At 34.8% G+C, this 72,089-nt stretch overlaps 1 protein-coding gene and 1 long non-coding RNA gene across 5 annotated transcripts in view; both read left to right on the top strand.

Annotated features, from left to right (window-relative positions):
* The window catches only part of ODAM (odontogenic, ameloblast associated), a 21,582-nt gene extending 2,522 nt beyond the window's left edge, over positions 1-19,060 (top strand). Inside the window, exons 1-12 of one of the 4 annotated variants that reach the window (XM_074273032.1) lie at positions 2,303-2,503; positions 2,909-2,974; positions 3,068-3,109; positions 4,040-4,093; positions 4,758-4,940; positions 5,654-5,701; positions 8,652-8,747; positions 11,166-11,228; positions 12,111-12,182; positions 14,980-15,147; positions 15,387-15,456; positions 18,756-19,060. In XM_074273032.1, coding sequence (XP_074129133.1) covers positions 2,393-2,503; positions 2,909-2,974; positions 3,068-3,109; positions 4,040-4,093; positions 4,758-4,940; positions 5,654-5,701; positions 8,652-8,747; positions 11,166-11,228; positions 12,111-12,182; positions 14,980-15,147; positions 15,387-15,416 — 933 coding nt within the window. In that variant the 5' untranslated portion in view covers positions 2,303-2,392 and the 3' untranslated portion in view covers positions 15,417-15,456; positions 18,756-19,060. Of the gene's footprint in view, positions 1-2,302; positions 2,504-2,908; positions 2,975-3,067; positions 3,110-4,039; positions 4,094-4,712; positions 4,941-5,653; positions 5,702-8,651; positions 8,748-11,165; positions 11,229-12,110; positions 12,183-14,979; positions 15,148-15,386; positions 15,457-18,755 lie in introns of those variants that run through there. The other 3 variants (XM_074273031.1, XM_074273034.1, XM_074273033.1) reach the window with 3 other exon arrangements.
* Positions 19,061-28,840: 9,780 nt separating this feature from the next.
* Positions 28,841-36,356, top strand: LOC141545610 (uncharacterized). The gene is made up of 4 exons (XR_012483085.1): positions 28,841-28,901; positions 31,897-31,967; positions 32,904-32,936; positions 36,224-36,356. It is a non-coding gene; the product is annotated as an uncharacterized LOC141545610 (long non-coding RNA).
* The last annotated feature ends 35,733 nt before the right edge of the window (positions 36,357-72,089 follow it).

Here is a 72,089-nt window from a genome sequence, read left to right as displayed (position 1 = left end):
TTAAATCCAATTCACCTACATGTCATGGCATCACTTCCATGATGTCATGGTCTTTTTTGAGAATGAAGGAGAAACAACAATTCTATATGTAGCTTTACTTTAAAATAAAGATATTTTTATTTGCATGTTGTCTCTATGGTTAGATTGTGAGCTCCTTGAATGGAGGAACTATCTTTTGTATCTTTTTATAGCCTTTCTTCTAACTTAGTGGCTTGCATAGAGTACGTGCTAAATACATGTTTACTGATGAATAGCATCCCTGACAACAAAGTAGCTTATTGTGGTTTGTTTTTCCCCCTTTGCTCATTTTTCTATTCTACTTCCTGATTTCAGATTGATATCAGGACTGGGTTTTATTCAATTTTCTTGGGCTAGTCCTAATGATCAAGCAACAAACAGAATGCAATCCAAAATAACCAACTTAGACTAGCAGGGAAAACTTCCAGTAGAATCTACACAAAATGTCCACATATAAAGAGATTCCGTGCCTGATAGAGATTTCATCCCAAAGCAGTAAATGCTCTCTATTGTGTGGAAGAAGCACTTATCACATAACCGATTATATTATAATTGAGTATCCTTCTATCTTCTTTTTTGGAAACCCTAGATGAGCCAAAACTTAAACTTTGAGTAAATTATCCCAAGGACACCAGGACTGAAGTGCAATACTTTAAAAAGTATTGGGAGGGCAAGAGTCTACTGTCTCTACTCTTTGTCACAGACTGTCCTGCAGATTTAACCAAGTAGGACTTGGTATGTAAGTATAGAACAGATTGGTAGAGATTAATAGAGAATGGTCACATCACCCCAGCCCCTTGGATCAGTAGCAGTTAGTGTTGTTAGGCCTGAATAGTACCTTAAACCTGATGTAACTTGCCTGGGTGTGAGGAAGTCAGATGTATGTATGACAATTCTTACCAATATACCAGTAATTAGAAGGTGTGGCACATTGCAAAGCAATTATTTAGATGTAGTAGATGCCAGAATTGAAGGCAGCATTTGTCTTAAACCCCAAAAGGAAAGCCCATTCTCAAGTTTATTTATATTTCCTCTGTTTGCCCCAGACCCCATTCTGACTCAACTCTAGCTTGAGAGGTCTGTAACCCAAAGTGAAGTAAATGCATTTATTTAGAAACAAAAAGATAGACTTTAGTTTGAAAATACTTAAAGTAAAAAAAAATTGTATCTATTAAGCATAAGTCAAAAGATTAACAATGCTAAGCCATACATTGAAGCTCAACAGAATGTAATGATCTTTTCTCAGGCCTCTTTCTTCTTGACCTATTTGCTGCAGTGAGCACTACTTACCACCCTTTCTTCTTTGGGATTTTGTGATACGACTCATCTTCCTATATATCCATTCCTTTCCTTCCTCTCCCTTTCCCTCTCTCTCCCTCTCTCCTTTCCTTCCTCTTTCTCTCTTCCTCCCCTCTCTGCCCCTCCCTCTCTCCTTCTCCCTCTCCCTCTCCATCTCCCCACCTCTTCCCTTCCCTTCCCTTGCAGCTAGTAAGTGCTTGAGGCTGGATTTGAACTCAAGTCTTCCTTGCTCCTTTATCTTTCCTCCTTTCCTTCTTTTTCTCTGCTTTCTTCCTTTCCTTCCTCCTTTCCTTCATTTTTTCCTTCTTTCTCTTCTTTCTTTTCTCCCTTTTCCTTCCTTCCATCTTTATTCCTTCCTTCTTTCTATCCTTTCTTCCTTTTTTCTTCCTTTCCTTCCTTCTTTTCATTTTTCTTCCTTCCTCTCTCCCTTCCTTCAATTTGTTAATTTAAAGGAATAATATCTTCAAAGATGACACAAATCATATTAAAAAATCAAAGTACTTAGAAATTATTTGATCTGTGGAACAACATGTTAACCCTGAAGCTCACTAAATCTACTTATTTTTGCCTGGAATTAACATAGATCTGACTTCATAGCATAATCACACTTCTGGTCAGTTAGGAATGGTGACCAATACTCAGTGAGAATCTCTGACGTTCTTTCCACACAAACCCAGAATAATAACCTAGTTATATCCCTTAGACTAAGCCTAACATTATCTGTATCTAAAAGTTCACTAGGATCCATCATTTATTTTAAATAGATCTTTCCCTATCTAACACCATTTTGGTTAATGTGAACATCTCCATTTTTCCTAAGATGCCATATGGGACTTCTATTTTGTTTAACTGTGATGAGTAAATTGAATTCCATTCCTTTTAGAAACAGGGATCACAACAGAGGCAAGTCAGAGAATGATGGTCAGGGCAAAAATCCTATGGGAGATTTTGATGCAAGAGATGAGATCCAGTTAATCCCCAGGAGTTCTAAAAGTGATTATTAGCAAAGCCACTGTCTAAGACCAGCTGAATCACTGAATGGTGGGACAACAATTGGTCTATCTCTGTTAGAGATATGGGTTTAAATGCAAGGGAAGAGATTGCATGTACATATATAGCTGGAAGGGGACAAAAAGTGCAGAATTCAGGAAGGTCTGGATTCTTCTTTGCTGGGACAGGAAGTGAGGTAAGACATAAAATCACTGATTCCATCTAACTGCCCCATGCTAAGTTATTAGGCAAAAGGCAATGTGGTGTGGTGTGTAGGGAACCAGCTGTGCTGTGATGTGAGGAAATCTGAAATTCCAGGAAGACTGGGAATTTACCCTGGCTGTTGTTATTTGTCTTTCATTCTTGAAGAGGACCCTGGCATCAGGGAAATGATTATTATCTGGAATTCCTATTCATCTTGGAAGGAAATTGGTGAATTTGTGTGAAAACATTATGACTAAGAGTAGATTACATGTTCCATGAGGGCAAAGGTTAAATATTGTATATTCTCCAAAACCTTTCATAGTATTCTGTATACAGTAGGTATTTAATAATGTGCATTCTTTGAACTGAACAGAATGAAATTTCTACTACTTTTTAGGTTTTTCTTTTGAAAATGAGAACAGTAATTTTTCTTGGGTTCCTTGGAGTCACCTTTGCAGCCCCAGTAAGTGTCTTTAAAAACATGACTAATTGAGCTGTTTGTCCTTAATAGAGGAATTGTTTGTACTTCAAATAAAACATTTTTCTTTCCTTCTAGTTTATCCCACAGCCTCTTTTGTCTGCAAGCAACAGTAATGAGGTCAGTCTCTGGTGGTGTGATGTTTTAGTCCTTTCTTATGGCACTATATTAGTTCCCCTTAAGTCCTTTGCCAAACCAGTATTGGTCCAGGATTCTGGAAGACGAGTTCAAATAGAGCCTTAGACATTTATAAGTTGTACTTTCCTCAAATATAAAAGTGAGAATAATAACAGTGTTTGGTCATTGTTAAGATCAAAGGAAATGAAATTTGTAAAGCAGTTAGTATGATAAATAAATGCTTCTATCATTAGTGTTGCTACCTTAGAAAATATTTAAAATGAAAGGGAATAGAGGTGAGGTTGTGACAGGCAATAAGAAAGGAGAATAATTCCTGCTCCATTAATATAAGAAATTTTACAAGGAAAGAATGGGTTTTCTAACACTCAAGAAACCTAAGTGATTTATTTTGCATTTCTAGATTTGTTCCTTAAAATATTTCTAGTTTATTCTCTGCTTTTTTGTTTTCAGCTACTTTGTTTTCACCAATAGATGATACTGTTTTCCTTCCTAAAAGCAGTAAGGAAGATACTTTGCATAGAGTAAAAGTTTAATAAGTATTTGGTGCTCCTTTAATCAATAAATCTTTCCCTGGGAGCAATCTCACACTATCACACTAAATAAGGGAGGTGAAGCATAACAGGGTGTGTGTGTGTATGTGTGTTTGTGTGTGGGGGGGGGAGTCTGTGGGTCTGTGTGTGTCTGTATGTGTGTGTATGTGTGTGCAGGGGAGAGAAGGGAAATAATGGACAGATGGACAGTATGCATGTTCAGCACATATCTATTTCCTTGTTTCTATTCCTTAGTTTCATGACTATTTTATAAATTACAACTCCAGTGAGAAATTGCCTCAATCCTAAAACAAAATTATTTTCAATACTGGATTTGTGGTGGCAATTATGTGGTAATCTGTTTTCCAATTTCCTTCTTTAGTTACTGATGGGTCTTAACAATGCCAGGCTTCAGATGCTTCAGCAAAGTTTTCAGGTACAGTTATCTATATAACTGCTTTCAAGGAAAAGCACTCACTTACTTTTTTCTCTACCATCCTTTGTTGAAGACCCTCCTACTGTACAATTCTGTTTCTGAGGGTCCAGATTAGAGGTCCCAACCTTCTTTAATCCTTTTACCCCCTCGACTTAGCAAACCTACCCAAACCAACTATTCAAAATGAAAAGAAATACATTATAAAATTTATCACATAATGCACATAAGAAATGAAATAAAAGAATAAATCGAATTCAAGAGGGCAATATAATTGTTTCCCATAACTCCCTAATAAATTTCTCACACCCCTTGATGGTGGTGGGGGGAGTGAAACCCAGTTTAATAATCCCTCATCTAGATTTTTAAAATAGTAGAAATGATTATTAAAACAATATGGATAATTTTTCTGAAAACAAATGTACTCTTTTGCATGATCACAGCTGATACAAATGGATCTTATTCCATATAAATCAGCTTCTTGGATGAAATATTTGACTTGTGTAGAAGGCTATATTTAAATTTTTGTTGATGTATAAAAGAAAGCTTTTTAACAGTATGTTAATTTCTGTAACTTAAGAGAAATACCAGTTTTATCTCATTCCCACCCTCCCCCCACCAGGCACCAGCAAATCCACTGATTTTCCCTCTCCCTGGAATTCTACAGTCACGGACTCAGACACCTGGACTTTCCCAGATTTCATGGTCGTCCCTAGGTCATTTGGGAGGACTTGTCCCAAATCAGATACCTTTCCCAGGTCAGATTAAGTTGTCTCAGAGAACCCAGGCAATCCAACAGGAACCTTCCCAGCTGCAGACGCTTCAGCAGAACCAGCAGGATCCTTATCAAGTAAGCAAAACTATAATAAATACCATGGGGCTTCTGAGACTTTGTCCCAGGGTGCCAACATCCAGAGTTTTACACAGTGTATAACCAGTGCCCTACGTTACCATCTGTAGAGCCTTGTTCCCATGATACCCTCTCCTAGAACTCAACTTCTCTTCAAAAACTCAGCAATTAGAGGGGGAAAGCTTACACTATCCCAATCTATACCTGTAACCTACCAGCCTGAAAACCATAGATGCTGCCATATTTCCCATCTCAAGTGAATGTGCTCTGGAAGTACAGTAATTCCTGTTTATGACTCTTCAAAGAAGTTTTATTTCTTTGTTACTTCATGAAAAGAGATTCCCCTTGAGTGAAAAAATTAATACAGCTATGTAAAATATGGGTTACTAAGTAGTATTCATCTAGCTAAAATCATCTGAGTAAATGGATGTCTTTATGTAGTTTATTGCAATCTGGAAAAATTATAATTCATGTCAGCTAATATGTGATTCTAGCTCCAAACTGGATGATTAAAAATAAAACATTTTAGAAAAAATTAGTAAACGAAAATCCTGCATGTCAAAAGTGGTCAGTGAGCAGTAAGCATGTAAACTTAAGCTTGTATTTCCTAAATTTTAAGATGAAACTAGGCTTATCCTTCCCCCAAATGTAGAACTCTGCTCTGGCATCCCTGGTCTTTTAATTTTAATTCTTTATTCTTGCTCTTTTGACAGATGATACCCTGCTTCTTTTCATACGGATTGCCCCAAGTCTGGGGACAGGTAGGTAAATAAAAATGTGATTACACTTTGGGGACTAAAAATGCAAATATTCTTCTTACTTCTAGGAAGGAAACTTTTATTAACCATCTTTTATTTGCTAGACATTGTGCTAAATACTTTACAAATATTATCTCATCTGATCCTCACAACAATCCTGGGAGATAGGTACTACTATTATCTCCATTTTACAGTTGAGGAAACTGAAGCAGATGGAATTTAAGTAACTTACCTAGATACATTGCTAGGAAATAGCATAGCTCAGATTTGAATTGAGGTCTTCCTACACCTTTCCAATCTAACCCAAAACAGCGAAAGCTGCAGTTCAATTGGATGGTGTGACATGGAACATGGCAATATTGTTCTTACATATTTTTCAGATGATAAGCTCAAAAATTGCTGCTGGGGGAAGCATAGCCAAAGAGGCCTGATGAAGGCTCACAGGTCACCTTTAATCTAGAAATGGCCATTTTGTGAATCTGGCTTCCCTTAGCTCTGTTCTGGAGCTTTGTCACAGACATTTGGGAGAAATGATGAAAAAAAAAAAAGAGATAAAAAATTTCAAATAATAGCTTTTTATTTTCAAAATACCTACAAAGATAGTTTTCAACATTCACCCTTGCAAAACCTTGTGTTCCAAATTTTTTCTCCCTCTTTCCCTCTTCCCCCTCTTCTATACAGGAAGTAATATAATATATGTTAAACATGTGCAGCTCAGGAGAATAAGCTAGTCATCTGGGATCAAAGTGCTTAAAGAATTTACCAAACATTATCTGACATGTTGAAGTTATTTTTTATTTTCTTTTTAAAATAAATTCCATGATTCTTAAATTGGATCAATTTGTAAGGGATTTAGCACATGATGTCCAGTAAGTTGCACATAGTAGGTGCTTCCCTTTCTTGCCTTCCTTCCCCTTCCATTTGGATCTGATTTTGTGTGTTAATTTCAGACAGCCCAAAATACAAGAGAACAAGAAAAACGAGAACCATCCATGAAACCTAACATAGCTCCATCCAAATCTATTGAGCTTGGTGCTTAATATGAGTTAACAAAACAAAATAAATTTAGGCAAACCAATTTGAGCATAAAGGAAAAGTCTAATGCAAGGGAAAGTGTGCTGGAGATGAAGTCAGGGAATATGAATTGAAATCCTGCTTCATATACTTGCATTTATGTGTGTGAGACTTGAGTCACTTTAAGGCAATCTCTTTATATCTAAGCCTTAACTTTTTCATCAATAAAATAGGTATAATATTACTTGAGATATCTTCTTTAGAAAGTGGTTGTTATAGAAATGTTTTGAGGTTTACAAACATGAGCTGTGATTATTCCATCTTGTCTTAGAAGTTGTAGTCTCCAGTCATATGAAGATTGTTATTAATGCAGCTACATAGCACTAGGTCCAAAGTCAGGAAGATATGAGTTTGAAATCCACCTCAGATCCTTACTAGACGTGAGACCCTGTTCATGTCACTTAACATTAGTTTGCCTCAGTTTTCCCATCTGTTAAATGGAAATAATAATTGCACCTATATCCTAGGATATGAGGATCAAATTAAATTATATTTATAAAGCATTTGGAAAAGTATTTGTAAAATGCTATGCAAATGTTACTAGTAATTGTTATTATTATTGCATATTACTACCCTTTATATACAGTCCTGTCCAGTCAGGCTATCTTTATATTGTTCCTTTTTCTTCCTCTTCTCACTGTGTGTTTTCATTGCTTGCCCCCATTGCCTGAAATGCACTCCTGCCTCACTTCAAGACTACTTAATTTCCTTCAAAATTCATGTTATTTGCTACCTTCTATAGGAGTTCTTTCCTGTTCCTTCTTCCTAGCAGTTAGTGTCTATATACAAATTATCTTGTATATAAATACATAATAAAATAATAATAGCATTTATATAGCAATTTACAAATATTATCTTATTTGATCCTCACAATAACTTTGGAAGATAGGTATGATTATTATCTTCCTTTTGCAGATGAGGAAACTAAGACAGAGAGAAGTGAAGTGGCTTTACCAGTATCTGAAGCTAGATTTGAGCTCAGGTCTTCTTGACTCCAGGTCAATGCTCACTGCAGTATATTATCTAGATGTTTGGATATATATATATATATACTAGTCTCCTAGTCTCCTCTGGATAAATTGGAAATTCTGAGGGCAGGACTAGTTTTTTTTGTTGTTGTTTCTTTTCCCAGTGACTAGTGCATAAAGGGTACTTATTAAATGCATGTAGATTTGTTGATAGAAAACCCTTACCCAAGCAAGCAGAAAGGTAATGCTTCCTCCAGGCTTATATGTCATCCTTTCCCACAAAGCCTCAGAGGACATTATATCACCAACAGTACCATTTTCCAACCAGGTAACTTAGTCTGGTGAAGGAATCTTAACCTCAAGAAAATTAAATAGTCCCACCCTGCAACCACCACCAGCACCACCTCATTCCAATAAAATTAAATGGCTGAATCAGAGTAAAATTTGTAGCTCTTACCTCTGAAGCTCTCTCCCTTCCTCTAACCATGAATCTTCTACCTTCCAGAACAGGGTTTTCTTTGACTTTATACTCAAGTATTGACTATTTTGTCAATACTTGAGGATTCATTGAGCTGCTTTCCATGCTGTTGATTTTATTATAGGAGATGTGGAATGGCAAACTATTCAGGTAATGGTTACCTGAACCAACTCCCTCATTTTTACAGAGGAGGAAACTAAGGCACAGAGACATGATATCCTTGATCAGAGTGCAAGTAAGCGAATGGCCTGGTCTCCTCTGGTATAATCTGACCTTCTCTTGAGGTTTTTGGTTTAATCATCTTTCTCTTGCAACTCACCAGCTCCACCCTAAATGTGTAATCCCTAAAGTGTATCTTTACTTTTGCTATCAAAAGATTATGTTTGGATTTGTTAATCTTCTAATTATAATGTGTTTGTTCTCTTCCAAATAGACGGTTCAATACTATCCAATTTGTGTGTATGGACCACAGGATCTGCCACCCCAGTTCTTCCCTCTACAAGCAGAACAGCCACAACCACAGGAGCAGGTATTGCAGCCAGTGTCTTTTTTATTCTGAATACTCCCATTTGGAACCAGAGTATACAATAAGAGCCTGGTGGAAGGGTTTACCCATCACGTATTTGATTTAAAACTTAATAGACGAAGACATGGCAATATTGTTAGGCAACTGGACCTATATTTTAATTCTTCCTTACACATTTACTACATGTGTGATCTTGAGCAGGTTTCCTCATTTGTAAAATGAAGAAGCTGGACTCACTGGCTTCTGAGATCCCTGTAAAGCTAAGGGAACCAGAACTGTTAACTATTCCATTATTTGGATAGGTCTAGTAGAGAAGGGTCCCAAAGATGTGCCATGAATATGGATGATGTTTAGAAGGGAAGTCTCAAATCAATATTCTAAATGGGCTATCCTTGCATATGTTAGATTCCCAACATCTTCTTACTGAATCAATGGCAATTTTTTTTAACTTGGTAAGAATTAATCTCTGAATACAACATTCCTAAGTAGTAAGATCCTTTTAGGCCAACTTTATGAAACATTTTTTTAAAATCTCTCACTCCTCTAATTAGAACTAAGAACAGGAAATAATTGGAACCATTCCCATTTAGTTGATAGAAATTCCATCTGCACTCTTTGTCTCTCAACTGTTCTGTAAAGAAAAACCATCTCTCCAGATTCTTTTCTCTCCTCATATACCTATATACCTTATGCACAAAATATATTGTCAAGGGAAAGAAAACTAGATTATGTGCTTCCAAAATGTTCTATCTACTCTGACCCAGTGATTGTAAACTAGAAGAGGTAATTTCTTTCATATTAGTCATTGTTGTCATACTTACCAATAGTCTTCAAAACCCTCAGCCAATTAGGAGAACTTCTGATTAAAATTAAATAGAATTCTAGGTGAATTCCAGCCCTAAAACATTAGGTCCATCTTTGAAACCCCCATTTTTCAAATTGTTCAAATGGTCCGGGTAGAGATAGATTCCTCTCACCAGATAGCTGAAGGTGGGTGACTTCCAATCAAACCACTTTTGCAGTAGAAAGAGCTGAAGGCTTTCAGTCCACCTTCTGGTCTATTCCATCATTAATTTTTCATCAATTAGAATTGATTTCACCTGTCAGGGGCACCCACTTTTTCAAATGTATAAAGCATCCAATCATCTCCATGGTTGGTTTTTTGATTACCCAGATATACCACTGATCACTAATTTATTAATTATTTTAGGCCAATTAATATATTGATGTTAATTACCCAGAACAGACTTCAAATCACAATATAGTATTATAGTACATAAATACATACATGTTTGTGTGTATTTATGTAGGCATGTGTATACTTTATGGGACGAAAATAAAACACTTAAGCATAGCACCTCTGACTTCATCTTGTATCCCTGTATATCCAGGGAGGACTCTACTCCCTCTTCACCTTCATTTCTTAAAATCCTTAGTCTCTAAAACTCATTTCAAAATGTTATCTCCTATATGAAATCTTTCTTGATGCCCCCCCAAATACCTTGTAAGTAAGTTTCCTTGTAACTGGTGGCAATGTTACTAACAATGAAGAAATGGATCTGGGAAATATTTTAGAGATAGAATCAATGAGACTTACTCATTGTTTTGATCTAACATATGAGGAAGAGGAAAAAAGACAGAGACCAAAAGTTTTAAACCTAAGTGACAGGTTAGATAGTAAAGGGTTGTGCCAGAGATAGAAACGAAGAAGTGAAAAAGAAAGAATAAGCTTAGGAAGAAATAAAATATGCTTTACATCCATTTTAATATTTGTGCAAAAGTTGAATAATGCAAAATTAATGAATCTCTCAAAACTGACAGATTCCATCTTATACTGACTTTGGATGCATTACTCAACAAGCAGGACTTGTAAGTGTAAATTACATTTTTATTTCAATAAAGCAACTTTTGGTGGTGATTGCTCCATATTCTAGTAATTTAGTTAGTATATTAATCTCAAAAAAATAATATTTCTTTATTGCTAAGTACAAATCTAGTTTGTGACTTGGCTCCAAAGCCAATAGTTGGTTCCTATCCTCTCTCATTGTGTATCTCTGGTTTAGTTCTGATTTTGTGGAATAAGATTAATGCTTCAGATGTGAATTGAGAAACAAATATAATTGTTGGCTTTTGAGCATGAAGCCTTAGTGGAGTCAAGTGAGTCAAAAATTCAAAGGACAACTTCTCAGGTCACTAGTAGAGCCTTTGAAGAACCTTTGAAATCTCTCACCTTTTCAAGGGACAGTTCAGGCTTTTCAACAGCTTCTAGGAAAAATACATATAGGTAGCTGGCATTTCCTGTAATTTGGGAAATGACAACAGTTGTTATAATAGTTATAATAAGGCCTATGATTAATTATTATTAATTAAATATTAAGGCATAATAACTGATATTGTCATTCTCCATCTTTCACAACACAGGCTGAACCTTTGCTAATTTCAGAGGCAGATAACAATAGAAAATCAACTTCCATTGACCTGAAGGCCAGTATTATGGTTGGAATTTTGTCCTATTCATCAATAAATAAATATTTATTAAGTACCTACTATGTGCCAGACACTGTGTTAAGCACTGGGGTCACAAAAAGAAGCAAAAGACAGTTTGAGGATAGGAAATTTGGAGAGTGCTAAAAACACTGTCCCAGGGCATGATTCCTTTTGTAGTTACCTACTTAATGCTAGTCTTTGGCTGCTTAATCTAGAAGCAAAAATAGTTAGAACTTCAATAAAGTCCCCCTCTCAAAAAACAAACAAACAAAAAAAACATTTCCCAGTTTATCCATGTCTGGAAATAGATTCCTCAGTTCCTCAAAGTGTACTCAAATTCTACTAAAACAGTCTATTTCATTATTCCTAATGGCAAAATGAAATATTCCATTCCATTCATATACTACAATGTGCTTAGCTATTTATCAGTAGGAGAACACTGCCTTAGTTTGGACCTATTGAGGTCCTCTTTCAAAGAAATTTTCTTTTTTGTTTTTTCTTGGCATTACACGAGCATTACACCAAAACTTCTTCTCAGTGACCCATTCTCTGTGTCTTTTTCTTAACATTCTGTGCTAGAGATTCAGGGGAATCTCAAGAAGTAGAAACAAAGTCTTGAAATTCCCCTTGATATGAAGAACTATTCCAGTAAATTTACTTTCAACTATAAATTGATACTTTGCAAAGCCAAAGATTTCATTCATTTGGGGTTTTAGGCAAATATTTTGGGAGGAAAAGGCAGAGATTTAAATTACCTGGGATGGCAAGGTCTTACTGGTAAGAAGGTCATTTTTATTTTTAAACACCAATATGTTAAATATAATTATTTTTAGAATCAATATCTCAATGATATCTAATCAAGTTTCTATGATTCTGCAGGTATCACCTGCAGGACAACAGCAGATGAATTTTGATCTGTTAAGAGGGGATATTCCTGAAAGCCCTGGGATGGTAAGGATGTTCAGAGAATTTTTCCAGTTTGAAAGTCACATGCATATTACATGATTATTTAAAGGTAACAATAAAAATAATCTGTATTTATATAGTACTTTAAGATTTTCAAAGCACTATCTTCACTTCAACATTATGAAGTCTAAAGAATACATATAGTTTTATAGATGAGGAAATAGAGGTTCATAGAGATGATATAATTTCCCTAATATCACAGAGGGAGGAATGAAGGAAGGAAGGGAAGGAAAGAAGGAAGGGAAGGAAGGGAAGGAAAGAAGGAAGGGAAGGAAAAGAAGGAAGGGAAGGAAAGGAAGGAAGGAAGGAAGGAAGGAAGGAAGGAAGGAAGGAAGGAAGGAAGGAAGGAAGGAAGGAAGGAAGGAAGGAAGGAAGGAAGGAAGGAAGGAAGGAAGGAAGGAAGGAAAGGAAGGAAGGAAGGAAGGAAGGGAAGGAAGGAAGGAAGGGAAGGAAGGAAGGAAGGAAGGAAGGGAAGGAAGGAAGGAAGGAAGGAAGGAAGGAAGGAAGGAAGGAAGGATGTAAACATTTGTTAAACATGTACTATGTGCCATATACTTTACAAATATTATCCCATTTCATCCTCACAATCCTTTGAGTAAGCACGATTATTATCCCTATTTTATAGTGGAAGAAATTGAAGTAGGCAAAAGTTAAATGATTTGCCCAGGGTTATATAGCTAGGAAAGTGAGGTCAAATTTGAACATGTCTTCCTGACTCCAGGCTCAGGGCTTTATGTACTATGTCATATTTAGGTGGCACTATAATACACAGACTACAGAGCCTAGAGTTAGGAAGACATGAGTTCAAATACAGCCTATATCCACTTATTAGATATATGACCCTGAGCAAGTCATTTCATCTGTTTGCCTCAGTTTACTTAACTATAAAATGAAGATAACAATAACATCTACATCCCAGGGTTGTATTGGTGATCAAATGATATAATAATTGCAAAGCACTTAGCACAATGCCTGGCACACAATAAGCAATATATAAATGTCAGTTATTCTTATTATTTTCATAAATTGACTTCAGCAATATTGTAATTTTTATTATATTAGCATGGCTAAGCTATAAGCACTTCATATTTCTTTAGTTATTTGAGTTGTTCTTTATTTCCTTGATGAACATTTTATAATTTTATTCTAATAGAATGCATTTTAATGAATTAATTGCCAGATATTTCATGTATTTTTAGTTACTCTGAATGGGAATCTTTTTTCCCTATTCTTTCTTCTAGATTTTGTTATTGCTATGTAGAAGTACTTTTTATATTAGTGGATTTATTTTATACCCTAACTTCAGTGAAGCTATTAAATTATCTCTATGGATTTCTTTGCAGTACTGATTCTATAGGATTTTTCTAGGTAAAAGATCACATCAACAGTAAAAAGGGATCATTCTGCTAATTGTTAGTTTAATTCTAGATATTATTACATGATCTATTCTGATGCCCAACTTTTCTATTTAAAAAAAATAATTTTGATAATTTTTATTTTTTTAATTTAGTTTGATATTGGTAATTACTTCTTCCTTCTTGTTTTTTATTTTCATTTTTTTTTCTTGGGATTTTTGACCTTTTGTTCCCCCATATGAATTTTGTTATTATTTTCTCCTTGATCTATATTGAATCTTTTAAATATATACCTTTACCATTTTTGCTAACATTTTACTTGATAATTTTGTGTAAATATGTATTAGGGATGTTGGCCTTTTCTTTTTATGCTTTATCTCTCCCAGGTTTGGATGTCAAAACTATAGTTTCATAGACCAAATCTGCTAAAAATCTCTTCTTTTCTTATTTTTGCCAACAATTTGTATAATATTGGAATTAGTTATCCTTTGAATGTTTAGCTGGGTTCTATTTATTTTTCTTAGTTTGAGGTATTTAAATTTTCTATTTCTTATTCTTTTCACTTTTCCATTTTATATGTTGATAAATATTAACTCATTTCATTTAAAATATCAGTTTGCTACCTTAAAATTGGACAAAATAATCTTTAAAATCTTAAATTCTTCATTTTTGTGAATCATTTTTTCTATTTTTATTTTGGCAATTTGGTTTTCCTCTTTTTAAAAAACAGATTAGTTAACAGTTTATTTTACTAATTAAAAGAATCAGGATTTTATCTTATTTTTCCTTTTGGTAAAGCAATTGGGGCTATCTATGTAACTTGCCCAGGATCACAAAGCTAAGAAATATTAAATATCTGAAACTAGATTTGAACTCAAGTCTTCTTGACTCCAAGGCCAGTACTTTGTCCACTGCACCATATAGATGCTCCAAAACTTTAAAAATGTAAAAGAATTTTTTTTCATTTTCAATTTTGTTAGTTACATTTTTAATTTTCAGAATTTTTATTTTTCTTTAATGAAGCTTTATTTATTGCTTTTCTGTTTTTTTATAAAGTGTATGCCTGAGTCATTAATATGTTCCTTCTCTTTTGTTGATGAAAGTGTTTTAGAGATCAATTTCTACAAGACTGCTTTGTATGCATCACAAAATTATTTTGTTTCACTATCATTTTAATTAAACTATCTATTGTTTCTGTGATTTATGCAGGGAATTTTCAAGAACAGACTTTGGTCATGTTTCTATTCATATACAAGGCAACAAATGGTGCATATGCATATGCAAAATTTTGTCTACAACCTTAGGAGTTGAGGTGTACACTGTTATGTATTCTCATGAAGGCAATTTATTCCATTTTTGTATCCCTTCTAGTTTAACCCATATGGCATCACTATCTACCTTGCTATTCTAACTGTTACCCTCTTTAGCCAATAGAAAACATTCTGCCATATCCCCAAAGGGACATAGTGAACCTCGGATATCCCTATGCTGAAATTTTCATGCCTTCCTATACTTCTAAACATCAAGCAGCCAATATTTTGGCTCCTGCTACAGATACAGACAATATCATTCCAGTGGAACTCGTGGAAGAAAAGGTAAATTAATCAAAAGATTTTTTTTTCTCAAATCAGAAATTAAATTTCTACTGTTGATTATAAAAAGAAAAGAAAAATAAAATATATGGGTCTTGGTCATGATCATATGTGTGTAGTAAATAAAGATTTACTGAGGATTGGAAAAGTTGATATTAATTTCCTGTTAATAAACCAGTTAAAATACTATCCAATCAGAATTCAAACATTGCTTACAATGAATGCTCTTCTTCTGTCATCAGATCAATCCTGACATGCTGAAGGAACCATAAAGAACTCTCTTCTTATGGAACAAAGTTATTTTGAAGAAAGGTAAAAAAGCTAAAAAATTATTTTTTTTCCCTAAACTATGTGCATTGAATCCCACAAGTCAAAGGAAATACAAAAACTCAATGAAAGCATCAGTGAAGTGAAGTACTTTTGCCAAAACAATTGTGGGAAATGAATTAATGGCCAAAAGCTTTAAGTTTTGTAGGGAGCTATGTGGTTCAGTGATTATAGCACTGGCCTAGAGAGACAAGTACCTGAGTTCAAACTTGATCTTACAAATTTACTAGCTGCATGACCTTGGTCATATCTCTTAAAACCAATTGCCTAAAAAAAAAAAAAGACTCTAACTTTTGGCTACCAACATGCTCCTTGATGAAAATCACCACATTCTTAGTAAAACATCTCTTGGTAAAAACATTTTCTTAGTAAAACACCTCTTGGTAGCAATTTGATATGTTACAGTTAGCAAGATGGTTTTCCTATTTTATTCATTCCAAAGGGGAAGGAGAATGATTCACATGTTACTTCACAAAATTATTTCTTTCTATATTTAATATTTATGAGTATTTAGACAATATACAGGTCCCCAAGTACACATAAAAAGGAATGTATAATTTTAACATGAATTAAGACAAGATTTATCTCAGACTAAAAGCATGAAAATTACTGTCATAATTAGTCAGCTTGCTTAAAATAACGAGGTAATAGATTTAGATTGGGAAGGAACTTTGGAGCCCATTTAGTAATGGGAATTCCCTTGTTTTTACAGAAAAAGAAACTGAGACCAGGAGAGGGAAAACAATTTGTCCAAAGTCATACAATTAGTAAGTGATAAAACTTTCAAATGAAATCTAGACCTCTCTCTCCCAACAACTTCCAAAGAGTACAAGAAGTACTCTTCTTACTCTATTCAGGAATTTTTTTCCTCCTCAATAAAATGAGTTAGATAGTTTCAAGTCTCAAAGTGGCAGAGTATTGGGTCTGGAGTCAGAAATACCTGAATTTAAACTTAGTCTCAAACTAGCTGTGTAACTTTGAGCAAATCACAACCGCTGTTTGTGGGGATTATTTACCATTACCTTTGTAATGTACCTTTGTACCTACAATTGTATAATGGGATAATAATAATACCCACCTCCCCACGTCATAATGAGGATAAAATGAGATGAATCTGTAAAGTGCTTGGCCCAATGCCTGGCACATAGATACTAGTTGTTATTATTATTATTTCCAATTCTAAAATTATATGATTTTTAGAAAATGCTTTTTCTATTGACTAGCCCATGGTTATTCCTACCAAAGACCACACATCCTTTCTATGACTTGAGAGTATTTTTTTATCTTTATTTATCTATCTTCATAGATACAGAGAAATTTATATTTCTATATTTGTTCATTCAAATGAATTTTATTATTTTGCCTATTTATATTAAATATCTCCCTTGCAATTTGCATATATGCACTATGCATATAGCACTAAGTCTATAAATTATATATATAGTAAATTATATATACATACATATATAAACTGTAGTATTAAAATCTATAAACTAATTTAATTAGTATCTTTATTTTTATTTTATAAACTTGATTCTGCCATAACACTAAATCATAAATACTAAAACAGTTGTTTAATCATTCTTTGTTTCCTCTAAGAGGCTATTTATAATTATATCTATATACATCTTGAGTGTTCCTTAAATTATTGAATCCAAAATGTTCTATGCATTTTACAATTATTTTCAACAGAAACTCCTCTATTATTTTTATCTAAATTTTTAAATTCCTATTTAGAATTCAATTGATTTTTATGGGTTAATTTTTGTATCTTATTTTATTGAAACTATTAGTTACTTCAATTCATTACTTTGATAATTCTCTTGCATTTTCTAGGAATAGTTATGTCTATTCCTTGATTATAATTAGATATTTAATTTATTTCTGTTATTTTATTGTCATGATTGATATTTTTAAAACTATGTTAAATGTCATGGGGGAAAAGGGAATATCCTTGCTTTACTCATGTATTTATTAAGAATGTTTCTAAAGCTTCTCCTTTGTGTATACACACAAACTTATATATATATATATATACACATATGTTGTATCAGTATCCACACATAACATATAGTATACATGTTATATATACATGTATATATTTTAAAGAGTCATTTATGTCTCTTCTTTTGCCTGATCTTTTTAGCATGCACCTTGGCAAAGGATTCTTCTGCATCTATTATTTACTTATTTTGTGTATAGTTTTATTTTAATTACTGATGTGCTATCCCTCACCTCTCCACTTTGAGAATATAAAATCTTTGAACATGGGAATTTCTCACATTTCTCCTTGTGTTTACTAGCACCAACATGGTGCCAAAGTTCAGAATAGGATCCCCCCCAAATGCTTGTTGACTAATTAGTTGAAAAAAAAGAAGAAAGGAAAACTTGTGTGGCTCACCTAAGTATACAATCCAATTTGCCAATGGAAAAACCATCCATCTAAAATGTTTTTCAAACGACAGTTACTTTTTTCAAAATGCCAAAGCTTAAGGTCACTATTTGCCCATCAAAATTTCCACCTTACTTTAACTCTCATTTTTGTAACATACATCTATTCATCACAAGGTAGCATCACATATTTTACTTGAAATCCTTACCATAATCCTGGATTCAGTAGCAGCTCAGCTTTCATCAGATAATGAATATGTTTGACCTTTAATTTCTTACCTTCCAAAAGGAAACATTTGTTAGCGATTTCTGGTATTTTTCATAAAATATACAACTGTCAGAACAAAAATATTTAGTAACCCTTTTCCTCTGTCATTGTATTATTATAGAAAAAGTCATTCATTAAAATTGATTTCTTTTTCCTATGGGAAGGCAAATTTATCACAAATTTTTGCCTTGATTTTTCATTTCAATTTTCTCTACCACTAAATCATATTATCAGTTATGGTCAATAAGACATAAATTTTGGAAAAACCTATGAATAATTAATTCCAGGCATTTTAATGACAATACTATGTCTAACAATAAATGTGAATTATCTGCTACCAAACTAAGAGTAACCTAGTTATTTATCAACATTATCTTTCTGTGACAATGGTTTGTACAACTCTTGATACGACATATTATCATCAGTTTGGAAAAAGTAGAATATAAAAATAGTCTTCCTTAGCATTCCTAAAAACAAAAAATTCTATGAGCAATAAAAAGTTTTCTTGAACTAAATTTCAGATTCTATTATACTCAGTCATCCCTCTCAGTAAAGTATCCTATGAAACATTCAGTTTAGTGAAACAATTAACTAAAAGTAACTATGTCATGTCTTTACTTCACAGCTCCTCCATAGAATCAGGATATGACTCAACAGATGTTATAGATTACTTTGTATTTCAGTTTTCCTCTCTCCAAAAATAATTATCCCTGGCTCACCAAGACAAAAGAAGGATTGAGAAGATATTGTCAATGATAATTCTTCAAATAAAAGACTTTCTACGAAGATTAGATGGCATGACTCACTACTAGAGCCTTATCAAAAAAAGACATGATCAAAACTTTCAACTAGAAGAATAAGAAACATTTCATCATAATATTTCTCTATAATGAAGTCTTTTGAAATAAAATCTACTGTATATTTATTTTACATGTAGTCAAGTTCAAACTTAATTCTACATACATATGCTTTCAAAATGTTCTGTATTCCTTACAGAAGTAAAATTATCTTACCATGTGTTTCATTTTTAGACTTTTATTTAGATCCTCCATGCTTAACACTTTTATAAAATATATTTCACACTCCTAAATTTACTTTTTTGCACATAGCTATTATCATAAATTAAATACCATTTTGTAAGCAAAATACAGTAAATAAAATCTAGCCATGAAAACTGTCTTTATGAAAACTGAATATTAAAAAAAACTGAATATTGGAAATAAAAACTCTTATTACCACTAAATACTTGTCATATAATAGAATAAAAGTTCATTTTCTTTTTAAATGGCTTTTCTGACAGCATTGTCAAGCCTGAAGATAAACATGAGGAATTATCTTTATTATACTCAACAAGTATACTGTGTTGAACTAGATAAACTAAAGAATTTTTTCGATAATTTTTTAAAAATCTACTCTAAACTTGTCTTTCACTTTTCCCCAGACAGATTAATCATTTTAATGCATAGTTCCAATCAAGGCAGGCAATGTATGCAAAATATTTTACAAAAATTAAAGTGCTATATAAATGTAAATTGAATTGATGTTTGTGATATTTTTCTGTTCTTCTTTCTCTCTTCCTCCTCACCATAGATCTTTCTCTCAACTCAAAATGAAATTTGTATGGAACTTTGAAGACATCTCTTGTTGCATCTATCTACCATAGATCATGGGGAACCAAGTTTCTGGATTGTCATTAATATTATTTTATATCTATTGATAAAAATTACAGTTTGGCATAAATTAGATTTAGACCAACACCTTATAACAAATTCACAATAAGCTCAAAATTAATGTGGCATAAAAATAAAGCCACTTCTCTCTCTCTCTCTCTCTCTCTCTCTCTCTCTCTCTCTCTCTCTCTCTCACACACACACACACACACACACACACACACACACACACACACACACACAAACACACAAAGATAGCAACACATGGGATATTTTTGTTGATTTATAGGATTTTTCTTTATTGGCATAAAATTTCATATAATGTACTTAATAACATCAACAAACATGAACGTTTTAATATACAAAAGTCAGAAAAATGTCTACTTTCTGATCCGCCTCCCATTATGCGGGATTCACTGTAAAATTCACTGTATATTCACTTAATTCATATTATATAGCATTATGTATAATTCACATTCATTGTTATGACTGTTAGTTGTGTTTTTCCTTTCAACATACAGAATTATATTTTTCTCTCTTTGTTCAAATTATTTCATTATTTCATTTCATTCAATTATTCATTTATCCTCTCACCATTCATATCAGGGGGAAAAGATGGAGAAAGAAAAGAAATAGGATCCACACAAGTAATAAATCTATTTCAAAGTTTAAAACATATATTATGTTATTTCCTCTGTAAAAATTAGAAATTCAGGAAAATAATCTCAAGTAATAGAATCTCAGGAATAAACCCTAACAGTTTATCATTGGGCTAAATTTCAAGAAGTTATTTAGACAAATAGTCTCCCTGCCTTTTGAAGAATTATTCCAGTGCATATCTGGGAAATTGAGATCTGATATGTAATGTATCCATAGAGTCTACCTATGAAAGGCAATCTAAAAGCAGAGAAGAAGAAAAAAGAGATCCTGGGAGCAGTTCTATCAATGAATAGGTAGGTAGGTAGGTAGGTAGGTAGGTAGGTAGGTAGGTAGATAAATGGATAGATAGATAGATAGATAGATAGATAGATAGATAGATAGATAGATAGATAAAGAGAGAGAGATAGCTATATATATATATATATATATATATATATAGGCATAGATATATACATATTATATATATATAACTTGCCAGATACCTTGCAAATCAAATCAAAAAGGCTTTCAAAGAAAAGGGATCAATGAGAGAAAACTAACTCTATATATCCATCAGACTCAGTATGTTATATAAAGAAGAAAATACTCCTTAAGTACCTACTATGTACAAGATTGTATGTTAAGTATTTTACAAATATTTCATTTGATCCTCATAATATCACTGAGAGATAAGTGCTATTATTCCCATTTTATAGATGAGAAAATTGAGGCAGTCAAAGGATAAGAAATATGCCAATGTTCACATAGATAATGAATATTTGAGGCCATATTTGAACTCAGATCTTCAGAATTCCTGACCCACTATGCCAATGTGACGTATCCATGTTATATAAGGGATTTGATCTGTAGCATGCAATTCATCACCTGAGCCATACTTGAAGTTTTCCCCTCTTGGTAGAACTTGCCAGAAATTGTGGTACCTTGGTTCAATTTTTGCAAACTCATTCACCTTTGTGACATAAGGAGGATGAGGGTTTCTTAACATTTTGTGTCATAGTTGTTTTTGACACTCTGGAAAAGCCCATGGACCCCTTCTGAGAATAATGTTTTTTTAAAATAAAGAAAATGAAAGGAAAGCAAAGTAGTGCTATGAATAGTATCAAAAATATGTATTTTTTTAAAAAGGCAAGCTCAAAATCTTCTGGTTAAAAATCTCTTGTTCTACGTATTGTATTAAAATGATATACCCAAGTGTTTAATATAAGTTGATTTTAGGAAAGCATTTCAGATTTCATTTCTTTAGGCCACAGGCTTTATCACCAGCTCCTTTCTTGGATTTTATTTCTAGTAAATTTCTCATCATTTCAGTTGCTATTGTGCCTTAACTTTATGATTTTCTAAGATTGTGTGTGTGCTTTATTGGATTTATTGGCTTTTATCTGAATTTTTAGAGTGAATTTTCCTTTAAATGAGAGCTAGCCTGGTGTGTGTGTGTGTGTGTGTGTGTGTGTGTGTGTGTGTGTGTGTGTGTGTGTGTGTGTGTGTATACACACACATATATATATAGCATTAATCCTATTAAACTATATGTTCCTTGAAATCAGAATCTGTGCCATTTTTGTATTCATTTCCCCATCACCTAGCACAGAGCTTATGCCTGCCTTGTTAATTTTATGGATTCCTCATTAGTTGGGTATATTTCTGCTTCCTGACTATCTTCCCGACAAAGAAAAACATGAGCTGGGGACAATATCACTGCTGCCAGACCTCATTGTGTCTAGAGAAATCTATCCCAACTTCTGCTTTTCTACAGGTCTGTGGGATTTGGGAGTCCAGCAGCAGGTGTCTAAGACTGCTAGCCTTGCCATTTGCCCCTTGCCAAAGGTTACATAGATGCCTTGGTAGAGACACTACAAATGTATTTAATAATAAGTACAAAAAGTGCCCAGTAAAATCCATTTAGGGCATGACATCTTCTGACCTTTTTAACTTCCGTGAATTTCTCAACGAAAGCCCTGTTATAACAGGAAAGGGGTCCACCCCTCTCCAAATCCCAGAACTGACAGCTACAACTTAAATCTCAACCACAAAGGTCAACTATGAAAAGCTGCTTAAACTGGAAAGCTGCTTTTTAATTTTTTTTTACCTCTGGGCAAATAACACACTGATCCTTACATTTGCCTTTACATTAATATCTATAAAGGGAAATTGTTCCTGACAAATCTACCAGAGTTATTTGAAGGAAAAACAAACATATAGGTAAGTGGATAAACAGAGAAGCATTTATTTACTCATTCATTGATTTAATTGTATTTGTTGAGCACCTATTATATATTTATATAAAATAGGCCATGGAACCAATGGAGATAATCTATTTAATCTTTAAAAGCTGAAGTTACAAAAGAATTTTTTAAAATCTGAATCACCTTTACAGACAGAAAAGATAGATAAAAATATGAACTAATACCAGCCCTGCTATTAGTGAGACATAATAGCAGGGGCTGGTATTAGTTCATATTTTCATGTATAACATAAGAATATAAAATCTGCTGGATTTTTAAAAGATTTCAGTTCAGAGTTATAATTTCATAAATATAAAGAATTCTTGTCATCAAAAACTCCTATTGATGAACTCAATAATTCTTCTGTAATTTAGTTGTTTGAGGGACTGAGAGATTGTGACTTCCCAAGAGTTTACACTAGTGGTTTCCAAAATTCCACTGGGCTGTGGCAAAATCCCAAGTAAATAAGGAAATGATCCCAAACTTTAATCATTCTGAAGGTGGAAAAATCAGTCACATCCCTTTGTCTCAATGACAGTTAATTAAAGGGGAACTAATCTCCAAAAGACCTCCTTTTTTAGGAGGTGCCTCTTCCCACAATTGGTGCTCTATTGCTCTATAAGCTTCCAAAATCTTGTCTCTGTACTTTTACAAGTTGGCCCCTTAATTATAACCTAGCCAGGACTATTAGCAGCAGCTGAGCAAGCAAAAACTCGCCACAGCATATCCACATGGCTCTAGCAAGCTTTCCTAAGTGGGCTCTGGGCTCCCAGACAGTGGTATGTACATAAGAGTCCCACCCTGCCTCCAAACAATTTTGTTTTCAATACATATAGAGTGAGTCACACAGGATCAATAGGCTTAGGTTGTTTGTGATCTACATGGCAGATCTCACTGTATTATCTTTCCTTCCACCCACTTTCCCACAAACCTTCTCCTCTTAAAACATTCCCTGTTTCTACTGAGGATAATACCATCTTGCAATTGGCCAGTTAAATCCCTCAGTATTATTCTCAACTTCTCATTCTCCCTTACCCTATATATTTGCCAACCAAGTCCCTATAATTCTATTTATAAAATATCTCTTACATCATATTCCTTTATCTCTACCTTTGCATTTTGTGCAGGTAGATGGCACACTGAAAAGAAAGCTAGTTCTGGACTCAAAAAGATTTGAGTTCAAATTCTACCTCAGATATTTCTGTGAGACATTGGGCAAGTTATTTTACCTCTCCCTCAGTTTTCTCAACTGCAAAATGGAGATCGTAATAATAGCACCAATCTTCCAGGGTAATTGCCAAGCTCAAATAAGATGCTTGTAAAGCATTTATCACAGTGTTTGGCCCATAGTAAACTAGTAAATGTTTTTTTAAATGAGAACCATCTGCTACTAAGAAACTCATATTGTCAAGCACTTTACATGTTAACTCATATGACCCTAACAACAATGATGTATGGTAGCTACTATCACTAATCCCTATTCTACCTTTGAGGAAACTGAGACTAAATACGTCTTACCCGGTCACAAGCTAGAAAGTATCTGGGGCAAGATTTGAAATTGTTTTTTCCTAACTCAAGGTTTCTCTCATCTATTAACTGCTACTAACTGCCTCTATTCATTTGACTGTCTTTTTCCTTTCAGGAAAAATGTGAATTTTTAAATTAAAAAATAATAATAGCTTTTAATTTTCAAAGTATAGGCAAAGATAGTTTTTAACATTCACTCTTGTAAAACCTTGTGTTCCAAAATTTTCTCCCTCCCTTCCTCTCAATCCCCTCCCCTAGACAGAAAGTAATCCAATATAGGTTAAACATGTGCAATTCTTCTATACATATTCCCACATATTCCCACATTTATCTTGCTGCACAAGAAAAATCAGATCAAAAAGGAATAAATATGAGAAAGAAAAAAAGCAAGCAAACAATAACAAAAGAGGTGAAAATACTGTGTTGTAATCTTCATTCAATCTCTATAGCTCTGGATGCAGATGGCTCTCTCCTTCACAAATCTATAGTAATTGTCCTGAATCACCTCACTGTTGAAAAGAGCCAAGTCCACATAAACTTGTTGCTGTGTACAGTATTTTCCTAGTTTCCTATTCACTTTGCTTAGCATCAGTTCGTGTAAGTCTCTCCAGACATTTCTGAAATCATCTTGCTGATCATTTCTCATAGAACAATAAAATTCCATTACTTTTATATATCATAACTTATTCAATCATTCCTCAACTTATAAGCATCCACTCAGTTTCCAGTTCCTTGCCACTACAAAAAGGGCTGTTATGCCCTTTTTGCACATGTGAGTTCTTTTCCCTTTTTGATGATCTCTTTGGGATACAAACCCAGAAGAGACACTGCTAGATCAAAAGATGTGCACAGTTTGATAGCATTTTGGGTATAGTTCCAAATTGCTCTCCATAATGGTCGAATCAGTTCACAGCTCCACCAATACCATTAGTGTCCCAGTTTTCCCACATCCCCTCCAACATTTATCATTATTTTTTCTTGTCATCTTAGCCAATCTGAGAGGTATGTAGTGATACCTCAGAGTTGTATTTGACTTATTCTTAATGTTTCAAAGAGTCATTAGCTTCCATTTGATCAATTCTAATTTTTAAGAAATTTTCTTTTATTAGCTTTTATGCCTCCTTTTCCATTCAACTAATTCTACTTTTTAAGGAGTTATTTTCTTCAGTGATTTGTTTTTTTACATTTGGCCAATTGTATTTTTTTACTGAGGCAACTGGGGTTAAATGACTTGCCCAGGGTCACACAGCTAGGAAGTGTTAAGTGTCTGAGGCCAGACTTGAAGTCAGGTCCTCCTGACTTCAAGGCTGGTATTCTATCCACTGTACCACCTAGCTTCCCCTGGCCAATTGTATTTTTAAAGGAATCATTTTCTTTAGTCAATTTTTGTCTTTCATTTTCCAAGCTGCTGGCTATCTCTTACATACTTCTCATTTCCTCCCTCCAATTTTTCTTCTTTTGTTTGACTTTTTAAATCCTTTTTTGAGCTCTTTCAAGAAAGCTTTTTGAACTAGAGACCAATTTAAATAGCCCTTTGAAGTCACAAAGGGGCTTTTTGTCCTTTTCTGAGTTAGTATTTTGATTTTCCCTGTAACCATAGTAGCTTTTTGTGGTAATATTCTTTCGTGGTCCTTGCTCAATTTTTTAGCCTATTTTGTTTCTTTTAAAATTGAACTCTACTCCTGGGATACAGGGGACACTGTTCCAAGCTTCTTGGGCCGGGGTCTTGGGTCACTGGCTTTGAGCACTAGGGTGTCAGGTGCTGGCAGCTTACTTACTGCACTGGGGAAACCTAGTCTACTTATGACTGTTTTTGCTTGATTTTCAGCACTGGAAATTTGCCTTCTGCTTTTGGGCTAGAGGCTCCACCACTGTTCTGCTATGTAGCTAGCTTATTTAGAGGTGCCTTGGATGCTGATCCATGCTGTGGCTAAAAGCCTCCTGCTGATGTACCGTCTGTATGGGTGGTACTTCCCTTTTTACATAAGTAAAGCAGACCTTTCCTGAAGTCTTCCTAAGCTCTCATAACCTGAAAAATTGTTTCACTGGCTTTTTGTAGGTTCTGTCACCCCAGAATCTGTCTGGAGACTTGATTTAACATAGTTTCTGAGGGGAACTAGGTAATTTCCTGGCTTTTGTATGCCATTTTGATAACACTCAGCTGCCAACTCAAGCATAGCCCCTGACCTCATGGAGTTTGTAACCTAGCCTCATCCCTTTGGTATATTTCCAAAGTCTAATGATTTAGCTCCTAGGGAGCTACCATAGTTCCATGGGGATTGACTAAAGGTATTTGGGAAGTATAGAAATACAGGTGGTACAGAGAGAGGAGAAACTATTCAAGAAAACAATTGGACCTTGTAAGCAAATGGAGTAGCAGCCACCAAAGAGGGCATTCCCTGAGGTGAAGTATGAATTAGGGGTTCTGAACGTTCCCTTAGCTGATATCTCCCTTCCTGCTCTTCCATTTGCAAGTGCAGTCTTTCCCTTAGAATTGCCTTTATTGTTAAAGAAAATTTTACTGTGTGATGGCTTTCTGTTTGTTATTGCTGTTGTTAATATTTTGAAGTATTTACATGAAGAATTTGTTCTCCCTTATTTTTCTGAGTATAAGTATAAATGGTCCCCTAGCACTCTGAGGGAGGGCATCACTAAAGAGAATTTATATTTCAGAAACTAAATAAACAAGGACCTCACTCTTGATATGGTGGTCAAGATGTATTTTGGGAGCTTTTATATGTTTCATAGCTAAACTCCAAAGGCAAAATTGGAATAAATTTGAGGCTTCTTTCTGCCCCAAAGACTATGAAATGATTTTTAAAATACAATTAACAATAAAATTAATTTTAATTAATAATAAAAACTATTTTATTGGTTGTAATCATCCAGTGTGTTTCTATGTTTGATGGACACCTAAACATAACCATTTCCCTTCCCTCATGTCTCCAGAGGCAGAAGAAAAGAGTTAATGTTTATATACAAAAAAATGTAACTAGAAAATAATTTCAAAGGCAAAGTCCTTACAAAGATTATTAGGATGAATTCAAAGAGAGAGAGAGAGAGAGAGAGAGATCATTTATTTCCAAATGGAAGTGGTGGGATCTTGAGACAGGGAAAGATTGATTGTATATATAAAGATAGGGAGGTAATCGATCTCAGACATTGTGCACTCTATGAGCACATGTGTAGAAATGAGATTTTTGTAAGGAATAGGTTTCAAGAATTGGAACTAGATCAGTGGGTTTCAAGGTAGACTGGAAGGACAGATTATAGAGAAACAAAGAAGTAGGATGAGGACTGTCTGGAACTCCTCCTCCCCCCCTTTAAAAAATGCAGAGTATTTGAGTGCTAATTAACCAGGGTTTTGTTTTCTTAATGAAAAACACCCTAAGCAGTTTTAGAACACAGGTGTATATGAGGAAAGACGACAATGAGGGGGGAAAGATTGAACCTATAGTCAGAAATCCAGGGTTTGTATCCCAGCCTTGACCTTTACCAATTATATGACCAAAAGCGAAATACATCACCTCCTGAAGCCTCAGTTTCCCCATCTGTGCATGAGAAAAATATTTGTATATTTATATAACTATAGAAAATTATCTATGCATTTACATAACTATAAAAATTATCATTAACTGTTATAGTTCGGTCATACCCAACTCTTTGAGACCCTACTTGAGATTTTCTCAGCAACGACACTGGAGTGCTGTGCCATTTCCTTCTCCAGCTCATTTTATAGATGAAGAAATTGAAGCAGACAGGGTAAAATGGTCTTGTGTCCGAGATCATATAGATAGGAAATATTTGAAGCTGGATATGAATTCAGGTGTTTTTGACTCCAGACCTCTTGCTCTATCCACTGCACCATCTAGTGGCCTTAAATTATTATTCATAAAATTATATGAGCTACTATTTATATGGAATATAAAACTATGGAATGTGTTATATTTATACATTATGTAAAATAAATTGTGATTTTAATATTATCACAATAAAAATAAATCATTACTTATTACCTTAAAAGCATACTGCCACTAACTACCTCATGAGATTATTTTGAGGAAAAAACCAAAAACTTTGTATATTACTATATGTATGTGAACATATAACTTTACATACATGTATTAATAAAATGTTTTGATATTCAACCAACATGAACAACTAACATCAGACATGTCTGTGGCTCAACCATGACTAAGTTTCACCTCTTGCCTTATCACTCTTACCTAAAATACTGCATTTCCTTGCAAGGATGCTCTACTCAGTGAGTATTACCTGAAAGGATATGACATTTCTTTATATGATCAGATTTACTGACTCATTAATTTCACCTAAAACAAATAATGCTGGCATTGGCACTCCCGTTGACTAAGTAATAAGATCCTAATGCTCAAGATCCCACGAGCAGGATTAATATCTTTCCCAGCAGGGTTGGGAAGCAAAAATAAAACTACCTACTAGTCCCTTTGATACAGTTTCTAGGAAAAGGGGAATACCAGATTAGTCCCTAATTTCAACACCTTGTGTTCCTGATCCAACTGGATAATGTCAGATCCCGAGGGAGAGGCCCACAAGCCACAAGCTTCATTCCATAGTGCTTCTGAATATATAAAATTTGTCAGTGGTGAGACCACCTTTATTCTCCTGTTTTCATCCAAGAGTCTGAAACAAGAATTTGAGCCAAAGTCTGAGGTAAGAGAGCTTTTAATTTAAAAAATCTATTTCTTCATTGGGCTTCCATGCAAGAAAATTGTATTTCACTTTAAAATTTCTCTTAATCAGAATATATGGGAAATGAGATGTTCTAATTAATTGGTTTTTGTTAACCAAAATAGTAACCAAAAAATCCCTTTAACTATTTCAATCTAGTGATTAAAAATATGTTGGAAGTACATTAGTCTGGCTTCCTTCTGGCTTCAGTTACATGTAGAGTGACCATAATTGGCACCTTTTTTTGATGGAGAATATTGTAATATTTTTCTTTATTGTAAACTTCAATCAGTACTCACTAGTCTTATTGGTGTAGACACTAAGGTCTAGGAGATTGTCCTTGAATCTATACTGGGTGCACAATGTACCCTGAAAGGATTTATATGCTAATGAATTAGTTAGAATATAATATATATTTGCGAATATATGCATATGTAATTCCCAACCAAGGTTAAATATATATTTATATGATCATCTTAACTCATTAAATGTCACCTGAAACAAGTGCTAGTATTTAGCATTTACCAAATAATAAAATCCTAATGCCCAAGATGTCAAGATCAGGAATAATATCTTTCCCAGCTCTAACTTAGGGCTATAATAATAGTTATAATTTATATAATGTTTTAAAGTTAGCAAATTAGTTTACATGATATGTTATCTTATCCTCAGAGCAACCCTGAGGAGTAGATGCTATTAAATTCCCATTTTACAGAGGAGGAAACTGAGACTGAGAGAGGTTTGCCTATAATTTGGCATAATTTGCCCAGAATTGCTGGGTTGCAACTGAGATATCCTGGACTCCAGGTCCAGTGCTCTGCCAGACTTGGATAGAGTTCAGAGGGAGGCTAGTCTCTCACTGGTCATCTCTGCTGCCTGTAATGAAACTCCCTCCCTACTTGCACCTCTTAGAGTCTTTCTGTAACTTTCAGACACATACCAAATACCAATTTCTGCACAAAACTCTGTTATTCAACTATGCTCTCCTCCCATAACACCTTTTATTAACAGAATACTGTGTGTGTTGTTTTCCAGTCATTTTTAATCATGAATGGTTCTCCTGATCCACTTCGTGTTTTCTTGACAAAGATACTGGAGTGGTTTGACATTTCCTTCTCCAGTTCACTTGACAGATAAGGAAATTAAGGCAAATAGAATTGAGTTATTTGCTCAGAGTCACAAAGGTAGTAACTATCAGAGGCCAGAATTTAATTGGGAAGATGAATTTCCTTGATTCCAGGTCTGCTGCTCTATCCACTGCATTGCCTATAGTCACTCATGTGTGTATGTGTATTATAATTAACTTTAAGTTTTTGTTGTTTGTATTCAAGTCTGGACAGAGCACTGGACTGGGAGTCCAGAATACTTGAGTTGCAATGCAATGATTCTGGCCAAATTATGTAGCCTCTCTCAGTCTCAATTTCCTCCTCTTTAAAATGGGCATAATAATAGCTCCTATCTCTCAGGGTTGCTCTGAGGATCAGATAGCACATTATTTTAACTACTTTGCAAACGTCAAAGCATGCATAGACAACAAAATATTTTCTTGTCTTCCCTATTAGAAAGTAAGAAAATTGTTAGCAGTGATTGCTTTATTCTTTCTCCTTGGATCTCCAGCACATAGCACAATGCCTTGTACATAGTATGTAAATATTTGTTGAGTCATTGCTATATCACCCAATGAAGAAAACAATAGTTAATTAATGGCTCCAGTTCATCAAGATTCTCCTTATTTATTTATTTGGCTAAATATTCTCAAACCCAGAGCTCAATTCAACTCAACCAGTAACTAGAGAAATCCTGCTACATCCAAGAGCTTGAAGGATTTCAAAGTAAAATAAGATATTGTTCTTGTCTTCATGGAGTTTAAAATCTAGTAAGGAAAATAAGATATGCTCAAATTAAAATGAGTTAAGCACAATAAAAGAAAATAAAAAGAAACTATAATTAAGTTCAATTTCCCTCCCATTTGTGCCCCTGCCAAAGTCTCTCCCAGAATGCAGTTTGTCTTAAAGATCTAGGTGACTATGTCAATTTTCTACTATCTCCATAAGCTGCAGGCAGTATGCCATATCTGTCATCATGGAATCATCATGGTCAGGTAGCACTGTGGATACATTGATAGCTTGGAAGGGATAGCCTAGGAAGCTCTGACTTCAAATTCTGCCTCAGACACCAGCTTGGTTAACCTGGACAAGTCACTTTAACTCTATATGCTTCTTTTAACTCCACTATAAAAATGGAGGTAATAATAGCATCTACCTCCCAGGGTGATTTTGAGAATGAAATAAGATAATATTTGCAAACCTTAAAGCATTATAAAAATGCCAATATAATAATAATAATAATATGCATTATTTATAATATATTTATAACATTATTTATAAAATTATTTATATATTATAGAATTGTAAAATATGGCATGACATATATAATCATATAATATACAATATTATTTATAATGTAATGCATTATATACCAAATAAATATAATGCTATTTATATCATATTCCTAAGTTATTTAATATTTATAATGTATGTAATATTTATTATTTGTAATGTAACATATTTATAATCTTTATTCACAACCCTATCTATAATCTATTACTATACAAATATTGTTTATAATAGATTTTTGTAATATATGCATATTATTATTATTATCAGCAGCAACACACCAGTGTGGAAAGTTAACTTCAACAACTCAGAAAAAAGTGTGGAAACTTGTGTACAATTTGCTAAGGGATGCCTGAGCAAATGCAACTTATCATACAAAAATTATATGATGTCCAGTGGCAGTATCACAGAGTCATAAACAGTCAGATCTAGGAAGGAATTTGGGGATCATCTAAGTCGATTCCCTTATTTTTCCTGAGCCCCGAAGATAAAAGAATTCTCCTAAAACCATTATCCATGCCTCCTGAAGATGCATTAGCAATGTAATGTTTTGGTCATAATGCTATGCTGCTTGTCTCCAGGTCACACACTGCAGAGGATCATGAAAGCTTTCCTGATCATAGTCGTCATCACTATAACTCTTGGTTTCCTGGTAAACATTTTTGTGTTCAATTTTTAGTTCCTTCTTATTGATGTTTGTCTCTTTCTTTCTCCTCACTGATTTTTTGGATTTTAAATATGATATGAGCAATAGCTTTTTCAGGATGGATGAGCTTCATTAGTACTATAGCTGGGAAGTTCTTTTTTATTCTACTATTTAAGTGAAAGGTTAAGTTATGTAGAAATTTAGTGACTCTGACTATGTAATTTGTCAAGTGGGATAGTTCAGAGTCAGCCTATTCATCATCTGTATTAAGGGTCAATACAATTTATGAAATGTACTCACTGTACTAGGGGCAGCGAGGTGGAGCTGCAGTGGATAAAGCACTGGGCTTGGAGTCAGGAAGACTTGAATTTAAATCTATCTTCAAACTCTTACCAGCTGTATGACCCTGGGCAAGTCACTTAACCCAGTTTCCCTTAGTTTCCTGATCTGTAAAATGAGCAGAAGAAGGAAATGGCAAAACACTTCAATACATTGCCAAGAAAACCCCAAATATGGTCAAGAAGAGTAAGATGTGACTGAAACTTCTGAACACCAACAGCAATACGTTAATAATGCCAGATCCTGAGAAACAGGAAAATAATCATACTGCAGATAATCATGGACTAATAGATCTTGGACTAGAAGGGGCCTTTGATGTTGTTGTTATGTTCAAGTCTTTTAGAGCTCACTTACTCTAATCTCCTCATTTACAGATGAGGAAACTGAAATCTACAGAGATTAAATGACTTGCCAAAAGTCACACAGAGTAAACCTAGGCCATCCATCTCCAAATACACCTTTCTTTTCTCTGTACCATATCAGCCTCTATTCTCACTATTACCTCCTACTCAGTCATTTCTTTTTGATGCGTGTGGATATTGTATATGTATATGTCCACAAACACACTTGTATTTAATAAATTTCTAATGGTTTGTACTTTAGGCTGCTCAGGACCAAGAACGGGAAAAGCGAAGTGTGAGTTTATTTTACTTTTTTCATATTGCCTCTACTAACTCATGCCATAGATAAAAATAAGTTTAATGGATTTTCTTTTCTGAAAACTGTTGTTGCTCAATCATTGACATGTCTGACTCTTTGTGATTGTCTCCTGGATCACAGCACCCCAGGACCTTTGATCCTCCACTATCTCCCAAAGTCTGTCCAAACTCACATTTATTGTTCCCATGACACTTTATATCTGTCTCATCCTCTGCCATCCCTGTTTCCTTTTTGCCTTCAATCTTTCCCAGCCTTAGGGTCTTTTTCAAAGAGTCCCATCTTTTCATTATGTGGTAGCTTTCTATTATAAAAAGCAATCAGCGATTATCAGCAGATAATTGATTTTAAATTCGGCTGAAGAAAATAAACAAAAAAAGGCTAGTTTATGTATTTTGTTGCTATTGTTCAGTCTTTTTCAGTCATGTCTGATTCTACATGACTCCATTTGGGGTTTTCTTGGTAAAGATACTGGAGTGGTTCCTCCATATTCTTCTCCAGCTCATTTTACAGAGGAGAAAATTGAGGCAAACAGGATGAAATGACTTGCCTCAAGATCACAGAGCTAGTAAGTGTTTGAAGTCAGATTTGAACTCAGGAAGATAGTCTTCCTGACTCCAGGCTTAGTACTCCATCCACTTACTCTAGTAACACATAGGAACCCTATGCTATTGCTAATCTAGGCTAACTGGACATGGAAATCAAAACAGAACTAAACTTTGAATTATCAATGCTTTGGCACTGAACTTACACTGATATGTCTCCTGGTAATGCTAAAAAGGAAACAGCAGGCAGGGAGTTTGCACAGAAGCCATTTTGTAACAGCATCAAGAAAAATAGAATGTACCTCAGGTCAAAGCATATATTTGACATTGCTTCACACTTGATTTTAGTTTCAATGTCATAGGACCATATCACTTACATTGCAAGGTATCTTAAAGATGAATGAGCTGAGTCTCTTCATTTTGCAAATGAAGTAATTGAGCCTCAAAGAGGTTGAGTATTATGCTCCGAGTAAGACAGGCTGTCAATTGTGAAATTGTGATTCTGATCCAGGTTTTCTGACTTCAAATATGACACACTGAGAAGTGTGTGACTTCTCCCAAGTTTGCTGCCATGCATAAGTTGTCCATGAATATTATAGCATGTGCCAGATTTAAAAATCATTATATAAGTTTATCTCAAACCCCAAATTATACTAAGGGAGTTTCAGACATCAACACTTTAGGAAACAGTTTCTGACTAGGAACTTTTTCTCTACATATGAGTAGAAATCAGAGACATATAGTTATGTATTATCCAAATCAGTTCTGGATGAAAAAAGTGACTAGCTTGAGTAAATGTCTGGATAAATTTGCATGAAATACCACCCACATATGATGGTGTAACTAAGCTAATCCATATTAGTGGTCATTTCTGTTCTATACTCATCACAGCTCAAGCATCTGCTCCAAAAACGCCGAAAAGGAATCAAAAGAACTGAATTCAAGTCTTAACTGACAGTGGCTAGTTAAGTGACCTTGAGTGAATCATCTATTCCCTCAAGACTTCAATTTCTTCACTTATAAATCGAGGGAACTATCTTAGATGATTTTCAAAGTCCTTTCCAGGTCTGATACATGACCTAAACAAAATAACCACTAAGAAGTTGAGAACTGGGGGACTCTAAGGTGCTGTCTGCTTCAACAGTGGCAAAATAGATCAAAAGACCGACAAATTTATTTTTGTCCCAACAATAAAACCAGTTTTTGCAAAGGATTTATTATTATTATTTTGGCACAAGACTTGGCATCTGAAAGAAATCATTTTACTGAAGCCTAACAATAGTCAAAGTAATGGATTTGGGGAAAAGACAGATAAATAGAATATAAACACACCTAAGTGCCAACAAGTTGGGAAATGTCCTGTTTGAATGCAACTGGATGAGATAACATTGTTTAGTCTTCCCCAGATATATTTTTGTAGACAAAGTTATCTAGTGAATTGAGATGCTGCAGATAGCCCACTTGGGCCATGATCAGCTGGAAGTAACTCTCTACCCTGACATCTCCTCAGTAAATAATTGTTCCTATAAACTTAGAAATAGGATCAGAGATTTAAAGTAGAGTGGGAAGATTAAAATATTATCTTATTTGATTCTGAAAACACTCCTGAGAGGTAAGTGCTATTATTATAAGTGCTTGAGGAAACTGAGGCATAAGTTAGGGGCAAGTCAGAATCCAAATAACTAGAAAGTCTGAGGTGGGATTTGAACTCATGTTCCTGTCTCCATGGCCATGGCTCATAAAGAGTGACTAAATGAACACAAGTTCTTGACTCCAGGCCCAGTGCTCTGCTCACTGGGCCATCCAGATAATTTAATTTAAGCACCTGTCATAAGCTCTGGAATGCAAAGAAAGGCAAAAACCAGAACTTCTATTTGAATGAGGGAGACAACATGTAAATAAAGAATATATATAAAATGTACACAGAAGAGACAGAAGGTTATACAAGGAGTGCTTGAACTGAGTCTTGAGGGGAGACAAGAAGACTTAAAGGCAGACAAGAAGGGGCAGGGCATCCTGGATACTAGGGATAGCTAGAAAAGGCATAGAGAATAGAATTAGAGTGACCTGTCCAAGAAACTTTAAGGATGTTAGTGTGACTATTTTAGGAGAGGAATAACACAGAAGACAGCTAGAAAGGTTGGAAGGGCCATATTGTGAGCATCTTTAAGTCCTAAAGAATTTACATTAGATGCTGGAAGAAATAATCCAAGAAGACATATTTCTGAGTTCAAATCTGGCCTCAAATACTTATTAGCTGTGTGACCTTGGGCAAGTATATTTAATCCTGTTTGCCTCTGTTTCTTTATTTGTCAAATGAACTGAAGAAGAAAATGGCAAATCTCTCCACTGCTTCTGCCAAGAAAATCGCAAATGGGATCATAGAGCTCAACATATCTGAAACAATAATAAAAATAAATGTCTATTGACAATGCTACTGACCTTTGATTTCATTTTATAAAGAAGTACTAGGTTATAGAAATCCTTCCAGCAGGTACATTGTTACCTTTTATGCAACATATAGTCTTAGAGAGTTACTTAGGGAGACTGAGAAGTGACTCCACCAATGTCACATAGCCAATATATATGGAAAACAGAACGCAGGTCTTCTTGGTTTCAAGTCAAACTATGCATAGTTTCATAGAACCTTATGTTAATAGCTATATATATCATACCTCCGCACTTGAAACAATGAAACTCTATGTTACCTCTTTGTCTCAGGTGGACAGTGAAAGTTATGAACTATTGCCACGGTTTTATGGGAATCGTTATCAGTATCCATTTGGCCCCTACCAACCTTTTGCCTATCCCAGATATCGATGGCCAAGGTATTATATCATTCCAGTGCCAGCTCCAGCAGCAGCTGCTCTTTCTAATAAATAAGAAGTCAAATGAAAAAACTATGAGGTAAGTTCTAAGTTACCCTACAATGGATTAATAATCCCAACTTAAATTCTCTTAGAACATTCTATCAAAGAGAAGGAATAGAGATAGAATGTTGGGCTTGAAGAAAGGAAAACTGGATTCAAATTTCACTTTTGACATTAGTAGTTTTGAAAAGTTACTCAATTTCTAACCATAATTTTTTGTTACTTATGAAGATGGACATGGACAAGGAGTCATTGGAGCTCCCACCTCTGAAGAATCATAAACCCTTAGAAAAGCATCTGAGGATGCAATGATGAAGGGGAAAGTGACAGAAATCAGTTGAGCCTATTTCAGGAAATTTGTAGAGATATGGAACAGTATCTAAATAGGGCAAAAGCATCAGAGGAAGACTGTTTTGGAACTAGAAAGAGCTAAGGATTTTTGCAAGTAGAAGGGAGGGAACTATTAAATACAGAGGAAAGAGTTAAGGGGAGCATCAAAATTTTAAACTTGCAAGACTACACAGATGATTGGGCCACTGTCAGGGATGAGGATATCAAAAAGAAAATCAGATTTGGACAATAAGATAATAAGCCTGGTTTGGGAAACTTTGAGTTTGAAATTGAAGATGTATGAGAAAGAAGGAATGATTATAGTAAAACTCAGGAAGTCATGGGAGTCCAAAACAAAGAACTCCAATGAGTCAAGGAGTGACATAGTTCAATCTTAAATTAATAAAAATCACCTGTGTGGCAATGCAAAGGAGGAGGAAGAGAAGGGAGGGAAGACTCCAGGCAGAGAGACTGTTTAGAAGACTTTGGCATAATCTAGCAATATCAAACTCAAATAAGGACTGTAAGCTAAAGCAGAGATTAATCCAATTGAAAAGTCAGGATTCTTCTCTTATAACAAAATAAAATAAAATAAAAATAGGAGAGAAACAGTGGTGTTGTGGAACATTTTTTGAAAAGGGAAGTCAAAATGATTCTGATCTCTGTTTTCTTAGGGAAACAGGAAGCTGCATGTTCTGCTATATGTTGTAAGAGTACAGGTGCAATGGGAATATAATTGATGAAAATGTTGAGAACAGTTGTCATGGTGAATGAGAAAATAAATAAGAATATCTCACATGTTTATAAGGGATTGGTTGTTTAGAAGTTGACGTCATTTTTCCCACTATTAATTTTGATTAAGCCCTCAAGCCAGTTAACAAAAATAAGAGTAATCTATAATGTACCCAAATTTGGAATGGATATGCTTTACTACATAATAGTTTATACTCATATAACATTATAAGTTAGAACATTTTCACATATGAAAGGTGAATATTTATGGAGCACTGTGCTAGACACTAAGAATCCAAGTAAAAAAAAATGAAATAATTCCTAATGACAAAGAGTTTACAATCTAATAGAGGAGACAGGACATGAGCAAATAAATATAGATAGCATAAAGTTAATAGTAAACCATACATAGGAACTCATAAAAGGTAGTTTTTTTGGAAGAGCAGAATGGGGAAAGAGTCAGGAAAGGTTTCATGCAGAAGGTGGTGCGTGAGCTGCATATTTAAGGAAGAGAGGGACTCTGAGATTGGAGGTTAAGAAGATATGAATTCTCATCATGGGAGAGTGGGCAGAGTGAAAACAAGAGAAAGAAGATGGAGCATTATGTATGAGGAACAACTAGAAGGTCTGGTTAGTCACAGAGTGAGGGAGGAATGATTTACAATGAGGCAGGAAATATAGATTGGAGAGGCAGGAAACATAAGTTGGAACTAAGTTGTGAAGGACTTTAAAAAGTAAACAGAGAAATTTATATTTTATCCTAGAGAAACTAGAAAGCCAATGGAGTTGACTGAGTCAGGGAGTGTCATGGGCCAGTCTTCAATTAATGAAAATCACCTGAGTGGCAGGACATGGCAATGAGGAGATGTAGATAGGGGTGGGGATGAGGAGAGAGATTCCAGTCGAGGAGACAGAGTAGGAAGCTTTGCCATAATTTAAGTCAATGATATCAAACTCAAATAAGAATTGTAGGCTAAATGTAAAGCTAATTGTAGGGTAAATAAGGATCCCTGGGCAAGCATATTGATTTAGTTTTTAACATGTAATATTATCTATTTCCCAATTACATTTTAATTGGGATTGTGCTACACTGGGGAGTGTTGCCTCTAGTTGGTACCTCTGATCTAGATGATGGGGGAGGAAAGTGAATTAAAGTAGAGGATCCAGTGAATCTCTCCACTCTCTAATGAGTTCTAGGTGATGGAAGGAGCACTCAAATCTCTCATGAGCTGGGCTAGAAAAAAAAAAAAAAGCACTTATTTTTGGTGGTTTCTTCAATAAAAGGAATTCTTAGTAAGAAAGCTGCCTCTACTAATTCAGGTCACCACTTGTTCTACAGCTTATCATGTTTGGGTCATCTAGGACACTGAGAGCACAAATGATTTACCTGGGGCTACACAGCAAGTCCATATTGAGGTGGAACTTTATCCCAACCAAATATTACCAATCCCAAGGCTAGCTCTCTATCTTCCACATGATTTTTCAGGCTAGAAAACAAATGAAAATCTTTCTTCACTATAACCAACACTTTTCTTTTTATACATTAGGTATGTTACCATTAGTGGGCAAATAGGTAGTGAGTAGAGTATTGGGCTTGAATCAGGAATACTCATCTCCCTGAGTTCAAATCTCGCCTCAGAACTCTGGGCAAGTCATCTAACCTATTTGCCTCAGTTTCCTCATCTGTAAAATGAGATGGAGAAGGAAATGGCAAACCACTCCAATTTCTTTACTAAGAAAACTCCCAGTGGGGTCATGGAGGTTGTATACAATTAAAGTGATTAAGCAAAACTTATCATTAATAGCTTTTTGAATCAGAGGATCAATAAATCAGAGATCTATAGCTGGAAAGGGCCTAAGAGATAATGCAATCCAATGCTCTCATTTTCTAGATAAGGAAACTGAGGTCTACATCTCCATTTCATTCATTCAATACAAGCATAGCACTTGAAGGATAAAGGTCAAGTTAAGGAAATCCCATTTTTCTAAGTTCTCTAAGGTGGCCAATCCTCTGCCCTAGAAGTGAAGACAAGAATGGGACAATTGGCTAAGGAATTTTCAATATTCAAAGTATTCTTATCCCATGAATTAACAGAGAATTTCAAAGCCTGTTTCACATTCTATCTGGAAGTCTTTGCATTTCCATTATCCATCTTGTCTACAGTTGAAAGTTTCCCAATCCTAGAAACTAGATAAGGGCCATCAAGAGACATATTAGGGTGTTTTATTAAAATAAAAAAATGTTCAGTGGATCTTACAGAATCCATGATAGCATTTCTATCTTCTCTTTCAGATAATGGTAAAACTCAATCTTGATTTCACATTCTCCAAAAGCTGCCTCTTGGAAGGATGCATACGAAGGCCAAAGGGGAAACTCTGATTGACTCATACCTTTAACTTAAGGCACTTAACTATATTCAGTGTGATGACTTCTTCAATAAACATTAATGGCAAATGCTTTAAGAACTATGATTTCATTGGTTTGACTCCTCTACACTTTAAAAAGATATGAGATTCATCAATTACAAGTGGATTTGTATGCTTTTATCTACATATAACTTATCACTCACTTAGATGAGCTTCTCCAGACTTAGCCAAACTAATAAAACAAATTGATGTTCTATTTATATTAATTTTTAGATAAATGTAGATATAGTACCATCTACATATTCAGGTTTCTAAAGCATGTTTGAGTACTTCATCTTTTCAAAACCACTTTTTTTTTTTTTTTTGCTGAGGAAATTGGGGTTAAGTGACTTGTCCAGGGTCACACAGCCAGGAAATGTTAAGTGACTGAGGCCAAATTTGAACCCAGATCCTCCTGACTCCAGGGTAGCTACCTCCAAAACCACTTTTTAAGAATACTCATTTCACATGGAATTTTTTTCACCCAACTACAATTAAACACATGGCATCATACTTGAGCAAAAAAAAAAAAAAAAAAAAAAAAAGAATTTATTGAGGACAGAGATTCTAGTACACCAGTGATTTTTTCATTCAATTTTTTTTCAATTAAAAACTTTTTCCCTTCATCCTACCTTCACAAAAGAAAATATAAAAAAATGTGACAAATATGAATAGTCATACAAAACAAATTCCCATATTGGCCAAATCTAAAAAAAACAAAATCAAACCAAGCCAGGTGTGACACTGAGTCCTTCATTATATCTTTGTCAGGAGATAAGATAGCATTATTTCATCACAAGTCCTCTGGAATTCATGGTTGTTCATTGCATTGATCAAAGTTCCTAAGTCTTTCATAACTGTTTTCTCAAAGTTGTTGTCACTATAGAATTTTTTTCTTGGTCTTAAAAATGTTTTTTTTTAATACCATGAGTCCCCCACACACACCTTATCAGGAGGTGGATAGAATGCTCCATTAGTCTTTGGAATCATGGTTGGTCATTATGCTGGCCAGAGTTTCTAAGTCTTTCAAAAGTTGTTCAACATCAAAATCTGGCTGCCTCTGTATTAACTGTTGAACTGGTTCTGTTCACCTCACTCTTTATCATTTTATACAAGTCTTCCCAGATTTCTCTAAAACCATTCATTTCATCACTTCTTACAGCACAGTAAAATATTCCAGAATATTCATATATAGCATAACATATTCAATTTATATAAAAAGGTGGGTCTTTTTCTTCTCTTTGGGCTTGGACCTGTGATTTCATGACTAGAAAATTTCATGACTAAATAAAGAAATTTCCTCTTCCAGTAGAGGTCAGTACTTTCTCTGAAATAAAAGAGCTGCCAAAGGCACTGAGAGGTTAGCCAGTCCAAGGTCATATAGTCAGTCAGTATATGTGAAACAGGACTTGAACTCTTCTCTTTCTAATTCCAAGGTCATTTTTCTATCCATTTCACTAAGCTGTTCCTTTTATGGAGATGGAAAAAAAGATAAATAATAATAAAATAATCCGCAGTCATTTCATCACTCATTTCCCAGTCCTAGGAATATGTGAGTTCACAGGTCCCAGCTGCTCCATCAGCACAGAACTTAGAAAACAGGAAAAATATGAGTGACTTTTCCAGAAGATGAATTCTGAAATCTGAATGCTTAGGATGATGTTAACTCTAAGGATGAAAGTAATAAAACCATGCAATCCTGCAGCCGATACTTCTCATATATAGGGAGCAAAGACTTAATGTCCAAAAATTTCTCCCTGTGTTGGCAGTAGCAAAATAAAAATCAAAGCAAATTCTCTCTCGTTCTAGGTACTTTTTTTCTGTTTTCCCTCTGCTTCTGTCTTATTTTTTTTAACTCCTGGGCTTTATCTCCAGCTGCCCCATCACTTACTGGATCTCATCTCTCTTTCATTCCCTGCCCCCACTTAGTAGTATTTTTTTCAATTACATGTAAAGACAATTTTCAACATTTATTTTTATAAAATTTTGATTTCCATTTTTTCTCCCTTTCCATCTTCCCCAAGACAGCAAGAAATCTGATAGAGATTGTACATGTACAAATAATTTTACATATAATTTCATATTATTCATATTGTAAAAGAATCAGAACAAAAGGGGAAAACCACAAGAAAGAAAAAAGAAGTGAAGATAGTGTGTTTCAATTCAGACATTAATAACTCTTCCTCTGGTTGTGGATCTCACATCTCTCTCTCTTTTTTTTTTTTTTTTTTTTTGAGGCTGGGGTTAAGTGACTTGCCCAGGGTCACACAGCTAGGAAGTGTTAAGTATCTGAGACCAGACTTGAACTCCTTGGTCCTCCTGATTTCAGGGCTGGTGCTCTACCCACTGCGCCACCTAGCTGCCCCAGGATCTCACATCTCTTGCAAGAATTTTACTCAACCTCTCTTTATGTAGTTTCAAGGCTCTTTATCTAATAAGAATCCATGCTACCCGGTTTGTACAAATCCTAAATCCCATGGACCAAGAGGCAAATCAAAACCATCCCAAAATGTCCCTTATTGACAAGATCTCTCTCTGCTAGAATTCCATTACATTTGTATTTTGTGTAAGAAAAAAGAATCTTCCTATATAACCAGATATTAGTGCTGACAACCAAACAACTTGGTAATGATCTGAAATGAGGGTCCGTCCACATGCTTACATTAGATAATAACAGCTATTGGCTCAGCCTGAGGGAGAAGTTGCTCTCCTACAGCTTTTAATCCACAGAGAGATATTAGAGTAGCAGTAGCAAATTGATGAATGATGATGGGCTAAAAAGTACTCTCTCTCCTCCCTCTCTCTAACTCCTACCTTCCCAGCTCCTCCTTTCAGATATCACCTTATCAGAAATCATAGGTATCACCTTAGTCAGTGTCAAAAATCTGACCCTCCATGGAGATGGCATTCTCCCTCTCCAGAAAGACAGTGGAATAAATAATATAATGTAATTCAGATTATATTATAATAATTATAAATACTGCCTTATTCCTTTTTCATACATCTCATCCCCAGAAACTGCCTGTTTATTTACAATCAGGACAGTCTGAATTCACTTTGTAAGTATTAAGAAAGTAAGAGAGTCCTCAGTTTTGTTCTGGGCAACAGAGACAATTATAACCACTCTATCAACTCTGTGTGCTTTGTCTGACTCAACTCAGAGTCAGTCTACCACTACTACAATCTTTCTCTTCTAGACATGTGATTTTGTCTGCTTCCTTATCACCTTGTTACTTGTTCCAGCATCAAAAATGCAAGGATTATATAAATTGCTTTTAAAAGATTACTTACATTTGAAACTGTAAGAGATGTTCCAGAGATTTTTTTAGTCTAATTTCCATGTTGTTGTTCAATCATTTAAAAGTCATGTCAAAATCTTTGCTCCCATTTGGGATTTTCTTGGCAAAGTTATTCCTTCTCCAACTCATTTTAAAGATGAGGAAATTGAGGCAAACAGGGTTAAGTGACTTGCCTAGGATAACACAGTATGTTTCTGAAGCCAGATTTGAACTCAGAAAGATAGTCTTCCTGACTCCAAAGCTGGAGTCCTATTCACTACCCCATCCAGCTGTTCCAATCCCCAAGATACAGATGAGCTGTGATTTTTCCATACCACACTGCTGATTACCTTTCCCCACTTCTATTCTACTTATGAAGAAGCATCTTAGGTGTGTTCCAAAAGAAGTTTTTGGAAGATTATATATCTCTCTCTGATTTACATGAACTGGGAGGTTAGTCCATTTTGATAGGTAGGTGATATAATGGACTAGGAATCTGGAAAATTTGAGTTCATATCCCACTTTAGACTCTTTTTGTGTGATAGTAGATAAGTCACTTAACTTTTGTCTGCCTCAGTTTCCTCATCTGCAAAACAGGCATAATAGTAGTATGATTACTATGAGATTAAAATAATGTTTATCATGAATTTGTAAGTTTTAAAGTGCTATATAGATGCTGATTCCTATTACTAGCATTAATATTAATTTTAGAAAACATTTCTGTCTCGGTACTCTGAATCACAGTATCTTCCCAAATCAATTCATCTCATTTCCTAATGTTCTGTATAAACTCTGTGGCCATAAATCAAATCAGGTTGTTAATGAAATATTTGATTCTAAGATAATGCATGAATTTCCAGGGAAAAGAAATCCACTCTGTGTCCAAAAGGATTTGTCAGTTTAATAAATTATGAGGAAACCAGAGAAAAGATTTCAGTGTGAATAGAAGGAGGCATTTAGCCTGGCAAATATCACTTCTTTTCTGGGTAGTATAAATGTGTCTTGCAAAAGATTTTGTGAATTCTGTGGTGGAACTATTTGTCCTGGCTAAGTCTCTGTCTACTCTTCCATAGGAGTGTTAAGTAAGTCCACAAAGGAGGAAGAGGGAAAAGATGATGATGAAATTTAACTGTCAGACAGTACCTGGTAGGAGTCATCAGACACAATAAGTCTTTCATAGTGTCACAAGGACAGTTTTTGTTCCATTGGGATTTTAATGAGGAAGTTAGCAAATTTTCCTTTGAACAAAGATTACTCCACAGCTAAAGCTGCCCTCAGAACCGGATATACAAAGCATTGTCCTTCAGGGTTCCTAAGTTCATTGGCTCACTATTAGCTAGGATTGGTTTTCTGAGTTTTCTTAGGTGTACAATTTGAGGGGCACACAGAAAGAACTATGGCAGTGTGACATAGTGGATAGACAGCTAGTCTTGAAAGAGTCAGGAATCCCAGATTCAAATCCTATGGGTGACTCATACTTGGCTGTGTGATCCTCAGTCACTTACTCTCTCAATGCTTTCAGATATTCTTTCAGACTATAAATTATAATGTCCTCACCTTCATTGATAGAAGGAGTTTCCTTAATTAGGTCTTCTCTTCTACCACTGAAATCTCAATTCTCAATTCTTTGATTAGATCACGAGTAGGGATAGGGATTGGGATTGTCTTTTGTCCTTTTGAATCCCCAGTGCTTAGACTTCTTGATTGGCTGACCCTGTCCCTTTCACTTGGAAATGACAGTGGACAGAGTACTAGGATTTGAGTCAGAGAACTTGACTTCAAATTCCCTATGAGGGAATTTGAGATTTTGAGCCAATCATTCTTGGGGCCAAAGTTGGCTCATCTCAATGATGACAGGGCTGGAGCAAATAATCTTACCAAGATTGCTTAAAGAATTATTCCTTTGTCCTTAAGACACCTGTTAAAGTGAAAATAGTCCAGAAAGATGATAACATATTAAGCCAATAACAGACTTTAAAATCCTAGTAAAAATCGCTTTATCATGTTGCTCTTCCATACATCACTTCTTCATACATCATGAAGCATAGACTTCAATGGGAATGGGACAAGAGACAGAGATGGTCTTAATGGGGATGAGGATGAAGAGCAGGGCAGAATACAGGATACTTCCTAGGAAGGGCTCAGGAGGTTGCAGAAATAAAAGATCTAGGATAACTTGTGACTACTTAAGACCAGCAGGTATTTGGGTAAAGGGATAATCTAAATGAAAAATAAAGATTATACAAGGAAGTAGAGGAAGGTATAGACATACTTTGATAGGGCCAACTATTGGGCTGAACTCTTTTCACTCACCCTCTCTGTAATGTTCTTTACTTGTTTGTCCTAGCATTACAGGATTTTAGATATGGGAAAGACTCTATCAGTCCAGTCCACAACCTTCATTTTACAAGTAGGGAAGCTGAAAGCCAGTTTAATAATTGGTGTGCAAATTATTGAGGGTTCCCACCCCAGCAATAGTTACAAGGGAAAATATTTCCTAGATAGCCATGAGAAGATAAAGTAAAAACAAAACAAAACAAAACAAAACAAAACAAAAACAAAACAAAAAAAACCCAATCCTACATATGACAGAAGGAAATTAAATTAAAGATTAATTATAAGGCCCTCTTTGTTTCTTGTATCTTCCAAAGAATCTCTCTGAAGATATTTTAAAGTAGTTTTTAAATAATTAATAATAATAATGTTAAAAGTTTTTAAAATTAAAAAAAATATATAAATCCAAATATTCCAATTGACAAAAAAAAAGAAAAAGAAAAATGACAATTGCTGGAGGGGATATGGAAGAACAAACATACTATAGTACTATTGATGGAGCTGTGAATTGGTCTAGTTATTCTGGGAAGCATTTTTAAAAATCAGATTTAAACTTTATTACAAAGCTGTAATCAGTAAACAAACAAACAAACAAACAAACAAAAATTTAATACCAGATGTGAAATAATGTGGCAGATCAGTGGAATAGATTAGGTATTCAATACACAATAATAAATGACCATAGCAATCTAGTATTTGATAAACTCAAAGATTCAAACTTTTGGGGCAAGAGCTCAAAATTTGGCAAAAGCTACTGAGAAAACAGTTAAGTATTTTAGCAAAAAAATAAGTACAGATCAACATTTCACATATACCAAAATCAGGTCAAAATGGGTATATGATTTAGACATAAAGGGTAATATCATAAACAAATTAGGAGAATATGGAGAAAAATGTCTTTCAGATCTATGAATAAGAGTGGAGTTTGTATCCAAATAAGAGAGAGTGTTATGGGAGATAAAATGGATCATTACATGAAATTAGGCAGTTTTCACATAAACAAAACTAATATAGTCAAAATTAGAAGGAAAACAGGAATCTGGGTGGAAAATTTATATCAAATTCCTCTGATAAAGATCCCATTTCTCAAATATGTGGGAAGCTGAACCAATTTTATAAAAATTTATAAGAACATTTATAAAATTTATACCAAAAATTTTTTAACTTATAAATTTATAAAAATTTCTCAACATAAGCCAAATTTATAAAAATAAGCATCTCTATAGAGAACTAGGACCTAAAGAAAATGGAATATCTAAATAGAATATGAGTCCTGCTTTCATGTAACTTGAAGTCTAAAAGACTGACTATTCATTCCCAGGTGTGACCATTAGAGCCTCTCCTTAGTGGAATTGTTATGAGACATTCCCAGGAACCAGTAGTTTGGCTTTTATAAGATTGTTGAGAAAATCAAATGAGATGACATTGGTAAATTACTTAGCAAACCAAACATCCTACATAAATAATAACTATTATGATTATTTCCATTAAAAAAAAAAAGAGTGGTGTGCTAGATGGATTGTTGAGTCATGGCCCATTATGGAAAAGTCCCAAATTCTCTTTCCAAGTGAAGAATGCCAAATGATGTACTCTGATTTGTCACTGGCTTGGAGATCGGTAAGCTACATACCTAAGGTTACCTCCCAGGCATCTCCACCAAATAGGCCTTCTTCTATTATGGCTGTTCTACATTTTCCACTTCTGCAGAGGTATATGTAACTCCATACATAGCTTTTGGCTCCTGCATAGTGGGTCCAATGGAATTCAATAAAAAGTCTTTTGACACTCTGCTGATGATTGAAGTCATCTTCCTTGAGTGCTTGCAGCATTTAGTTACCATTTAGTCAGTTTTCTAGACCCTCTTCCACCATTGTTTTCTTTGACTTCAGTGGCATTTCATGAAGGTTTTCCATTTTCTTAAGATGGGGTTCTACCATTGGAGGCAAAGCTGTTTGACAAAGGGTTTGACCTGGGTGTCTGTAATCTCTTCATGCAAATTTGGATTCAATAACTTCACTATAATTATCTTCTTTTTCTTTATCAAGTCATAAATATTCACATCCACACTGCAGAAATTGCTGCTGAACTCTGTCAGGCTTTCTATCAGACTGTTTAATTCATTAAACAAAACAAACAGAGTTGTTGTTTCACATGGGCACAGCTCCTAATAGTCTTGATAATCTGGCCTACACAGTATCACTTCATGGTCAAGTCTGTCTGATCAGCTCTGTTATTTTCTCTTTAGCATTAGAGTCCTGTCAAGCATCAAAAGATCCCTGAAATGTGGGATACAATCCTGTAAATAACCATGTCAAAGTATCTAAATGGTATATTGAAGAAGTCTACAGGAATTGTTTAGCTGTTTTCAGCCTATTTGTATAAAGATGCTCAAGGAAGGGACAGTCCATGTCCTTCAGCCTCCAAAAATAGTTGGGAGACCTCTTCCTCTTTATTTTCCTCCTCCTCTTGCTGTTTCTTTTGTTCCTTATCCTCATCTTCCCAAACCATCTCCTCCTTGTCCCCCAATTCCTCTCAACCATGTTCTGCCTCTCCTCATTCATATCTTTTATTTCCTCTTTTCCCATTCCTTGTTTTCCTCCTCCTTTTCCTCATCTCCCCAGTACACCTTCTCTGTTCCCCACAATTCTTTCCACTGCCTATTCCTAATGGCTACCACTTCCTGATTGCTACCCCTGAACCCCCTAAACTCCAACACTCTAGCATCATCGCTGATGCTTCTGGACAAGAGAAACAACTGAGCACAATCCTGGGAAGCAATGTCCCAAAAGTCATTAAATTGTACTTATACACTTTGCCTATAACACATTTGTGATGTAGGCAAATACTGCCTCAATTTTATGAATTAGGAAAAATATATTTTAAGGTCTCAGTTTTTCCCTCCGTGAAAAGGATATAAAGATGTTGGACTATATCACTTCTAAGATACCTTTTAGCTCTAGTCTTATATATGATCTTAGGAAATTGAATTGGTAATAAAGTGAAGCTATTTGCTCAGAGGTAGTGTCTGAAGGGGAATGTGAAATCTAGTCATCTGACCCCAAGACTAAACTCTTTTTCAGAGTAAGTACATTGTTTTTGCTTAATATAGCAGTCATCTGACTCATATTATCTGCATCTAAGCAAGACTTAGGAAGTTCAATTTAATTTAATCCAACAAAGGTTTATTAAGGACTTCTATGCATATACTTATGTTGGTTACTGAGAGAAATACAAAGTTAAAAAAGTATTGTTCCCATCTTCCCCTCAATGAGTTTGGTACCTACTTGGGGAAAGTATGATATGGAAATTCAACTGAGCAGTGAATCAACATCAGGAAATGAATTTAAGCCTCTTCATACCCCTTTGTTATTTTTTAAGGTCATTTAATCTAAAATGGAGAAAGAAAAACAAGCCAAAAAAGATGGCAGTAAAAAAAAAAAAAAAAAAAAAAAACACAAAAAAAAAAAAAAAAAAAAACTTAAGCATCCATTTATAATCACACTACTTGTTTTCTTTCAGGAGAAGAATCTTGAAAATACCATCTCTCTTTTCTTAGGAAAGCACCTGTGAGAGCAGAAGAGGGAAAAGGAAAGAAGGGAACAATTACATAAATGCCCACTTAGTGAGTACAATTGTTTCTGGCTCTAGAGAACATTACTATCCTGAGGGTGTTATTTCTTCCTGTAGTCAATCTAAGGAAATGTCTTTAGAAGTACCAGGAATTGTTTTTTTCCAGGTTTCTAGGATAATCTAGCAATGACTATCCTATGAGAGCCATAACCTTAGGCTAATCAATTTTCTAATTACCTGAGAGGAGGGCACAACCAGCAGTTCCATGAGATTCATGAAGTGTCATTCCTATAGTCCATCTTTTGTCTACTTGTGTGACCTTGGAGAAGTTACATGACCTCTGGTCTCAGTTTCCTCATTTGTAATGAGGAATAGAACAATTTCCATGACTGTGACTTTCTCCATAGGAATACAGTCAGGGAGCAAAATGATATCAGCTATTCAGTCACATTCCAATTTAGGTTTCTCTAGAATCTGTCCTAGCCTATGCTGTTCTTAAATATCCAAGAAAAACTTGGGATAGATCAATCTTCATAACCTAATAGGAGCACTACTGACATGAAACAAGGAGCTATAGCCATCATATCATAACATAAGCTCCTCTTTAGATGAGGAAATGGTGGATGAAAAGCATAGCTGGGGTCTCCTGATTCATAGACCTTTGCTTTGTAGACTCTTTGGACTATACCATCCTAATTTCCAAATCCATTCTGGATTCCCAGGTAATCTCAGACTAGTGCAGCTATCGTGGAGTATCTATTGATGAGATAGTACTGGAATTGTGATTTTATTGGCATGAGAAATTCTCAGGTGAGGAAATTCTCTCAAAGGAGGTCACAACACTTTTTCTGCAAGTTCTAGTCTCAGAAAGTTGCCTAGAGCATTGAGAGGTGACCATGCTTGTCCAAGGGTTACACGACCAGCTTCTTCATGACTTCTAAGTTACTCAGAAACTTAATGAATATATTAAAAATTCCCAGTGGGATTCCAGAAGAGTCCTGTCAACTTGAGAACCATTCTGGAAATCTCAGCCTGAAGTGCAACCCTTGCAATCTCCCAACTCTAGTCTGTTTTGTAAATGAGTCATTGTAATAGTCAAGAAGCACTTTGAGATTTGGAAAAAATTCAAATTTTATCTTATTTAATATTATAAAATGCTGTCTCATTTAATCTTCCCAGTAGCTCTGGAAGGTAGATGCTATTATTATCTCCATTTTAGAAATGAAGAAACTAAAGCAGACAGAAATTCAGGCTAAGGTAAGTAAGTGTCTGAGGCTAGGTTTGAATTTAGGTCAAGATCTTCAGAGGTCTATCTACTTTGCCTCCTAGCAGCCTCTAAAGTTACCATTCTATTACTAAATTCTTTAGGTTATTCACATGCGCAGAAATATTATTAGACAATTTATCATATAATCAAACTTGGGCTTAGGGGGCAAAAGATAGGCCCCACTAAGGTTGCCTACTATAATATAGACATTGTGGTATTAGGACTATGAGTCCACTATCACATCCACAATGTTATTCTACCATGCCACTCTTTTTCCATAATGTTTTAGTGTGACTTGTGATTAAGAGCTCTATGGAAAATATAAAATAGGTTAGGATCTATTCCTAAACTCTCTGGGACACAATCTTGTATTATCATCAGAACAATCTGTGTTAAAAAAGAGGTTTTTGTTTTGAAAGAAGCATGTGATTTACTAAATAAAATCAAATATGCTCTCTTCCCCCTATTTTATTTTGGGCCCAACTTATTAACATTTTCAGAGTCTATGCCAGATATACATGGAAAAGAGAGACAAGAGAGAGAACTAGAATCAAAGAAATTAATAAACAGAGAGAGAGAGAGAGAGAGAGAGAGAGAGAGAGAGAGAGAGAGAGAGAGAAGGAGGAGGAGGAGGCAAGATGGATGGATAGATAAATGGATAGATGGATAGAGATTTACTGTAATATTCTGTCTAATCATCTCTTGACCATCCCTCAACCACCTCCTAAGCAATTCGATGAGACTGCTCTGACTCTCACATACTTCTTGCTCAATCTATATTTTCCCCTTTTGTGATTCATTATTTTCCCCCTTTTAAGGCTATTGTTAATATTCATTTTTATTTGAGCTAGTTAGCATGATTTGATCCAAACTTCACTTCCATAGGAATATCTCTGGACTCAAATACCTCTTGAAATGAGCCTGGTCGTAAGAAAATGAACAAATGACAGTCTAATTTTATATTATTCACTACATGTGGGCCAAAGGATAAGATGAACTTCACCTTTAGTTCCCTTAGGTGGGAACTATTTTTCCCTCTTTCTGGGAAAGAGAAAGGTTGCAAACAGCTTTTGCCAAGTGATTAAGCATTGCTATCTCCAATATATTTTGTCTTTCTGACTTTCCAAGCACTGACCCAATTTTTAGATGATGAATAATTCTGAGAAACATTGAAACAACCACAGGGTTTCATTACTTATGTTTGGCATTCACTGCAATGTATCTACCAAGAAAGAGGGAGGGAGGTGAGTGAGAAAGAAGGAAAGAAGGAAACAATTATTTATTAGGCATCTACTAAAAGTTAAGCACAGTGCTAAACTCTTTACAAAAATCTCATTTTGTTCTCACAACAATGCTGGAAGAAGTACTGTTATTATCCCTTTTTCCAACTGAGGAAACTGAGTCATAACACAGTGGAGACTTGCTCAGGGTGTACTCAGCTAAATAGTAAATACTTGAGGCTGGGTTTGATTTTTTCTTTCCAGGATCAGCGCTCTATCCACTGTGTCTGAAATTACTATTAAGTAACTAAATTGTGAATATTCAAAAATTGCCCACCCATGCTATTAAATATAGTTTCCTATATTTAAGAACTATTCCATACTAAAAAATGGATGTGATCTCCTTAATGTTGGATTCCTTCCTAGCACTACAGAAAATCAGCCCATTTATGCCTTCTAGTTCTATGCAATCTCTGTCAATGTGTTTCCATAAATCTTCCACAGAATCTATCTAAGGTATTGGGCATCTTCCAGTACCTTTTAAAGTTCCCTAGATACCATTATAGCTCTTAAGCTATTCATCTGCCATAGCTTGATCTCATTATATGACTGTCCCCTTCTCCCTTTATTTGTACATTCCTTGGATGATATATTTTGTACCATGCCTTCCTATACATGGTGAAATATATTGCAATATATATTTCTGAATGTTTCTGAAATAGGAAGCAGCTAGCTGGTGCCACAATGCCCAGAGCACTGAGCCTGGAGTCATGATATGAATTCAAATTGAGTTTCAGAAATACTCGCTAACTGTATGATACTAGGCAAGTCACTGAGTCTCTGTCTGCCTAAGTTTTCTCATCTGTAACATGGGAGTAATAATAGCACCTATTTTCCAGTACTACTTTGAGGATTAAGTGAGACAAGATTTGTCAAGAGTTTTGCAAACTTTAAAATCCCCTATTTTGTTATTTTGTTGTTTCTAACTCTTTATGATCCTACTTTGAATAACATACTCAGAATGGTTTGCCAATTCCTTTTCCAGTTCACTTTACAAATGAGGAAACTGAGTCAGGAAGGGTAGCCTTTCTGATACCTGGCCCAATACTCTATCTGATGCCCCAAAGTTCTCTATAAGTACTAGCTATTTCTAAAAATGAACCGATTAAAATTATTTCCATTTTAGGTATAATCCACTAATCTCAAAAATGAATGTATTTGGTATTCACTTTGGGTTAGATTATATGAGAAAGAAATATAATGAGGTATCTATTTCCCAGTAATATCTTTGCAAATTTTTTCTAATGTTTGTGGGCTGAAATGTGGGCTTAGTTTTGAAAAATAAGTTTTTTCATATATAACTTGTTTAAAAAAAAAAGGTGGGCATTTTCTTCTCTGCAAATAAAATACAATTTAGATTGGGGAAAATAATCTCTAAAAGGCACAAGATGAAAGAGATGCAGTTTCTTGCATGTGATGACTTGTCATCTAGAATCCTAAGTCAAAAAAATGAAATAATAGGAACCAATTATTTCTTAATTTTTAAATACTCTTTATATTAAATTTTTTTATGGTTAGTCATTTTATTTTCTCTTCCTCATGTATCAAAATTTACAACTTGTATCAAAATCTACATTGCCAATAAATTCCTCCTCACTTTCTCCCTTTTATTCATACTTTTCCCTGTTTCCTCTCCTCTACTCCTTTGCCTGGCAAATTTAAATGCCGCCTGCTCCTAAAAAAGGCTTTCTAAGGTACCATCATTGGCTTTTGACTTATTTCAAATGTCAACTAAAGTCCCACTTTCTGCAAGAAATTCCTCCTCAAACACATTAATGCTGGTGCCTTACTTCTGGGAATTATCTCTAGTTTGCTCAGTATATATATATATATATATCTTGTTTGTACCTAGGTGTTTACATGTCATCTTCCCCACTGGATTGTGAGCTACTGAAGAGCAGGAATTGTCTTTTGCCTTTTTCTACCTCCAGAACTTAGCATGGTTTCTGGTACATAATAGACAATTGATATTTGCTGGTATTTCAGTCATGTTCAACTCTTCACAAACCCTTTTAGGGTTTTCTTGGCAAAAGTACTGGAGTTATGTCCACTTCTTAATGACCCCATTAGGGATTTTCTTGGTAAAGTCACTAGAGTGTTTTGCTGTCTCCTTCCCCAGCTCACTTGACAGATAAGGAACTTGAGGAAAACAGAGTTAAGTGACTTGTCCAGGGTCAGATTTGAACTCAGGTCTTTCTAACTCCAGACCTGATATTTTATCTACTATACCATCTCCTTATATATTTATATATCATTTTAATTAAATTTTATCTAATTATAATTGCTTGATTATAATTAAATAATTAATTGGAATCAATTAACAATGTTTATTTTTTTTCTTCTCACCTCTTTCCTCCTTGATGAAAAAAAAAAGAAAGAAAAACAAAATCCTTATAACAAACATGTCTAATCAAGCAAAACAAATTTTTATATTAATCTTGTCCAGAGAGAGAGAGAGAGAAAGAGAGTGACAGTGAGAGTGTGTCTCATTCTACATATTATTTCATCAGGAAAAGGCATCATTCTTTATCACTGGTTCTCCAAAATTCTGGTGGTTCAGTGTATTAATCATAAATTGAAAAGGAATTAGATTGCTGAAAGGATATATTTATCATATATGTTGTTTAATTATTGTTTTCAACTTTTCATGATCTCATTTGGGGTTTTCTTGGCAAAAATATTGGAGTTATGTCATGACTCCTTTCTTAATGACCCCTTTTGGGGTCTTCTTGGCAAAGACACTGAAGTGCTTTGCCATGTCTTCTGCAGCTCATTTTACAGATAAGGACACTGAGCAGAATAAGGTTAAGCAATTGTCCAGGGTCTCTGAGGCTGGATTTGAACTTGGGATGAGTCTTCCTTCCCTACTCCTGACCCAGTGCTCTATGCACTATAGTGCCACCTAGCTGCCTCTTATCATATCACACACATACATATACACTTCTGAGCACATAAAAATGTCCATTGTATGGTACAAATACTGTAACAGATTACATCTTTGAGAAAGAAGACTAATATACCTCATCTATAAAATAAGGAGAATGATCTTGCAAATCAATCTCTCAAGTCCACTTATAAATTGTATGATCCTGTAATTTTATAAAGTAGAAAGAACATGGCTTTGTAGCTAAAGGACCTGGGCTCAAACATGAGAGATGATCTCTAATGTGTCTTCCAGCTGCAAGTCTATGGGACTTTTGATTATAAATTTAGTAATTATTTCTTTCCCTCTTTTTGACCTTGGCTAAAATATGACCTAGAATTTACCCAGAAGGGACCTAATTTCCTCAAACCTTTCTTTTTTTCCCTCTTCCCTATTGGGTAAAAAGTAGGAGGGAAGTAGAAGAATATGACTTAAGGCACAAAAACTCTCCTAATTAGTCTTCAGTTATTTATCCTGGGCAATCTAGGTGTAGTCGCTGAGAAGGCCAACTCAACACTCTAACAAGTTATCCAGAAGCAAGACCTGAAAAGTAAGAAAAATTTCTTGCCTTTGTCCCTTTAACTTTAAATGCCTTTTTAAAGCCCAATATACTTTGAGACTTATTTTAATATAAATATTCTAATTATATCTCATATTATATCATCAGTTGAGAGTTTCTTTCTCTGTACCTATTCTAGGTGGGAGTCAAGTTAATAATATACACTTAGGATATTTTTTAAGTTATGGCCCCAATCTAAGATGACTCTTTCTATAGGTTGGTGCATCAAAGAGAGCCCTTAAGAAGACGCAAAAGGCCAAAATAATTCTTTCATTTGACCCCATTCAATTTTAAAATGTCATTAAAAGTCATTATTTAGCTACTTAATTTGATTTGCTTTGAAATGTATGTTATGTCAAATTATTCTTTGTAGGTACTTATGATACCTTAAGAGACTTTGTTATATGACTAATTCATTTTGATCTTCAAACCTATTATATTTTTAAGTGTTATAATTATAAGGTTTTTCAAATGTATTAAAGTTTTCAAGTGTTATAATTATCTTCCTAAGAAGATAGGTTTGACTACAATTAGCATTTACTTTGGTGACTGATTGAAAAGCATGTGTTGAATTATTTCTTGAAGATGAGAAGAATCAAGTTTTGCAGGTTTTTTCCTGTATAATAATGATGATAATAATAACAATACTAATTCACATTTCTTCAGTATCTTAAGGCTTACAAAATGCCTTTTTTCATAACAATTCCAGAAATGAGGAGTGTAAAGATAACATGTTGTTGATAAGGAACTTGAAAGGTGGATTTATCTATTTGTTATAGTTGTTCAGTTCTTTCAGTGATGATGCCTCACTTCACACTTTCTTTTTACCCATTAGGAAAGAGGAGGGAAAAAGGTTTAAGGAAATTAAATCCCTTCTGGGTAAATTTTAGGTTATATTTTAGCCAAAGTGAAAAGTAGGGAAAGGAATAATTACTAATACTATGGTCAAAAGTCCCATAGACTTGCAATTAGAAGGCACAATAGCACATTAGTACTGTCCATGGGGTTTTCTTAGCAAAAACACTGGAATAGTTTATCATTTTCTTTTCTAGTGGATGCACTTTGTCTGAAAATCAAAGATTACATGACTTGTCCAGAGTCACACAACTAGGAAGTATCTGAGACTGAATTTGAACTCATATCTTTCTGACTCCAAGTCCAGTTCCTCTTACCTAAGGCTCCAAAGCTCAAAAATCATGATTTCAAGTGAGATCTTCCAGATCCAGGTCCAATGATTCTTTTCAGATTATATTATGCCTCATTTATAGCTGTTTTAATTCTTTATAAAACACGAATAAAGAGAGGGAGCCAGCCTCACCTAAGTTCAAATGATATTTCTGACAAATCTTGGCTATAACATAATGTCCATAATGTCCAAGGCCATATTTCAGAACAGGTTTCAAACTAGGCCCTTAGAGGGAGTTTCTTCTGAGAGTTTCTTATATCAGTTCAATCACAAATCTGATCTCTATCTTATGACAAGAAAAACCCATTTTTGTCATGTACAGAATGTTATTCAATGCATCCTTTTAAAAGGTAGCTTTTGATATTGCAGTCATTTCATATCATTTGTTTTAACTTGTTTTAATGTGAATTATTTTTCACCAGATGATGTCCTCAGCAGTGAGTATACCTAACTGCAGAGGTCTACTCAGCTACCAATTGTATAAAACAATAATTATCTGAACAATTTTGGTGAAAATAAATTATTCATTCTCTTCTTTTGATGGGTATGTGTATGTGTGTGGTTAGTCTGTGTCTATCTGAATCGATTTAAATAACCCTAAATAAAATGTCTGGCAATCTTAATAATTACATTTTACAAAAAATCATTGGTAAACACCAAAGTAAGATTTTTATTCCCACCGGGTTTCAGTTTTCTAGCATATCATCATGGCAAGGAAGTAGCCTGGGTCCTTGAAAACTGCATCAGAGGAATCAATATTCTAGCAGGTCTTAAAAACCTTTGCATATGGGCCTCGTAATAAATTGCAGTGTGAAGGTTGGCCTCCTTATTAACAAATAGGTTGATCACAAGAGAGTCAGTAACCAAGTGAGCTGCTTCTCATCTGTAGCAACTCAAAATAACATTTACTAAGCTATGAAAGGAGCTGCTTCTCATCTGTAGCAACTCAAAATAATATTTACTAAGACGTGAAAGGACTACAAAATGCTTAGAGTATGCCTACCATTGAGACCACAAATCTTTTGAAACATTCAAGTATGAAGGTTAAACATTTCAAGTATTTTCTTCTGAGATAGAGCAATATGGATTCAAATAAACAGGTGTCATTCAATGAACCAAGGAGGGGAAAGGTTATAGCAGTGAGCTGCCTAAATATTTTAGCCAAAACATCAGCAGAGACTGTAAATTAATTTCTTTCATTGAGCAGTTAGATATCAGTCTCAGTTGGACATACTATACAGTGTTTTCAATATAGTGGTATCCTTTGGTCCTCATCAAGTATGAAGGATAACAATCAATCCACCAACTGAACTGAGTAGTCAAATATGATTATAGTTAGATGCTAGAGCTTTCAGAAATCCAAGGTCTTGGGCACCATACAACTTTTGAATCTCTTAGTCACTATTTAAAATAATAGTGGATTCTGTATTTTTTTAAAGCATAATAACAATGAAGATCCTATTCTTGACTGTGCATATTCTGGTAGTGATGGTGTGCTTCTCGGTAAGTGTTACTTGTTTTGTTTTATGATATAATCTCATGAGGAAAAATTCAAATCTGGATAATTGTTTAAATATTTTTTAAAATTAACTTAAGACATCATTTTTATTTCAAACAAGATGTTGCTTATTGGCTAGAATCAGAGACCTCATAGAATGAGAGAATGAGAAGGGGCCTTAGATATTCAATGCAACAAAAAGAAAGCAAAGAGAAGCCCACATAATTGGAAATTGCATTGGGGTCACATAGGGAACTAGTCACAACAAAAATAGAGAATTTATGTTTCTGCTCTTCATAAACTTTGAAAATTAAGCACTTGTAACCAGAAGATAAAGGCAAAATTGAACTAAGCCCAATCCATTTTTAAATTTAAATTTTTATTTTGTTATTTTTAATTTATATTATAATTTTATTTTTAGATTTATATTTTATATTTGTTTTATTTTAAATTTAAATTTGTATTTTTAAACTCCCTCCTTCTATCAGGACATAGTTGGAAAAGATTCTCGTCCAGACTACAAGTTTTCCCTATCTCATCCCCCTAAAACAATCCAAGGACATGCCTTTTACTTTATCCCCATTTCCACTAAATCCTTCAGAGAAGGAAGATTTGACTGAAGGGCCAAAATTCTAAAATATCCAGCTCTAGTTTAACAGTGGTTCACTTGACTTCAGCCTAGGGGAGTGAATTAGTCTAGATCCCTGTAAATGTCTTTGTCTTTTTTGTCTTTTCTGTCTCTCTCTCTCTCTCTCTCTCTCTCTCTCTCTCTCTCTCTCTCTCTCTCTCTCTCTCTCTCTCTCTCTCTCTCTCTCCATGGGATTCTCTCCCTTTCCTCTCCACTTTCCTTTTTTTTCTCTCTACCTCTCTCCTCTCTTCCTCTCTCTTTCGCCTTCCTCCTTTCTCTTCTCCTTCCTATCCTGTGCTCTTCTCTTTTCTTCTGTCTTTTCCCTTTCTTTCCTTTCCCTTCCCTTTCCTTCCTTTCCTTTGCCTTCACTTCCCTTTCTTTCTTCTCTTTTCTTTTCCTTTCCTTCTCTTCCTTTCATTTCCTTTCTCACCCTTCCCTTCCTTTCTTTTCCTTTCCTTCCTTTCTCTTCTTTTTTCTTCTCTTTTCTCTTCAAGTCTGTCTATCTCATATCTGTCTCTCTCATCTGTCTCCTCTTCTTCCTCTTGTTCTTGCTCTTTCTCTTCCTCTTGTCTGTCTCTCTGTCTGTCATTTTCCCTCTCTTTTCCTCCTTTCCCTTTCTCTTTGTCTCTTATCTGTTTCTGTTCCATCTCATTTACTGTCTATGCGTTTCTCTTTATCTCTCCATCTCTTCTCTCCTCTTCTCTTCCTTTCTCTCGTCTATCTCTCTGTCACTCTCTTCCTCTCTTCTATCTCTTGCTGTTTCTCTTTTTCTCTGTTTTTCTCTCTGTTCTTTTTTCCCTTCTCTGTTTCTCCCCCCCTCTTTCTTCCTCCCTCTTCTTTTCTCAGAGTGTATAAGTAAAGTTTATTAATAAAAATCATTATTGTAGCATCTTGTCCCACATATAGCTTATGGAACTCCCAGTTAAGGAGTAATCCTAGTACTTTCAATAGAGACAGACCACTTATCTGAATAAATTCTTTTTATTTTCTATTTTCCAAATAGTTCTTCATTTTCTCAAAGTAGTTTAGATCAAGCCTAGACTTATATGGAACAAAATTTAGAAATAAAAAAATGTTTAAAGAAATGATGAACAGATCATATAGCAAGCCCTGGAGAAAGCTGGATAGAGGATAGGTATAAGTAAAATCTTTTACTGAATGTCCTGAGTTTCTAAAGTAGTCACAACTTATAGTTCTAGTCCAAGTTCTTTGTTTCATTGACTAGAAGCTTGGCCACTGTAGTCGACCTATTATTCTTAACTTCACCCCATTCCCAAAATTCATACTGTAAAACACCTGCAAGGAACCAGTTCTGCTATCATTCTCTCACTATGGGATGTTCTCCTTTTTCTATTCTGCTCTTTCTGCTCCATGTTTCTGTCACAAAACACCTCAAAATCTATGTTCATCAAAGTTCTTCAGGGCTACAGGCCACATGAGAGAACCAGTCTCTTCCAGGGTTGAGCAGGAATGCTTCCCCTCTGGGACTACAATTTCCAGGATTCCATTTTTGGATGTCCTTTGTTTGAGACTAAACCAGTCTGAAATTTAGTTTTAGAGTAATGGAAAATATCTTTTGGACATTATATGATAAAGGCATAATGAAACTTTTTTAAATCCTCATTTCATTAAATGAGCAGAAACTTTCTATAGAAATGAACATTCTCTTTGCATTTGTTTTATTGTTTCTTTCTAGGCATCACATCCGACTACTGACTTGGAGTGGAAAAAATGGCCTGTAAGTTCTTACTTTTTTCTGAGAATGTCACAAATTTTGTGAAAAGTACCCAAAAAAAACCCACAAAAATTTTCATTTCAAACATAAAATCTTACATCCCAGAAGTAAGTAACTGAGCTTCCAAAAACAAATACTGGTGAATGGAAGTCACCTAATTTTATTCTTAAAGTCCAACTGAAAGGACCCATATCAATATTTATTCCTTTTCATTCTTAATTATCAGTAAAGAGTATGGGCCACTTGGGAAGCACAACATCAGGATTGTGATTCTCCCTCACTAGAGAACTCCTAGTGAGAAAGCTCTCTCCACCAGTGAAATTGGCACTTGCTCTATAATTAATAAGTTTGTCTAGAATTTTAAGAAGTTAATTGACGTGCTCAGAATCGCACAGTCAGAAGTAGCCAAAAATGGGGTTTGAACCCAAGTTTTGCCAACTCCAAAGCCAACTCCCTACGTAATATACTAAGCTGATTCTAATGAAAGAAGCTTAAGAATACTAATAATTATTTGACTTGCATATCTCTCTTTTTTTGCATTTGCATTAACTTATATGATTTAATTCATTTTTTTTCTGTGCAAGAGGAAAGAGTACTGAACAAATTTCTAATTCCACTTATAATTAGTTTCCTTGTCTTTGGGTGTTAAAGCATACATAAATAAATACAGGAAGTTCAAAACTTCACATGTCATTCAGATAGACTGAAAAAATAGTTATAATGTCCCAGAACTCCTCGAGTTCATTATTCCATGCATCCGCCTCTGTTTGGCTTCTAAGTAATGTTATCCGGAAGTGATCCAGGATGATTCAATATCTGTATAGAATATGGGTATGCAAGCAAGACAAATGAATGCATTGTTTTAGAATGTCAAGGTCTCCTATGAAGTTTCTCAATGTACTATTTGAAATAACAAACATAATTACATAGGCAAGGAGGTAAAACCACAAGGATAAAATCATCTAAACATCAACGATAATTCATTTAATCTGTTTTTTTCCTCCAAGGCAAAATATAACAACATGTGGTTTCAAACTTTGCCAAGTTAAGATGTTTCCAAAATCCAGTGTATGGACTGAAAATGATCTTCTAATTATTTTCTTTCTTTTTCTTTTTGTAGTGTGAAAAACAAAATGAAAGACAGTCTGAACTAACACAACAACCACTCAGACGGTTCCCTGTCCAATTTGTTTACACCCCATATACACATCAACCATATATGCCAGTCCCTTATCCATTAAAAGCATATGTACATCATTCATATTTTTCCAGACTTGCCTGGCAGAAACCATATTCTTCCTATGTACCATTACTGCATAGCATCTATACTTGGCCTGTGGTTTCTAGAAACCCCCACTCTACAATCACTTTTACTCCCCCTGAATATACTCAGCCTCCAACAACATCAAGTCCTACCAATAACCCCACAACCCCCATTCAGACAACAACCACTCCCATTACTAACACCATGACCACTACAACCATCCCAACTGCTTCCTCCACATTTGTGACTACAGAATACAGCACAACTACTACAATTCCAACCACCCCAACCCCTGCACAGGAAGCATAAGGAAGAAGATTTCTATGAAGCAAGGTAAAAACAAAGGGTAGATGATGGATACATAGATAGATATGTAGAAAAATAGATACATAGATACATTGATACATAGATAAATACATAGATAGATGTGGATAGATAAATGATGTTTATTATCTAATAAAGACAGATTGTTAGAGATAATATTGTCTAGAGTATCTGTTAATACTATGTGCCCAGTACTATGCTAAGCATTTTACAAATTTATTTCATTTATTCCATAGGCAATAGAAATATACATAATAGAAGTCATAATCTCACTCTTTAAACACTAGAACTCAAATACCAGGGTTGTTTTGTCTTCTCCATCATATTTTCAAACTCCCTGGGGTGAATGAATAAATTTAATGAGACAATGAAAAACAATTGAAACAAATAGCATATCAGGATCTTAATGATGTGTTCCTATTGCCATTCTGCTCTTCTTTCTCTATGGTACCATACCACAGTGAATCTCTTATATGACTTTAAGAGATGAAATAATATGACTTTATATACATTTATGTATACAAATTTACGTTGTGGGGGTTAGAGGTGTAGTGCCCCCATTAATTGAAAAACCCATGTAAAAAGTTTTAGCTATCCCTATTAACAGAAGTCTGAATAATTATGGTTTTAAAAATAAACTATATTGATATTATGCAACAGTATACATATATTTTCTATATTTCTGAGTTTCTAAACTTTTCCTGTCTCTTCTGCTGGTCTTTGCATGTTATCCACAGCTTCCACAAAACTCCCCCCAAATTTCCATGATTTCTTATGTCAATATATTGAAACCTCAATGGGGAAAGTTGAATGTGGGAGGAATAACTGTATATGTAATTGTTGAGCACTTGAAGCAGAAATTATTTCTTACCTTTCTTTGGATCCCCAGTAATTAGCAAAATGCTAAACATATCAGTGCTTAATAAATGTTTGTTTACTGAGTGGCTTGCAGCAGGTCTTTAATTTTTTTTTCATGTAGTTATATGATTATACTCTTTTTTCTACTAAGAAATTTTTATTTTCATTGACAATTACTTTCCATGCCTTTTGTGGAAGCACAGGAATATAGATAAAGGAAGTTTATAACATTATACTTATAAGATTTCCAGATAACACAAAGAGGAAAGATTGAAATGATAAGATACTTGTACAAAGCTAATAAGATTTAAGAGGAATAAATGTATAGAAAGTCTTATACTTGGAGTTCAAAACACCCCTTCTTCCCAAGAACAAGAAAGGGGAAGCATATCTAGACAGTAGTTTGTCTGAAAAGTTTTAAGTGGTTTTTTTTTAGTAAGGTCCATATTGATCAAGACTGATATGAGACTAAAAGATAGTCTTAGACTATATTAAAATTGTATGGTGTTGAGAGATGACAGTCCCACTGTTCTCTGTCCTGACCAATCCCTACCTGGAGAATCATGTACAATTATGAATCCTAGAGTTTTAAAAGGACATTTGTAATCTAGAGGCTGTCTAGAGAACAAAAAAAACTGTGAGATTTAAAATCCTGCCATATTATTGTTCTTTGGCTTTCCATAAAAATCCTAGTTGAAGAAACTGGAGACATGCAGGTTAGAAAATAGAAGACTTAAAGGGACATAATATTATCTTCAAGGATTTGAAGGACAATTGAGATTAGTGTTGTACTGCTGGGTCCTAGAGTTCAGAACCAGGAGCAGTGGGTGGAAGTACAGAGAAAATTTAAGCTAGAAGTAAAAAAAAAAAAAAAAAAAAAAACCTTCCTGGTAATTAGAACTATCTCAAAGCAGAGTTAACTCTCTCCATAGCTCATGGGCTTCCATCTCAAAATAAAAGTTAGAGGACCACTTATTAAATATATATTTTTATGTAGATATGGGTTGAATTGGGTTTTTTGTTTTGTTTTGTTTTGTTTTGTTTTGGTGAGGGGGTGGGGTGCAGGAAGGAAAAATTGCTCTAGAGTCCCTTCCAACTCTGAGATGCTCCCATTCTCAGCCAGAGGCATTTGGGCATTACTATTTCAGGTGATCAGGACATAATGATTTTTTTAAAAAGTAAATTCAGTATTGCAAGGCTTAAATCTATTTCAAAATTAACAGGGTTTTGTTTGTTTGTTTTGCTGAAGCAATTGGGGTTAAGTGACTTGCCCAAGGTCATACAGTTTTTTGTGTCTTAGGCCAGATTTGAACTCAAGTCTTCCTAATTTCAGGGTTAGCACTCTATCCACTGCACCATCTAGCTGCACCATCATTAACAGTATTCTTTAAGTAGGTTTGAAATAAGGGGAAAATGGATGGAGCCAACAAAATGGTCAAATAACTCAATGTATTATATTTGCCTTTCTAGGTTATTAGTGAAATAGTCATTTTTTCATCCTTATCAATATTGATGCTACTAGCAGTATTATTAACATTTTATTATTTAATAATTATATCATAATAATACTAATAGGTGTATCATTTTCAGTTTGTCCAAGTCCTTTGCATATATCACCTCTTTTAAAGTCCTATAGAAATCTTGATCCTCAAAACTTAAAAAAATGAAAAAATATAAAATACCAAAAGCTCATTAAATTCAAACAAAAAGTAATTAAATACCTCTTATGTACCAGAAATAAAGAATCTGACTTTCCTGGTTCTTCCTCAATATGGTAGATACTGGGAATACAAAGGCAAAAACAAAATGTCCCCTATCCTCAAGTAGCTTATATTCTACTTCTAAAGTTGATTGCCAAGGGCTGATTCCAGGGAGACCAACTATTCAGAAATTATGGAAGACTGGCAACCTTTATTGGTGGATTTTGATTCACATTGACACAATAATCACAGTTTGTTTTTAAGTACAATATAGCCTAGGACTGCTTCCTGTTAAAACTCAAAGGAATATGATGTATCAAGGAACAGAGTATTTGTCTAAACTTTCAGTACTTGGATAGAGCAGATTAGTTATCAAAGGTCACTATTGATCTGTGTTAAATTCTAAACTTTATGAATTTAAATCTCATAAATGCCAAGCACTATAAGTCAAGATACAAAGTTAAGTTTAATATTCTGTGAATTAACTTGTTCTAAGTGTCTAGTCTTTTGCGGAGTTAAGATGAAAAAAAAAGTTAATAATCAAATTAAATTAGGAAATTAATGTTTCATCTGTCATACTTTTTCATAGGTCCTGCTGTAACTAACTGCTGAAATGAAGCCATTCTGAGGCCATGGGGAAGAATCTATTGTTCTGTCTTCAGTGGAAAGTTTGCAAATTTTTCAAATAATTTTCTGTTCCCTCAAGCTTTCCATTTGTGCCATATTTAATTTCTTTGACAATTAACAGAATTAAAACAACTTAAGGACATTTTATTTTCTTTGATTCTTTTCAATACTTAGCTCTCTCTGACATGCCCCAAGGGAACTGTCCTTGACATTATTTTGTTTTTATCAATTACTTGTATAAAGGTACGGGCAATATGTTTATCAATTTTGTGTTTTAATACAAGACTAGAAAAGCAAGTTAGTATAGTGGAAGGCAGAATCACAAAAAGAACTGACTAATCTAAAATGATAGATCAGGAAAGTTTTGGAACTAAAAAAAAAAAAAGCATATAAGTCAAGTTAATAAGTGTTTATTAAATACCTACTATCAGTCAAGAATATATGGAATACCATATACATTTTTTCTGCCAAGAGTCAGTTTGATATTTTTAACATCATACTTGGGCTATACAAAATAATCATCTTATAGAACTCAAGCAGTGGAAGGTTGTCTACCTGGCTTTTAGCTCATTATCACCTGAGGTTGCCTAGCAAACCAAATGATTTTGCAGGCCTTATAAGATCCACAGCCCAAACATTGCCTACCCTTGGCCTAGAGAGAAATTATTTAAATTGTTGTTTTATGAAAGAGGGATTATATTTGTTTTGTTTGACTTCAAGGAAGGCATACAAGTTGGGGAGAAGAAGAGTTTAATTTTTTTTGAGGGGGGGGAGGCTGGGGTTATGTGACTTGCCCAGGGTCACACAGCTAGGAAGTGTTAAGTTCTGAGACCAGATTTGAACTCGGGTCTTCCTGAATTCAAGGCTGGTGCTCTATCCATTGCGCCACCTAGCTGCCCCAGAGTTTAAATTATTAATAATAATTATAATTATGATAGAGACTTGACCTGTGATAGGGGAATTTCCAGATAAGGAAACCTCCCTCTAGAAATGCAGGGTAGCACCTTCCCTGCAATTTATAATCTTAAAGATATAGTGAAAAGACACTTATTGAGCAACAATGCATGCTCACACAAGGTGACTTGCCCAAAGCCAAAGAATCAATCTAAGCCAGGAGCAGTGCTTAAAATCAGATCTTCCTAACTTCAAGGCCAACTCTCTCTAACCACCACACCTGACTGTCTTCAGTCACAATAAAAACAGATCTTCAGAACATTTTCAGATTTGCCAAGTGCTCTACCTATGTCATCTCATTTGATCCTTACCACAACTCTAGGAGGTAGAGGCTAATATCACTCTCACTTCCCTGGCAAGGAAACTGAGGCTAAGAAAAGTTAAGTGACGTACTCATGATCACACAGCTAGAAATTTCATATTGGTTAAGTCATTAAATATTTACATTTATGATGGACTTCTTGTGTGAACTCATTGAAGATCTGAATACCCCAGTTTGACCTGCTGCATTCCTAGAAGACAGGTACTAGCCTGAAAATTTTTAAGAATGCTTTACATCTCTGAATGTTTTACATTTTCAAATGCCTTACATCTCTTCCTACTTAAGCAAAGGAGAAAAATTTCCAGCAATACACAGATTATTGTTCTGGTATTTGAATATTTCAGGAGAAATTGAATGAGCAATCATATAAGCAGAGACATAACTAACATGTGTCAAATGAAGCTTTGCATCTAGTTGCTGATATCCAAGGACAGAAGTTATGGTTCTTTACTGTGGTGTATGTATATATATATATCACTTTATGGTATTTCATTAACTCCTGTATGTGGAACAAATCACCATGCTTCCCTTCTCCCCAATCTGTATGTGAATAGTTATAGAATCAATGTTTACCTAAAGTAACTTCCTTGACTTCCTTCTCCTACAAAACCTGATTGGCCCTGCCTTCCCTAATGTAGTTTCTTGGCTTGGGGCATAAAGGCATGCAGTTAGTGCGTCTCAGAGTTGGCGGGTGCCTAAGACTGTACTGGATACCATATTCCGATGTCTTACTGTCCAGATGCATTTCCAGATAGAGATGAGTGGGGTTAAGTCCTACCATATTCTTGTTATATATTCTTTCTGTATTTGAACAAAATAAACTTCCTTTACTGTACCTTATTTCATGCTAGCATTAAACATGAACTAGGATTAAAGTTGAGCCTACAACAAGAATTGAGATAGATATTTTTCTCTATCAGTATAATCAGACTATCTTGATTAGCACCACCTGTCACCAGTTCCCATCAAATTGTACCTTCTTTTTCTGCCTCCTTCCCCACTAGAACCTCCTTGTCTTTAAATGCCACTTCTTCCACCAAATATTTGGCTTCAGGTGACATAATTACTAGTAACAGATGTGCAAAGGAGGTCCCCCAAAGAAAATAAAACAGCAATAAAGTTTTCCTAAGGATTAGCCATAAGAAGCAAAACAGAATATTTCTACCAACTTGGATATATAACTGAAAAGTGTTCTGTACCCTGTGAAATATAATTTGATTATTTATATATGGTAATATTTATTATGGAACTTCAGTGCAATATGGTGAAATGAATAATATGTGATGACTAAAGAGGAAGACTATTACCAATTATCAACCCCAGGAACAAAAGAATTCAGAAATCAATTCTATATAATAATTAATGATAATTTGGATTATTACAGCAACTGTTTAGAACAAAATTAGAAAAGATCCTGCCAAATTACTTCTATGACACATATCTGACCTAAATACTTAAAACATGGAAACACAAAGCAGATAAAGAAAATAGAGAAGTTCTTAACTTTTCTTATATGTCATGGAACCTTTTAGCAATAAAAGTCTATGAAAATCTCAGATTGTTTTTAAATAATTTTAAAAATGATAAATGTAATTTTTTCCATCCAAGTTCATAGACCCCCATGGACTTCATAGGATCCATGAATGATTTTAGGTTTAGGATCCCTTCTATAGACTACTATCCCTAATGAATGTCAATCAAAATTATTGAGTGCATTATTAGCAGCAAGTCTATTATGTTATTCGGCATTTTCAGTGGTAGCCAACTCTTCATGACTCCATTTGGGGTTTTCTTGACAAAGATACTGTAGTAGTTTGCCATTCCTTCTCTAGCTTATTTTACAGATAAAGAAACCAAGGCAAACAGAATTAAGTAAGTTTCTTAGGGTCATATAGCTACTGCCTGAAGTCAGTCTTGATTCAGGTCTTCCTGACTTCAGACCTGACACTCCATCCACTGCACTACCTAGTTGCCCTCATTTACATTTGTCTTTGTGCTTACTAAATAAAACAATGCCTATTTTCTATCTCTGCACCATCTTGCTCATTGTTTATTTGTGCTTAAATTAATGAATCATATTTAGGTTTGTTCTTTATAGATCTATTGATAATGCTATATCTAGCTAGATTTGCTTTAAATAAAAGATGTGTCTATACTTTAATATAGGCAAATTTAGGCAATTTGTGCTCATTTTCACAGCCTTATTACAACTCCTGCTTTTTTGAATTTTTGGATATGATGCATAGTAAATTGTTTTCTTCTCTTCCTTTTCTATTTCAGACCTTTTTTGGGGATTCATATATCTTGTGTTTATTTCTTCCCTTTTTAATCTCTGTATTTTCTATGGAATTAAAATTTCTAAGGTATCTATTTGAAATCTTTCAAAATTTCCATGTTGGAGGCAGAGTCAAGATGGCAGAATAAAGGCAGGAACATGCCCAATCAGCTGTAGCACTACTGGGCTTCTAGACCTCTTAGCACAAAGATTTGGAAAGTAAGCAGAAAAGATATGTGGTACAGGGTGGGAGCCCAGCACGCAATCCCAGTGCAGGCTGTGTCAGGCTCAGAGACAATCCTGGCCTCAAACCTGGCCCAGCCACAGATGCAGCTGGCCTCAGTGTCAGTGAAGTGGGAACTAAATCACAAGCAGTGCTAGAGGTTTTTGGACCTCTTGGCCAGGGTACAGCAGGGAGGACTTGGAAGATCAATAGAGAGGGTTTCTTGCACCAGGATGGGAGGCAGGCTGTGTCAGTATAGTCCACAACACCAGTAGCCCAAGAGTTAGCAAAGCAGGACTCTGTTGCTTTATTACACTAGATCTAGGGTGGGGACACTCCTAATAGCTCCAGGACAGAAAAGAGGCCTTGCGATTAGGTTCCTAGAAGAATCTCTGAAAATAGCTGCACAAAATCCCTTAAGCTTGAGACAATGTTCCTTCCATCCTGGAAACAGAGACCTATTTTAACAAATAGTTAAAAACCAAGTAATGGCTAGAAAAATGAGAAGATAACAAAAAAGTTTCTGACCACTGAAAGTTATTATGGTGACAAGGAAGATTAAAACACATTCAGAAGATGATAACAAAGTCAAGCTCTTACATCCAAAGCCTGTAAGAAAAGAATTGATCTCAGGTCATGGAAGAGCTCAAAAGGGATTTCAATATTCAAGTAAGATAAACAGAGGAAAAATTAAGAAAAGAATTGAAAGTGGTGCAAAAGAAAATACAAGAAGCTAATGAGGGGAATGCCTTAAAAAACAAAATTGGCCAGTTGGGAAAAGAGGTACAAAAACTCACTGAGGAAAATAATTCCTTAAAAATTTGAATTGAGCAAATGGAAGCTAATGACTTTATGAGAAATCAAGTTAAAATAAAGCAAAACCAAAAAAAAGGGGGAAAAATAGAAAAAAAAAAGTGAAGTATCTCATTGAAAAAACAACTGACCTAGGAAATAGATCCAGGAAAGATAATTTTAAAATTATTGGTCCACCACTGACATGTTGTTGGTGAATACATCCAGTCATTTTGGAGAGCAATCTGGAATTATGCTCAAAGACTTATCAAACTGTGCATACCCTTTGATCCAGCAGTGTTACTACTGGGCTTATATCGTGAAGAGATTTTAAAGAAGGGAAAAGGACCTGTATGTGCAAGAATGTTTGTGGCAGCCCTCTTTGTAGTGGTCAGGAACTAGAAACTGAGTAGATGCTCATCAATTGGAGAATGGCTGAATAAATTGTGGTATATGAATATTATGGAATATTATTATTCTATAAGAAATGACCAGCAGGATAATTTCAGAAAAGCCTGGAGAAACTTACATGAACTGATGCTGAGTGAAGTGAGCAGGACCAGGAGATCATTATATACTTCAACAATTCTATATGATGATCAAGTCTTATGGACAAGGCCCTCTCCAACAATGAGATGAACCAAATCAGTTCCAATAGAGCAGTAATGAACTGAACCAGCTACACCCAGCAAAAGAACTCTGGGAGTTGACTATGAACCCCTACATAGAATTCCCAATCCCTCTATTTTTGTCTGCCTACATTTTTTATTTCCTTTACAGGCTAATTGTACATTGTTTCAAAGTCTGATTCTTTTGGTACAGCAAAATAACTATTTGGACATGTATACATATATTTTACTTAATATATACTTTAACATATTTAGCATGTATTGGTTTACCTGTCATCTGGGGGAGGGGAGGGACGAAGAGGGGAAAAATTGGAATAAAAGGTTTGGAATTGTCAATGCTGTAAAATTACCCATGCGCATCTGGTAAATAAAAACTATAATTAAAAAAAAAATTATTGGTCCACATGAAAGTCATGATCAAAAAAAGAGACATCATCTTTCAAGAAATTGTAAAGGAAAACTTCCCTATTATTCTAGAAGCAGAAAGTAAAATAGAAATTGAAAGTGATAGGGGGAATCCTGAAACTGTCCTGACTTTGGGGAAAATGTTTGAGAAACTCTCCTTGAACTCTGGAGAAACTCTCCTGGGAGAGGCCTGCCTCAGGGAATCAAGATAAAGTGGTTTCATTCTGTTATCTTGGTGGGACTAGCTACATCCTCTATAAAGTGGAGTCCAGGACCACTGCTACTTAGCTCAAACTTAAGTGGTCTCATTTAGATAGAGATCTAGATTTCTATGGACCTCTATTTGAGCTGAAAATGGGCTCAAGACCACTCCCAGTAAATGCTCTTGTTTAACTGGAAATCTAGGCCTAGCAGCAGTAATCTCCTTCAATTGAAATTTTGGTCTCAAATCTCTTTTAAAAGAGCAATTTTGGGGCTCATTTCTTTGCAGAGGCCCAAAAGCAGGAATCATGCCATGCCAAGGAATCTCTTCTTGGCATAGTTGCCTGTGAGGACCCCCTGCTTGTTGAGAAGACACTCTTTTCTCAGCGTTAACTCCTCTTTATCTCTCTGCCAGGATTTCTCTGCTAGACCTTTACTTCTCTGTCCAGACCTTGCCACTGAGGAAGTCAGCCTCCTGGCAAAAGCTGACTTCTCAGTGCCAATAAATTTCTTTTTGCCAGTCTAACTTTTCAGGTTCATAAATTCTGTTACAAAGGACCAGCACCAATCAGAAGAGGGTTCCCACAACTCTCTGCCCCACGCCAAACATCATCAATAGGATCCACCCAATCACCTCCTGAAAGAGATCCCAAAATGAAAATTCCTAGGAATATTTTAGCCAAATTCCAGAACTCCCAGGAAAAGAAGAAAATATCACAAGCAACCAGAAAGAAACAATTTAAGTATAGTGAAGCCATAGTCAGGATAATATAAGATTTAGCAATTTCTACATTAAAGAACCTGAAAGAGCAATGGAACTAAGATTACAAGTAAGAAATCATCTACCCAGCAAAAGGAAAAGGAAGTAATTCAATGAAATAGAGGATTTTCAAGTATTCCTACATGTGAGGATGATATTTGTAAAGAGAGGGCATATTGGGGGAGGGAGTGTGGTCAGTACCAAAATGCTTTTGAGGAGGGACAGGGTAAAAGAAGAGAGAGAATTAACAGGGGAAAATATAGTTAGCAATAGTAATTGTAAAAAAGAATTTCAAAGAAAGTTTGTCTGATAAGGCCTCATTTCTCAAATATGAGGGAACTGAGACAGATGTATTAAAAAAAAAAAAAAAATAAGAGCCATGCCTCAAGTGATAAATAATTACAGAATATCTCCCTCTCTGGGAGTGTTCTTTATTAGATATCCTCTCACCATTGAACTGAGATTTCCCTTTAATTTCTATTTCAATCCCTCCCTTTATCACCTCAACCATTTTCCTGTAAATTCTTTTCCTGAAAAACTATAGGAATTATTTTCCCCTTCATGTTAATCATTTAATTGATTAAGGGACATCACACATTCCCTCTACTTTTTTCCCTTTTTTGTCTTTTGTGTACTTTTTCCTCCTGCATTTAAGCT

The sequence above is a fragment of the Sminthopsis crassicaudata genome, chromosome 6 (genome assembly GCF_048593235.1).
Source record: "Sminthopsis crassicaudata isolate SCR6 chromosome 6, ASM4859323v1, whole genome shotgun sequence".
Taxonomy (NCBI): domain Eukaryota; kingdom Metazoa; phylum Chordata; class Mammalia; order Dasyuromorphia; family Dasyuridae; genus Sminthopsis; species Sminthopsis crassicaudata.
Note: the sequence above shows the minus strand (reverse complement) of the source record. Positions and strands in the feature narration are given on the sequence as shown.